The sequence below is a fragment of the Calliopsis andreniformis genome, chromosome 9 (assembly GCF_051401765.1).
Source record: "Calliopsis andreniformis isolate RMS-2024a chromosome 9, iyCalAndr_principal, whole genome shotgun sequence".
Taxonomy (NCBI): domain Eukaryota; kingdom Metazoa; phylum Arthropoda; class Insecta; order Hymenoptera; family Andrenidae; genus Calliopsis; species Calliopsis andreniformis.
In genome coordinates, this window is record NC_135070.1 from 17,701,670 (window position 1) to 17,754,512 (window position 52,843).

The following is a 52,843-nucleotide window of genomic DNA, read 5'->3' on the forward strand; positions in this document are numbered from 1 at the left end:
GGAAAAACGGCCCTGATTTGGTCGAGCAAACTCTTCGACACTGTGCGTCCGTCGTGTTTCGTCGCATTCTGTGAGAGAATCACGAGAGTGTGCACGAAAAGCAGTGCAAGTGAAAACAAGTTGGAAGGGGAGGGTCATATTCTGTTGCACGAAGATCGATTTGACAACGACGACCACTGAGCTGATTCAGCGTTCGAGAACGATGTCGGATCTCTTTGTGACGATTTGCTATGATAACACGAACTCGTGAATCTGAACGGTACCAGCGAGCAATTTCTACGTTCACAAGCACGAACGCTCTTCTTTATTACCATTGATCGCCTTCGTGTGAATCACTGCCAATGTGCAACTCGGCCGACGCTTCCTACGTACAAAAGCTAGGTTATCTGCATCTTGGGGATGAACCTAATGACGCCGGCGGTGCTTCGGGTACCGGTAGGGTCACAGGATCGCGACCCGAGGCCCAGGTACCCGTGTCGAGGAATGCCGTCAATAGGAACGATGCTAGAGGGCCTGGTAGACCAGTTGGTGCTATTGAGAGCTTCATTGAGGGGAACTCTGAGAGCTGCAGACAAGCCTCAACAACTGATTATAAGTTGTACGAGCGTGAGAACATCATAGCTGCTTCCAGGTTCGCTACACCAAAACCTGTGGAGCAGATAAGTGCACAGCAGCAGCAGCAAAATCAAAGCCGCATGAGTCATCAGCAGGCACCAGTTTATGAGAATATAGATTATTATCCACAGCAAAATCAACCCCATCCCCCATATTATCATCCAGTGGAATCAAGGAAAAGTCCTAAGAGTAGTCCTCGAGGCTCATTAGCCAGTGAGTCTTACGAGCCTACTTTTAGGAAAGCACAACCACAAGTGCCCACTGGGAACCGATACCAGTCTGTGTCACCTGCAAAAGAGTTGCCTCCGTATGAAGCTCCACCTGTTTATGAGAATATTCAGGAGGTACATTACACAGAGAACACGCAAAATAAACCAGGCCCTCAAGTTCCACCTAATTATTATCACCCAGCTACCATAAATGGCAGTGACTACGTTGTGATGACTGGAAAAGTAGGTCAAGCACAAAACCAGCGAGGTATGACACAGAGTTTGTCGTATACGCAACAAAGAGGAAGCAATATACGTGGTCAGAGTTACGATGGCTCCAGCTTACAACGCTCTGTTGATTCCTCGAGGTACTTACAAGGATCTTCAGCATCACTGGATCACCAAGCTGGCAGAAGTGCTTATGTTCCACCGTCAGAATTGCAGACACCAACAAGAAGCTTTAGTTATAGTTCAGACCCACAGCAACAACATTCTCCTAGGTCTGGCCTCCCTTACCACAGTGAATCTCCACCAATACGTTTACCTCCAGAACCACATCACTACCGTAGCTCTTTGGATAATACCATGAGTGGACAGCATGGATTCAGGGCAACAAATCACATAGAGAATGCACAACAGTCACAATACAGACAAGACAGTCCTCAGAGTTATAAACCATATGTAGACGCAACAACAAGAAATACAAATGCAAGTATTACTGGAGAGACTCAAGCCAGAAATTCACCAGTCTACAGTGGAAGGCAAGGAGAACAAACTGCCTGCCGTAATTCTCCTTGTTATTCTCCAAGTAGAGTGTTATCACCAAATGAAAGAAATTATCACCATCAAGAACTTAGATCAGAATTTCCTGCTAGAAACTCCCCAATTTATTCCTCCAATCGTTCAGCAGAACATTTAAGACTAAGCAATCTGCAGAGTGACAGAAATTATATTCAGGAAGCACATGATCCTTCTGAAACAAAAGCACCACCCATATTCTCCCCCAGTCGTAGTGATTCTTCCAGAATCATAGCCAATAATGGTGTGAGAGGTTCCCCAAAAACAAGTCCAACTCATAATCCCCTACCACCAGATACAATTGCACAGAATGCAATTAATTCACCAAGACATGTATCACCTTCTTCAAACAATACAATGGGAAGTCCTCTTCGTGGTCAAGTACAGGCAGCAGTAACTAGTGCAACAACTGCTCCTACTGAGTCTGATCCAAATGTTCATGGTCCTAGAATTACTAGTCTTCCTCCAGGGGTGACTAGTGGGGTAGCTGGACCAGTTCTCTTGAATTCAGGTGTACCTGTGTTACAAAGGCCGTCTGAACCAGAACCAGAGGAAAGAAAATCGGTCAGTCCGCCAGTGAAACCAACGTCAGGGAAAGGACTATTGCCCTACAATGTTATACCACCTAGACCTTCAGTAAGAAGAAATTGGCTCATACGTTAAGAAAGAAATACTAACATTCCTGCACCACTAACGGATGTCTCTTTATCCTTTTGTGCTTGTAATAGTCAGCCACAATGTAACGCTGTACTCACGTTAATTGGGTTAAGGGAACGCATCGCTGCTTTCGACTTGTTTTGGCCGAATGCCAGTCGTTCGTGTACTTGCATGCTGATTTCATATGAAAGAAATGATGCCCGATTTTGCACGTAACATTTGTCAATTTTATTGGCATGGATTCTCATTTAAAATGGGTTCTGAAAAATATGAGTTTTTATGTTCCTTTTTCCTCTTTTTGCTTGTAAAACATCGTAAACTAGAACCTCGTACGAAGTTACGAAAAGGCCTCTGTTGCTTTTATTTAAACGATGATCTCACTTATGTCGACCATTATCTCTATTTTACATAACGACTGACCCCCATGTACCGATAAGATTAGCGGATATTCGAACAGCAATATTATTTAAAACAACTTGATAAATGTTCTCCGTTTCTATTTGCGACATACTCTGGAGTCCACTGCGAAACGACATTTGAACATTTCAAGATATCTTACCATTCCTGACGAGTTTTTTCTCCGAACTAGCGTTGAATCACAAGCTGTAAATTGTTCACTCCTGACAAGCATTGTGTAGTCGTACACAGATACACACATAATATTTTATTCATTCGTTGCACGCATCCTCACGAAGCATGTAATATTCGTTTTATGAACTTCTTTTTTTACCTTCACGTTAACATGGCTGCACGTCAATCCTGCAATTTTCGTACGCGCTCCTGTGACGAAATCCCATCCCGATCTATGGCAACATTTGTCAGTATTGATCGCAACACGGGATGCGATTTATTTCTTACAGGGGCCCACCGAGGCAGAACGAAAAATAGAAGAGTTGACAAGACAGCTGGAAGAAGAGATGGAGAAGCAAGAAGAGGAAGGGGAGTACTTCGGTAAGGAACGATCATCGTAAACATCGAACGCCTCTTGCACAGTCATCAAATATTTATGAAGTTATGCTAGTCTATTAAGACTTCCCATGCAACAACTTCCGGTTGCACATGTACCACGTTGGTTGCAGATTCAATGTTTACATAGACTTAGATACACCTGTTGTATCTCTAGTGTCTTCGCTAATCGATCGAAACTCATCAAGATGCAGTCATTTTTGCGTAATTCCGTCATTACGGAACTTAATTCTTCTGACACATTCCAATCCATAATTCGAGATACTTCTGGGAAGAAATAAAAAGCAGCGTGCCAATTCCCACGGCACCAGTCCCCCGGTAGACCGGTTTTGGAAAATGGAGTCGAGTTTCAGTGTATCGCGGAACTTTTTAATGCGACGTTTCGTTGACATTCACTCTCGGTCCATTCGTTTCCACCTACGTGCTCTTCGCACCTACGTGAAGCGCCACAAGTGTGCGCGTTATGTGCATTTGTTAGGTGCACGCACACATCCGTCTCTTTCCCTTGAACCGAGAGTGTATCCGATCGTTGTAAGGTAGTGTTCACATTGGACAGTTCCCCCAATATCAATTACATTTGCGTATGGTTGGGGCAAAAATGCCTTGGCGGTGGAAAGACATAATCCTGAAGCGGTATAACTGTTACGATATTGATGAGTAGGTCTAGATGGAAACCTAAGCAATAGAGTTCAGATCAGGTCCAAAATTTTGAGAGTACCTAAGTTCATTTTCGCAAGGACATACTGCCTTTCCAAGTTTCGTGGATCACCTATCTAGAGCATGTTCACGCGACATTTGATTTCATTTGAACGTAGCCTAATACAGGCAATAAGGAATTGAAAGACCGCGCGAGCGGACAGGAACTTCAGCCGAGCGAGCCGATGTCAGTCGAGAAGTGGCTGGCGTTTAGGCGAGCCTAGTGTTCCTCTTCGTTTTTCTACACGAGTTCTATTCTTCGTGTAACGTCCTGTACACGACAAACTGCCGTGGCCAGGTCGCGCTCGCCGCGGTAACTAATCTCGTTATAGATAGACCAGTCCGACACGTTGGCGGCTTCTAGTCCGAACAGGACTGGCCTAGCGAGACCAAGCCGTAAAATCGAAACTACAAGTGTCACGATCGGCGAATGAGGGATAAAGGATCCTCAGCGAAGGGATGGCAGGTCCTGTGTTACCCATAGAGAGCTGTGAGTTCGTTTCACCCGACTACTTCCCTTGTATCGTGTTCCTATACGTTCGTGATTCTGACAGTTATTGACCCTGAAGAGCGGATCGTATTGTCGGATGTCGACGAGGGTATTTTTAAACCTTACCAATGGAACTCGATTCGATCGTGATCACGTATATTTTCAACGTTGATAAAACATTCTCCTGATCATCCAGCAGCGACACCAAGAACTAACCATTGAAACATTATTGATGCAAAATGTATGGTGCATTTTAAACTGTTTTTTTTTTAAAAGCTGATGGTTTTTGGCAGGTATTTGCCACACGTGCGGTGAAAAAGTAACTGGGGCAGGTCAGGCCTGCCAAGCCATGGGCAACCTTTATCACACAAATTGCTTTATATGCTGTTCCTGTGGAAGAGCATTGCGCGGCAAAGCGTTCTATAACGTCCACGGGAGGGTTTACTGCGAGGAAGATTATTTGGTACGTAAGACAATAATTGCGGTGAGTACGTCAATGACATGATGACACAGCTCACACGTCGTTTTGTCTGCAGTACTCCGGCTTCCAACAGACGGCCGAGAAGTGCGCGATCTGCGGTCACCTTATTATGGAAATGGTAATTCAGCTGATAGTACCAATATGACTCGCAATTGGATTCACATTTACATAAGTATCACATGTTTGTAGATATTGCAAGCAATGGGGAAATCTTATCATCCTGGGTGCTTCAGATGTTGCGTCTGCAACGAGTGCCTCGACGGTGTCCCATTCACGGTAGACGTTGATAATAAAATCTATTGCGTGAACGATTACCACAGAATGTTCGCGCCTAAGTGTGCCTCTTGCGGAAAGGGGATTACTCCTGTTGAAGTAAGCATGTTGCTTGTAGCATGATGAGGTGTGTATCCTAGGGACACTTGTAACGTTGGTCGACGTTATCCACTTTCCAGGGTACTGAGGAAACTGTGAGGGTTGTTTCTATGGACAAAGATTTTCACGTGGATTGCTACGTTTGCGAGGATTGTGGTATGCAATTGACCGACGAACCGGACAAACGATGCTACCCACTCGACGGTAGGCTCATGTGTCGTGCGTGTCACATCCAACGCATATCCCACACACAGCCCAGGGCACCGCAACCAGTTTCAGCTAGCTATCAATTTATGGGCTAAGTTAAATAAGTTTCCGTGTTTAAGCATTTCGCCGAAAATGTACTGAATTACGTGTGTCCAACAGCTGACTGAACGGAACACGTTGATTACCAAGGTGTAACTTACTTGTCCATCGATCTATGCGGTATAAATTTAGTAGAGAAGTCAGGTATCGATCTACATTCAAATTAATCTACGCCTACGAACAGTTATAGCTTTATTGTTCCTCCAAGTGGGAGGATAGGATAAACATACCAAGACTGGCTATTTACAGAACCGAAATACTTACACTGCCCTTTGGGATCATTCAGATATTCGATGTCTTTAGTAATATTATATCGTCGCGATACGTGATGAACAATTTTCCATTGACAGCTACTAATATAGGTAAGTGGTATATTTAATATATGTGGTCTTTATTTATTTGTCCGAACGTACTGCACGCTGATGCAGTGGTCTCATTAGAATGAGCGAGTTGCGCAGGCAACTGTGATATATTAGCATAATAATTACATATTGTTAGGTAATGATTCTTTACTTTAATTCGTGTATATAATATATACAAAATTGTATTCTTTTGACGCGTCTGGTTTGATAAGAATCACCGAAGATAAATCTCAACAATCGAGACCTAAGATTTTTGGGCGCGTTTAAGACGAGACGATCAGACGAGGATGGCATATCATACCATACCATACTTGATGTATCGCGATTGCTAAACAGTATTTATTACGACAATAGATTACACATTGGTCGCTAGTACGAGAACTTATGCAATACTCTTGAGAACTATAGATACACTCAGGAATTAACGAGCTGGTCGACTAGAATTCAAAATTTATACGAATTCTATCTTTAAGTGAATAAAAGTATGGAGTAAGGTTCGGTGCATCGCTGCAATTTTACACGTTTACAACGCACAACTTGTGCTGCCAAAAAATTGCTATTTCAGGAGTAATCGACGTCTTTGTGTCTAGGTTAGGTTTATGCTGCGAGTATTGTAGATAAAAAGTACAATGTTATTTAAATGTATACATGGTATGTAAGAGAAGACGGCTGTTCAATAAAGGAAAGTATACCTAATCAAGATGAAGTTGTATGAAATGATTGACGGAAGTCGAGGAGGGGAATCAATGAAAGATTTCCGATGTAATTTTACACACGAGATTTTTTTTCGTAACACCATATTACACATTTACAAGAGACAATGTACCACACGTCCATTCTCGCATTTACGTCTCAGGTTTCTAGAAAACCGAAACCCTAAATCCAGATCAAAATTAGTCAGCCCTGTTCCATCCACCGCTACGTTTTCGGAGGTTCCGTATGTCGTTCTGTCTTGTGCGTGCTCGTACTCGAACTCACACATTTATTTGATTCTGTTGTCTGTAATATGTTAAAATAAATTTATTATATGTTTTACTATAGTATATTATACACAATTACAAGAAGCACATGAAAGGAAAGAAGTGTAAAAGCCTAAAATAAAATTTTAATTTCTAGTAATGTAGTAGAAACCTACACAGAGGATCACACATAGGTTATATCATGTAAGCATGTAAAAAGAACAAGAGAACACAAATATTTCAGATAAATATCAGAGTCAGTTTTTTGTCCACTATGAATAGAGGGCAATTTATATGGTAATACCTTGGGTACTACTTGACGTTGTTTACCAAATGGCAAAGGTTTCACTAATCCTGATTTGGCAAGCTGTTTGATAGCCATTGTTGTAAGTCCTAAGTATGACATATCCATATCATTATCGGAACTCGTACATTTTTTTTTTAAGTTCAATATTTCTAATGATTGCTGTTGTTTAATTACCTATAGTGAGTGTATATCTAAAAGGTGTGAATATCTTGTATAAGGCATAAGTTAAGGCCCAGTTTCCAGCACTGGAATTTTTGATCATTTCTAGATATTTCTCACTAAAATTCATAACTTCCAACAGCTTTACAATATCCACCCCGCTGAAAGTATATGCAAAAGATAATATGACAACCTATATTAACTATTCGATACAATGCAACATTAATGCCTACTTTTTAATCGTTAAATAAAATATTGCAACCCAGCCCAGGGAAGTGATTATATGCACTGGCACCAAGATATGCCAATAATCTTTAGTCATCTGCTTCATCTTAACAAATACTGATACTTTCTTCTGTGGTTCTGCACTCAGGTTGTCACTTCTACTTTGCTTTGAGTCACAGTACTTTGCCACTGGGATATCATTTCTACTGACATTATACTTAATTGGTAATTCATGTGGAATACGATTGAAAAACGGGACAGAATTACGCGACAGGTTCCCATAACGCGGGTACCTTTCTGAAATCGAAAGAACATCGATAACACTCGTTCTTCGTCGCAGAGAGTTATCGAAGTAATCGTGGTTTCACCTACCGCAGAGTTTTAACTTCCAACGCCTTGTGTTGGCGTATTGCATAAATCGTACCGACTCCAAACAATTTTTGGTAACGAACATTGGGTTAAATCCTAAGGTGCTGGCGAATCTCATACTTCGGCCAAGAATCACCTCCATTTTCGAAAACGACCGCTGTTATTTCTAACCAATAAACTACAAGTTTAGTTGCTTCCACTATGACGTATTACGATTCCGATATTTTAAATACCTTATGTTTATGTACACACGTTGGGCAGGACTTACGGAGTAATTTGTCTACTTTGAGCGGCGTTGGCATGAGCTGGTAATCTTTAAAACTATATAAATATATTCACGAAAACTCCTATCATCTCACATGTTTCCATATTACGCACTGTAAAAGTACGTTCAGTAAATCAGTAACCAAAGCAGATGCAGCGCCATCTGGCGGGATTCTATACTTAGATGGTTCCCAGGCGGCGGTAAAGTTCATCGCAAAATATGTCAGAAAGCTTGACAAATGATTGTTGAACAATATTCTGACAGTAATAAAACAGGATATAGATCATTTATAAATAAATTTAATACATGAAATACTTTAATAGTACAATAAATACGTAAATATTAAATATTCATTTCATTTAGGTACGATATGGATGCAACATTTTAGTATACAGCATATGGGGTCAAGGTTTTGTCAGAGATATTTACATACTGTTTATATTATGTACAAGAATATTTTGTATTGCATACTTTTTGCTACGATATCTGTCTACCAATATATTAAAATCTTTAGAACAATCAGAACCAATGAAAGTGATAAGCGCGAGGTGACGTTTTGGGCGCCATTTTGGTACCAGTGAAAAAACAGGGCTGAAACAAATTGAGACAAATCTGCACTCGTGAGATATTATTAGTGCATTTCATAACTCGGCCTCTATAGAAAGAGATCGATATTATTTATAAACTCACCTGTGTCTTCGCGATTCGTAATCCATCCGACGACAGGTTCCATTTCGTTCTGTCGTTTCAGCCATTGATTCAGAGGCTCGAAATACCTCAGCATAGCGCCAGCATCCATTCTATTCGTTCTACCTCTTGTCATCTGTCTCACAACGTCTTTCCATGATCTGGAGGAGCCCATTGATAAGACATCACTGAAAGAAAAATAGTAGGACAATGTATATTAGTTCTGTAATATGTAGTAATTAATTATGGCAACATTTATACACACGACAGCAATCTCCCAGCCTCTCGTGATCTATAAAAATCGCAGGTGTGTAGATCACCAGTGTGACTCGCTATTTCACATAGAGATTCGAACAACTGAAACTGCAGTACCACCCCGACGAAGTATCTATAAATATTATGGATTAAATTCTAGAATTCTGTTGAAGATACAGAGATTTTTGTATTCAGAAACCTCTGTCATACTTAGCGTAAAGAGCGTCTGCAGGAACATGGTACTTCGAGGCTGGATCAAAGTCTCTTTCAGATCGTGGCACTGGTGGCACGATTCCTTGATATTGTAGTCTCAATTCCCACCATTTGTTTGTCATATCCGTGACACCATCGCTCAAGACGCGCCACCTCCACTTTTATATTAAAAAAAATATATGTAGTGCTTGAATGAAACTTACTCTTGCAATTATGAATGAAATATGCAAAACCTCGTCTACTATGTAGGCAAATGGCATGTAGGCGACTTTACGAAGAGCCATTAGCATCAGAAAATTAATACTGTTTCCATAATCGTCGGTGGAGTTATCGTGTAGACCGATCTTGCTTAAATGTTGAGGTGTGAAAATGGAGAGACCTATAGCATCGCTGACAGCTTCAAAAAATCCTAAGTTTTTGAATAAAAATTTAATATTTAATTAATTATTCATGAACAGTGTGCATAATGCTTCTTGTCACCTGGAATCGGTTCGTTCCTAAACAGTAGTGGTTGATCCCTATACTGCAAATAATACTGTAATCGTGCTATCTCATGATGGGTAGACAGCAGATCCTCCATTGTCACCCTCGTGCACTGCTTGATCCTGTAAGATACGTATATATAATTTATTGATTAACCATTTATTAACTGCTGAAGAATACCTGTAGTCGACCCTGTTGCAAAAGTCCCACGCACTTGGAGTACACTTCACTTCTCTGTCAATTGGTTTCTCGAACATTGAGAACCTCCAGAATTCAGGTGGCATCGGCTTCATTCCCAAAGAAGTGAAAAACTCCTCTGCTATCTGGAACATTCTTAGAGGCGTAAATCCTTGGATCATCATGTCCAAAGTGACATCAAGTCTTCTACTTGCTGGGAATGGCTGCACCAGGTCGAAAAGCTCCTCCCAGTTTTGGGCCCACATGTTGCCAAGCACATGTGCAGGAAGAGGACCGTCTCTTCTTATTTTATCACCATACCTCTCGAACAATTTTGTCCTCACATAGGTAAAGAGATTCTTGTACAGATGCATTATGGACGACATTACGTCCGCAGTGTTCTGTTGGAAGTATTCATCTTCGAAGAGTTCCTTCATCTGATCGCCTGCATCCTCGAATCCTGAAGAGAAAATAAGACATAGGTAAAACCATAGGACAATATATGTATAAAATGGAGAATTATTTGCTCACCATTTAATCTGGCTGCTTCATTCGCTAGTTGCAAGTATCTCATATACTTGTTCTTAAGTTGGGGTCCAATGGCTTCGTGCCAGGCATGCCAGTAGTACAGCAGTTCATCGTAGTCCTTGGATTTAGCCATTATTTTATTGACATCTAGACATAAAAATATGTGAATAAGTTGTTGACTATTTACAAGTCATTAATTGCGGGTGGCCGATGACTAACCATGGTCCAAACTTAGGTCACAGTTTGCACCTATATTTCTATAGGGGCACAACCTTGTCCTTGCATATATTTCCTTCATTTCAACAATTAGACTGTGCAGCTATAAATCGATTAATATTATTATTAAGATTTTTGGATTCATGAAATGGGCTTTAAATAAATTAGCCACTTGCCTCATTAAATTTGTCATCACTGAGAGAATTCCTGCCTTTTATGGCAATCAGTTTAAGCTCTCTTCTAGCAAGAGGGTCTGGTATTCGACTCCAAGCGAAACTAACAGCCTTGCGCCAGGAAATTCTATCGAATTTTAGCTTCAACGCCTGCTCCTCTAACTACCGAAACGCAGTAACACAGTTTATTGGCGGCATCAAAATTATTGCTGCTTTATAGTTACCATTCTCCGACGATTGACTTCAGTGACGTTTGTAGCGAAGTTCCACTGTGCTGTTACTACCCTCGTGCACATGGCAGAAGCTTCGCTGTCGTATTCTCGGAGAAACTGCAAGGCATCTCCTAAATTCACGTTCATACCCTTTAAAGAATACAAATTAGGCAGCTTTAATTATTAAAGAAGTCTATTTCCATAGGGATCACTAGAAAAACTTTCATTTTAACTAATATGTGAATTATGAAATATATTTTTCTGCACTTTTAGTTCAAAAATAGTTTCAAACTGATCCTAGTAACCTAGATACCACAAGTGCACGGAACACGATCTAATTAGAATTTTAAATGCGACTCTGACCTAATATCTTCCAGAGAATAAGTCTCTCCCCAAGCGTGTCGACTAAACAGCTTTCTATCAAAGCGTATAATCTTCAAATCACCATTAATATGAAATAAATATCTCTTCACACACTCTAGTCACTTACCTCCAAATACTTGCTAAATGTTCCTCTCGAAAATGAACAGACCAAAACGACGATTAATTTTCCCGCGACTGTCATCCTTGCCACTTCTAAAAGCAACGAAGAAATCAGTCAAACAGATTGAGAAAGCTGTTGAACTTTCTCGAAATTGATTTTCACGCTCATTGAAAATGGAATCCAGGCGTGTTCGGGCACATTCAAAACAGAAAGTCAGGATGTTGACCAATCGTTTCTCTATGCACCACTGAGCATACGGATCTTGCCATTTCAACTCTGCAGCTAGTTTTTTATTTCCACTATTCAACCTTTTTTATATTGTACCTTTAAAGTATAGATTTTTAGTCACTTTTCATGACAAATTTAGACTTCCCTGTTATCCTCGTTAATTAATAGTTTTTTTATTATTATTAAAAGTTCTCAGTTTGCGAAGATCCTTATCTTTGACCACATTGTTGCGCGTAGAAGAATTGTGTTACTGTTCCCTGAAGAGGTGTCCTATATCGTAGGTGGAAATTCCTCGAATGATTACAAAAATGCGATTTAGTTTTTAGGTGATGCCAGTTTCAAATCTGCAGCTCATCGAACATTCGGTACGTCGATGTTGTCGTCGCGGCAAAACTGAATCGCCGTGGAAAGAGACATGGTCTTCCGGGACGGATATTCCACGGGCGAAAAGAGGAAGGGACAGGCATCGTCAGTGCGTGAAGCGTGACCATCCAACACACCGTGGCACACGCCAAAATCCTTCCATCTTTGGTTCAGTTCGAACTTCTTGTCGCATACATAACTTTACACGCCTCTAATTCTCAAACAGAAGTAAATTAATTTCGAACAAAATTAATAATACATCCACAAATCATATCCACTCTTGCTGTATCTATTACAGTCTTGGGGAACACCAGCAGAATTAAAATTGGGGATGTGTAGCTATACACAGACTTCATTTTAACTTATTATTATATTTTTTAAAATATACATATATACATGGAAAGTATCATCGAAAGTAGATAGTGGTTCCTCATTTCCTTCGTCTTCTAGACAAGCACCGTAACTCCAATTATCCTGCTGGCGCAACCAGGGACGGTGCAGAGCTGCGTAACTTCTTTTACAGATATAATTGTGTCCCTGAGTTCCAACGAAGAATTTTATGGTGGACGGATGGGAGCGATTTCAAAGACCGTAATGCTATTCGAAAGCAGGGTAAGTTAATAGCGATGAGAGGTCAAGGTATTAGAATCGTACAACTAAAAATGTGTTACCTACTTCTTTGTAGGTAACAACACAGGTAACAAGTTAAATGGAGGTTTGAGGAGCTATCAAGTACTCTCCAAAGGGTTACTCTTCCCACTTAAGATCATCAGCTTCAGCCTTATGCTGAATCTGCTTCTTGTAAGACTGAAATATTATTTTCTGAATATCTCTACGCCTGCTTAGCTGCTTGTAGGTCCTCTGCAACTCTTGAACTTCTATCTGCAGTCTCACGAAGTCTAGGACGTCAGGTGCCTGGGCAAAAATTGTATTAGTACAAAATTGTCCATTTTTTATGAGCACATAATACTTACAGTGTGGTTATCCATAAAGTTTAGCAATTCTTCCAGCACCTTATTCTTTTTCATCACATAAACACTTACTTCCGCACGGTCAGTCTCCAACTGTTCGATTTGCTGCTGCTTTAGCGCGATCTCTTTTCTGACACCATTTAGTCTCTGCATAAGATCGCCGAGCTTCTGTTTGTGTTGGGTTAATTTCAAGTGATAGTGCCCTGGAGAAATAGATTCCTAAGTTAGTTCCTTTAATCCATGACCCTTGAATGTGACTTATTGTGATAAGGATTAAACTCATTATAGGTCGATCATGGTTCACCTGCGATTCTTTTCATTTCATGCACGTAGTGATTCTTTTCCTCGATCATCTTTACGTAATCCTTGTTCTGGATGTTCAATTGTTCGAAGTCAACGGCGTGGAGCGTCTCGCCGAGCTCCTCTCTCTGTATCAGCTGCTGTCTAGCCTTCTTGATCTGCATCCTTATCGTCGCGCTTTTCAGCCTCAGCCTCTCTATTATCATGTTCGCCGATCTCAGCCACTCCTCGATGAATCTTTAGGCCGCCTCACGCGTGAAAAGCATATTTGTTATGCGGTTAAGAGTGGAACCTCGATATTTAAGAGCAAAAGTAGTCAATGGAGGTAAAAGGGGACACGTGGATTTTATTTCCAGAACGTCTGATTGGTTTGAAGAGTGCCTCGACAATTTCAGGTGGATGCTGTGAACATAATGCAGTCACCTGATAATTTTTTCAGCAGGAATCTTCCCAGTTATGTCATCGATGCCTCTGATAACAATCTCCTCTTCAAATTCCTCCCTTGCTTCGTGCACCTCGCTGACACGGATCTCCAGCTCCTCTATTTCTGCCCTCATATTCGCTTTCTTCCTTTTGGCTGATTCTCGGAATGCTTCGAACTTCTTTTTCATCTCACTGACCTCCTTGTTCGCCATCGTCATGCGGTGCGCCATGGTGATCCTGATCGCGTGAAAGATAGAGGATGGACTTGGTCTAGCGAATCGAGAGGGAAATTGAAAGCTGTTGGCTAACTTCGAGGTTTCGCCAATGGTCTTCGTCGTTAATATGCTTGACGTTCCTATGCGACTTCCGGAGAAGATGCTCATGACACTGGGCGTGCTGATAATGCTGGGTCTGCCATCACGAAGGCTTAGGATGCTCTCGTGGAAACTCATACGCGAGGATTTGGGCATCAGATGGACTGTTAATCTTCGGGCGAGTTTCGCTCTCTCCAGGAGATATGCTATAGCTGAACATCGTAGTATAAGATTTGATAATTATTTTGCGTGAGCATATTTTTAAGTATAAGTGTTTCAGTAATATACAATCAGGAAATTGTTTACTTTTCAGGACGTGAGGATCATGTCGCGTAAGATATCGTTCATAGATATCGTTTTCTATGCTCAGCATCCGTATCTTCTGTAAGAGTTCGTCCTGCAGCTGGTACAGTTCTGAGGTACTCATAACTAGAGTGGAGCAAAGTGTTGTTCAGGTTATAAAAGTCAGATGATACTGATATGTATGGATTAGTTGATATGCACCATCGAAGTGGTAATCGATGTCTGGAGGTCTATGAATCATCCTCGACCCGATGCTGAATATACTATCACGTATAGACATTTTGTGTTTTATATGTGAGGTACAAAAAAGTAATGGATCAAAAAGTAAAAGTGGTAGCAGACCAAAGTTTAAGTACTTGAATATTACTCAAAGATCTTTATATTCACTATGTTCAGACTGATTGTAATCTTCGGTCCACACTGCGACAGACAGAATTCTTTCGACCCTTACCCCTTTCCGCTTTCACATCGAAGGATGTCCCTTGATCCCTGATTAATTTCTCAGTCTTGCCTTCTGCCTTTCTCCACCCTTTTTGGTGAAGGAGGATGATGAATAAGGGAGAGGTAGGAAGAAGGGAGAGAAGAGAGGATGAATATGGAAGGGAGTAGAAAAGAAAAAGCTGGAGAGGGTAGAGAAAAGAGTGAAATGGAATAAGTTTCGATAAACCGTGATTTATTGTATTATTTACAAAGTGTAAGAAATCTTTGTGGCACGTATGGTGACAAGAATTCTATAAGTGATCCATTGCACACTGATTTAGGATTCCTCAGAGTCACACAGTAGAGATTCTTTTTGAATTTCTGAGTCATCAATGTACAGAGAATATGTTATTCCAATTTCCTTCTGCCCTGAACTGTAGGACCTGATTGCAGCCGGAAGTTCCGCCACCGTGAAAAGTATCTCTGCACCGTCGTCAGTGAAATCATTCTAACAGAAAATTCAAAGGTGAGATTTACTCGAAACACAAAGTGAATAAGTTTCCTCACCTCTGTCTCGATTTCTTTGCCATTTATCCACACACTTTGCGTCTGTTTGTCTACCAAACCATGAAAGAGTTATAAGTGTCAAGAGTTTATTACAATTTTGTAATCGAATGATAGTCACCTAATACGATTCTATATTCATCATTCCCAACATTGGCCAGCCATGTCTCCAGAATCTTCGATTGGGATTGCACAAAGTTTCTGTAGCTATTCCCGTTTACCCACAGTGTATAGGAGTATTTCAAGCCTGCATAAATTCCAAGTATCAGAGGCTCGTCATATTTGGAAAAGAATTTTTGGAGACTGGCAACTAACCTGGAATTGGATCGACCCTGATAACAAACTTGTTATCGTTAAACGTGAACACTTCATCGCCAACAAGTTGAAACATCCAGTCCCTATGGATCAGTTCCTTGCCATCCACCTTCACCACTCGACGACCTGTCGCTGTCCCATGCTCGAATTCTATCACATGATTACCGTCACTTAGAGGAACGTTCCACTTCGCTGTTGGCCCGTCTAGTGATTCTAAATTGTGCAAACTTCTAGTAAAAAATATTCAGATTATTAAACACGCTTTACTTCCCGTGAAGTGTCTGAGCTGGAAACTTATCCTACTGTCGGTTTGCATGAGCTAGGTCAGGCGCAGCGGTGTCAGTAGAATAAGTCGCGTCAGACACAGACCACGCGTAACTTGGGAACAGTCTCACATACAATTTTGTAATTTTCTATTTTCTTTATTCTAGCATATAGAATATCTCTTTTAATTCTTGACACATGTTGTTGAACACCCTATATATGTAGATATTCCATAGATAAAGTAACCAAATGAAGTATACATCCCTTTATCGCAATGCAAGTAGTAAACTAAGCTAATCATTCTTGAAAGGTAACACATCAAATAAGTTTTATTGAGTCAAAGTCAAAGCAGTGTTGGTCGTAAAGGTAAACTAGTATATGAATAAATTGTCAATAATATCGATCCTGTTATGCTAATTTCTAGCTACCATGTTTTCTTACAAGAAAAAACTTTCCAGTAACTACTCAAACATTCTATATAATCATTTATTAAAACAGGTCGAGCTATTTAGGTTAAATTTATCACGAATTACTTACTTCAACAGAATAGCAGCCATGTCCCTTTGGTACTCGTTTCACCTGCACCTGTGCTGGCCTCCTTATTGATCGAATTTACCACCGCTATTATTCGAGTCAATAATCCAGGCACTCTACGTCATCGTTGGTTGCGTCGTGACGTTGTTAAAGTTGATTCAATAAAATTACAGAAGTACCCATGAATATTAAAATACTAAGCACAAATTAACATTCGCATTTTATTTGCTCCAACATGTAGTCAGTACAAAAGTAGAAAGCAGAGTATCGTACACAAGAGTCTAAATATAAAAGAAAAAAATTATTCAGTGAGAGCTGGTAATAGTTTCCCCGAGCACGGCCCAAATCCGATTCTATATCCATCGCCGACACAGTAACCTGGAAATGGATAGCCAGTTAGAACTGTCGATAAAACTATAAACTACAGAACGCAGGAACTATTCGAGCAAAAGTTGTGAACGAACCGCGAATGTTCACTTCGTCACCGTCTTGTAGGAACTTCCTGGTGGTTCCATCCTTTAACGGTACAGGTCGAGTACCTTTCCACGCTAACTCGAGCATGGAACCATAAGAATCTGGAGTCTACGTGGGACAAAAGACCAACAAAATCAGCACGATATTCGTTCGACTATTTAATTGCCAAGAATCGACGCATAAACGTTTGGGACGCACCTCGCCACTCACTGTACCGGAAGCCATCACGTCCCCTGGATTGATGTTGCATCCGGTCACGGTGTGGTGAGCTACTTGCTGTAGTGGTGTCCAGTACTGGTGTTTGTAGTTACTGCGCGAGACTGTGGTAACGGTACCGTTTGGAGCTATACAGTAGAGTAATGTTGACTTTATTTTTAGGAGTAGGTACACTTCAGTGTTATAAAAAATAACTTGTAATTTGAGCTCACTTTTTATATCAACTTCCAACTTCATGTCGAAGTTGCAGGATTCAGAGTGCTGTAGATATGGGAAAGGAGTGGGATTTTGGGGCATGTTGGGTACTTTGAAGGGCTCAAGGGCCTCCATGGTGACGATCCATGGGGATATGGTTGTCCCAAAGTTCTTTGAGCCGAAGGGACCCAAGGGAATGTATTCCCACTTTTGTATATCTCTTGCTGCGAATAATTGTCTCCTTAAGTATACTTTTTATTTCAGTATTGCTTATTTAAAGTATTACCACTCCAATCGTTCATGGTGGTCATCCCAAAAATATGGTCATAGGCCTTAGATGCTGGGATGCTTTCACCAAGCTTTGTGGGAGGTCCACCGATGAACATAGCTACCTCGAGCTCGAAGTCCATCAGCCTGGATGGACCAAAAGCTGGGTCTGCATCTTCCACCGGAAGTGTTTGACCACGTGGTCGCCTTATTGGGGTACCAGAGACTACAATGGAGCTTGCTCTTCCGTGATAGGCAATGGGTAAGTATTTCCTACATGAACCAGTACCAAGACAGCACTATAGTACCAAGGAAAACATGAGTTTATACTGGGACAGTAGTCTAGGACGTTAAAGAATTACCAATTGGGTGGTAAAGCATTCTCCTTTCCACGAAACATTGTACCCACATTTGTGGCATGGTGAATGGAAGAGTAGAAATCAGTGTAATCACCGATTTTTGCTGGTAAGTGCATCGTTGCCTCGCTCTGCTTCACAAATGCTCTATGATACATTAGCTTAATAAGTATTCGAGATATTTTTTATTAAATCCAGAAGACTAAAGGGTTTTTACTTTGAACGAATATCTGGCTTCTGCAAAGTTTGATTATTGGCAGACAGCAAGTCTTGGAGTTTGGTTCTTGCTTCTTTCCAGATGGGTCTACTCAGAGCCATGAAATCGTTGAGGCCATTGCGATGAAAAACATTTTGATTGTTTTTTAACAGTGGTCCATCAAACAGATGCGAGATAGCAGATAGGTCCAAAATTTCGTTGCCTATTGCTACTCCAATTCTCTTTTGAGGCTGCAAAATTTGGGATTTATCTAGTGTAGGATATTACCAACGTGCGATAATACAGTTTAAGGTCTGATAATGGAATTTTGGAACAGTAAAATGTTTAGTGATAGTCACAAGATCGAGTTCACCTAAAAATGTGAGATACTATTTAATTTTCAGACTTTTCTATCTTTTTCTGTGGATGTATTTCCCTTATTTTCTTCGAAACAGTTTGAATTCCCGCGCCATATCGACATTTAACGTGTACAGATGGCGCTACTATTCAATAAAACCGGAAATGTTTCTCTAAGCTCACCGGATAACTATATCTATGCATAATTAAATAGCATACAAGCATTTTTTACTTTCAAGAATTATAATTATATTAATATACTTAAGTTAAAAGCTTGTTTAACTTCTTTAATTAATATAACCTATACTCTCTTTTCGATGTACAGAGATTTCAGCTCATTTTCCTTTATGGTAACCAGTGTTATCGCTACTTACGTTACTTGCTGTAGAGAAGACCCCATAGGGTAGATTTTCAATGGGAAATTCGCACTCTGAAGAGTATTCCACGAAGGACTTCATGACTGCAGCTGCTTCGAACGACTGAACTGAGGTCTGCTTATGGATCTGTTTGTCATGATCTCTGATAATGGCATGGAGGCTCGTCAAGGTCGACCGGCCATGTGATAATTTATGCACCTGTTTATGAACGAGCCCCCAGTCTAACTGGTTTCGAATTTTTCCACGTTTTTTTCTGAATCAGTTCTCTAGTAATGATTTGTATTCAGTAATAGAACACTTGTTAGTTGAAATATTGGAGTCTCTGGTAATTAACGTTGCTCTCAAGCGATTAGTAAGATGGAAGCTCTGTGCGGAAAAAATAGCGAAGACGAAAGTTTTGGATAATATGCATTAACAATTTGAGATAACAGCAGTTTATTAGACATTGATATACAGTGGATAATAAGGTGAATTAGATTGATAGGTGGTATTTGTCGTACAACAAGATCATGACGTGCCAGCAAACACAGCTATATCTCTTCACCATAGCACGTAATTTTCTTTCGCTCTTTCTGTCGTCAGAAGAGTTTTGCGCACACGTGTACATACATATACATATTTATACATATAGAATTATTCTCTCACCTATGAATATATATAAATGTATTCCTCTCTTCTTGTTAATCACGTACAATGTTGTAAGGATGAAGGCCTCGACTCTCGTCGAGATCTTTCCTTCTAAATCCTTTAATACCCTCATCGTTTGGAAGACTTGGGACTTTGTTGCTCATTTTGCTCCGTAATCAACTTAGACTAGTAATTAACGATAATGAGGTCAGGGTACTCCTACCCTGGGTCAGTTTGATAAATCACAAGGAAAGGAATTGACCAATGTTAGTTATGCTTGTGCCGATTTCATCGATGTCTTGACTACTAATTTTAAGTTCAGAAAGGAATTAGTATAGTTAGCTAACTTTAATCAAATGGAACAGTCAAAGCGTGCCACGTGTGCAGGTGCAAAATGGTGCAATATTAAGAAAACAAGTAGGCATAACAATGTACTAATTTTGCAACAAATAACAATAACATACGATAACATTATTGCAGGAATGAAATATAATGAAATGAATTTTCATTCAATTCTCACAACTGCGATAACAAATACTGCTTGTCGTTTACTTTATTTACAAGTCTAGGAGCTGTATCCAAGAAGAAATGGGCACAAGTGCAGTGTACAAGACCGTCTTCACGGATATGGCAACCGTATACTCGTTAAGATTACGTTCAATAGATCTCTAAACTTGTGAGTTAAAGGCTCGACATTTCTACGCAGACAGGGCCGTTGTACACTTCCGTTTCCTGTACAAATATATCGCTTTTTCCTATGGTATACCCCCTGCGTAAATATGTGTGTACGAGAGTTTCGTGATATTATTAATCCTATTGTAATTTCGATAGAATACGAATGAACTCGGAGTAAAGGTCAGCCACTCTGCTGACCGCGAACAAACGAATGTCTAACGCCGATAAAATTGTGGGCAATCAACAACAACGGTTCAATAAAATCTCTTGCAGGTATCAGTATCGTGGTCAGACGAACGCCTCTGTCTCTTCCTTTCAAAAATACACATTCAGTATCATTTCGCATTGATCAATATCATTAACATTTAGCCTTAATCACACGTAACAGGAATATTGATTTTACTCGACGATTGAAGTAACCTTACAGAGAGATATTCAACCTTATCATGCCTCAATTTAGGGCAATTTTTCGTCTATGAGTGTTTTATGTGTCATCAATCATTTTTGTGAAAAATATAATTAAAATTTAGATCATTTTACCTGTTTCAATTTCTTTCAAATTACGCGGGATATTCGAATATTTGCTTATCAGTTGTTTGGGGTTTCCCATTGTACAATGTTAATTACATGTAGGACCTACAGACAAAAAATTATGGTAAATTAAGGCATCACAATAGCGTACCTTCCCTTGTCAGTTATGATTTAAATTCCTTGTGAGTGAAACAGGATCTATCATCGACGGCTCGGCAAAAGTCGACGGGAAAAGAAAAACGGTAAATTCGTACATTTACAATAAGTACATCCTTACAATGTACACCTAGAGATATTTTGTATTTCCTTACGCCTTACTCACTCACCTTCTCTGTTAATCTCGATGGCTAGTGAATCGAAATCTAGAGAATTACTCGGTTCTCGTGTGTCTTTTGTCGAACTGATTGAAATTTCTTCGTCGTCCCCTAACGAGGCAAAAATATCGTAATTCTGTTCTAAAAACAACTATTACTTCGTTTGTCGTCTAACGAAAAACGACCTGTGAGAAGTGGTAAAGTACCGACTAAATCGTCCTAAAAGTATCGTATAATACGAAAACTAATCCCTAGGGAAAAATACCAAGGTGATCAGATCGATTACAACGAGTGTATAAAGGTAATCGACGAACTAAATGACAACCGTTCGCACGAATACTTGAAAAAGCATGTACTTTCATGGGTTTGTGTTTTGTATTTTAAAATCTCAACGCTAAATATATGTATTTATATTTATATATATTTGTATATATAATATACGCTTTCCTCTTCATATATTTATACCACTTTTTTTTAAATACATTTATCCTTTTTTTTTTGTTAAAGTTTTCTCTATATATATTTATTAAATATTTACTCTCCATTCAGTGAAATTCTCTCAATAGATAATAACGTACGTACATTTGTATATAACGGATACAGGTCATCTTTTGTCTCCGCGAAATTGCAAACAATCACTAAATAACAAATTATCGTTTAGTCTTTCAACAAAGTCAACGCGCATGATTTATTCCCCTAAGCAAAAAATTAATTAATATAGTTATCACTATCGTCTTGCCCTGGCGATGCATCGTCCTAAGTAAAAATACTTTGTACCTCTATCCCATTCGCGACGGAACACGAACGATTTTGAATCGGTAAAATTTAGGTTCGATTTTATTATCAGCGTGAATCTTAAATTAACTTTGATCCAATTTAACCGAGAAGAACCTCGTCTCTGATTTTCTTTTCGTTTATCATGTGAGTGCACTTACAACGTTTCAGAAATGGAACCGACCCTTCGAAATCGACACGGAACGTGTCTCGATCGACAAACAAAGACAAACGCGAACAGAACTTGATTCTATCGAAGCGCGACTATTTTGCTATTGCTTCAGTTTACGACACCCGATTGCGTCGTTCTACTTCTCCTCACTTTCTAGTGATACGTATAGCACTGAGGAATGAAAGCTAGTAACATTTACGGCCGGAAGCATCTCTAGAGTTAGTAACTCGACTCTTTCGTTTCCTCGGATATGCATTGTTTAGATCTAGAGAACTTACACGCTATGAGTATCCTTCGAGCTTCGATAGCTTTTCCTTCTTTATCTTGTAGATGCGTTGAACAAGCGTTTATTCGGACTACAAACGAGTGATTCACTGACAGACTCCCTTCGTGGACCTCTGGCTCGAATATTTTAGTATGTGAACCAACCACCTATCGACTTAATTACCTGTTAGGGAATTAAATATGGGGACAATGTTTTTTTGGCATTCGATTAACCCTTGTGCACTGTTTAAATAACTATTACATATAAGAATAATTAGGTATTCCTAATAAAAATGTAAGAAAAAATACTATAAATTGTATTTTAGGTATTGAACTCCAACGAATTATATAGGAAATGAATTTTCAGTGAACAAGGATCTCAGGTTGAAGTTAAATAAGTTTCCAGACGAATTGTCCCGAAAAGTGCACAAGGGTTAATTGAATTTCGAAATTCATCAAGTACGAGGCTGGCAGATCAATTTAGAATTCTCTTCTTCAGCAGTTTGTTTCAAAGGCAATTGTTCTGATATCGATTTATGGACTTTCGAACTTTCTCTAGAATTTCCACCAAAGGGAGAGAGTCAGACGTCTTAATTAACCATGAATACGAACTCGAGTTTGGCCTCCGGATTTTGTACACGTAATGGAACGCGACGCGGTTCTTCTGCCCACCGATGAACATCTAAATATCAGCAGAGGCGGCAGTTGGAACGCTACGTCGCGATTATCAGCCACTTTACCGCGACTGAATTATACATTTAATTAGAACAGGCAGGTTTCTTACAGATCGTGGCCTAACCGATCCATTTCGGACAGCAGGAAGTCGACGTCAGATTCCGTCACCGCGGCACTGGAAATGATGTTCCTGAAGAAGTTGGGTCGTCGATCATCTGGCTGGTAGCCTACCATCAAGGTTCCAGCTTGCATCATTCGACCCTTCAGGATCGGGCAAATCTGACAACAAAAATGATCTTTTGTTCTGCGGTATCCCTTTAATAAAATGAGAGTCAAGATTGTGTGTATTTCTACACATGGTTTACTGTAAAATTTAGTTAAGTGTAGTAGCGTAAGTGTGGTTAAGGTAACATAAGATAATCTCACATCAGCTAGAATCTTGATCCTCTCAGGACCATGTGGCATATTTCGTACACGTGTCGGCAAGTACCAGAAACAAACGTTGACCATTTCGGGCTCGAGGATCAAATAATACTTGTCAGGCATTTGCTTGATCCGCCTGACCATGTACTCTGTAAGCTCCATGAGTCGGTCCATGTGCTTTTCGAATCCTTCTGTGCCCTAAAACATAAGAAAATAAAAACCCTTGCAGAACTGAAACCTTGAACCTCGGAAAGGAATAATTAGATAAATCGTTCAAAATTGCTAAAGGAAACTCGACTACTAAATTATCAGAATTAACACAAAATGTCTTTCGAATCCAATGGAGCAACACAGTGAAGAACCCATTCGATCCCACCTTTTAACATCCCCCAAAGATAATGCTTGTCATTTTAAAACAAACGTCAACCCCCAATCCCTGAAATTCCATTGAATTGCAGTCGTTTACCTTAGCGCGCCATTGCAGCCACAGCTTAAAGATGTCATTGTGACGTCCACATTGAATCACCTTATCTCCAGTGTCGTACTTGACGTCGTACAACTTGTCCGTCATGAACAAATACTCGGCGGACATTTGGTTGCAGCTAATCAGCAGTCCCTGCAACAGAATACGTTCGAGGCTGCTCTAACGTGGGGGAGAAGCCATCGTGGTTCTATGTTTTTTCCAATTCTCTATGCGTATACAATACGGCGTTTCGAGGAAGTTTCTGATTGACAGGCGCGAAAAGGAACAAACGGCTGGTCGATATGGAGCTCAACTCATGCGCAGGAAGAGGGAAACTGAGGGATATTGAATTTACAAAATGGCGACGAGCCACTACACCCTCCAGTCCGCCATTGTGTTCTGACGACTCCCCGCGATTACTCGGTTCCCTCGTCGTAAAAGTTAATTAGAAACTTGAAACTAAATACCGACTAGTTACGACCTCTTTCCTCCACCACTGTGCCAAGGACATAATTTCGTGGTACTCAGACACTGTCGTTACTTCAAGGAAATTTATTAATTAGAAATTGTGGCCGCAATTTTCGATCCGAATGCTTTTTCGAACACGTTCGAGTAGCGATATCAAGAAAAACGAAGGAATGATCGTATCCTCCCCCGTGAGCGTTTCGCGGCAGCCGGCGCACGGAATTTTAATATCCGAAGGGGAAGTTCTCCGCTGGCAATAACCACGCAGGCGTGGGGGTGAACTCCCCTCGAGCAAGCCGTCGTACGCTCGGCAACATATGTTATCTCTTAGTTTAATTAAATTCCTGCAGTGCTGCGTTCCGACGTGTACGTCTACCCCTCGGAATGCAGCTACTGTTGTGTCATCAGCCTTGTAGGAATTTCACTGGGTCTAGGATCTCGGGATGTCGATGGGACACGCGTGGACGCGGGAAACCTGGCGAATATGGAATAATTCTGATAAAGGAATGTTGAGTTTACTTACGTCCTCCTTGAAGTGGATCGTCGAGCACTGAAGCAGGGCTCCCATCAGTTTGTGGGGGTTCCAGGTCACTGAGTCGGCCCTGGGAACATTTTATAGTGGTAGTGTTTGTTAGAGAAAGGGTAGAGTTTAATGTTTAATGTATTGAGTATTATAGAGGGAAGAGTGTTTCTTATAGTAAGGAGACTTTTTTTTATCATATCCACTTTGGAATACAGAAGTTTTATAGGTTACTCCCCCCTGAACAGATTTCTTTTTGACTGATCTTATCGGTAACCTGTCGAAGGGACCACGTGAAGGTGGCAGAAAAGGGCGAACGAGCTCAGCTGGTCGTCAAGCGTTTATCCACTCCCACGGGGACCAATAGGGGATAAAATATGAGTTATCTTCCCCTGGTACCGCGGGGGTCCATCAATTCGAGAGAAGAGCTATTAATACAGCCACGAGATTGGGTTTAACCCTCTGCTCCTAAGAGACACACCCTCGTGGTAAAAACTCTTAACCCTTAATCCTTGCCTGCCGCGAAACGCGAGCGCTGTGCTACTTGACACCAATTTGCGATGCAGTCTGGACGTTCAACAAGTGATGCACACTGTGTCATTATGATAATTGTTTGCTCATCCCACTCGAGTAGGACAAAGCTCTTTAAATTGTGTCATAAATTTATTTGCCTTTTAAGTATTTAGAGAAAAGCCTTCGAACTGTTTCCTTGGAAAAAAATAATACAAACATTTTTTCCCGCCTGAGTTGGTGAAAATTCCTAACTTCAGGTGTCAGTAAAAAATGTGTAACGAGGTCACCACGAACACAGTAGTTGTACATCAGATTATTGTTAATTTTCAGTAGTACAAATGCGAACAACTGCGACAAGTAGAATCAGACTGGCACGAACAGACAACAGAGAGTAGCGACCGTCTGCTGTATGACAAACGTTATCGATATTTGGCAAGTGACACATATATCGCGATACTGTCCCTCTTGTCTGTCGACTATGCTGCAGATGATGCGAGGGTACTCGAAGCAGCCAGGAAAAGAGATTCGTGTCGGCGACAGCCGCCTGCCATTAGTCACTCTTCCGCATCCTCTTCAGTGTACGTTTATGGTGTTGTTACACTAGAGAACATTTTCGACAGCTTATGTTATCAAACTATATGCCATCTACTTGTTAAAATTTTCAGTTTTGTAAAATTTAGAAAATTTAGTTATTAAGATATATTTTCTTCCCATTGGTTGAGCGAAAAGTTACTTTTTGTAGTTGCGTAATTTTAGAAAATTGAGCAAGGGTCCTCAAGCTTGTTCTGATTTTCTATTAGTTAAAAAAGTCGACGTTAAGGGCACGCATAATGCCTGTGCATAAAGCTCAAGTGATTAATGCGATTCGCAGCTGGGGCTGGCGCGTGCGGCACCCCTCCATTCACTCTTAAATTCGTCCTAGGTGCCAACCCCAAAAGCCGCGCAATATATATTACCAGGGTTGCTAATTATCCTCACCCCTATGAGGGAACTGAAAAAGGAACACCTTTAAAGTGTTCACTTGGCACCATCAATCCCTCAGAGGAAATTCAGAGCAGAGGAAAACTAATTTTCTACTACTCCTTCGAAGTGACTGCAAATATCGATCCGAAGGCATTGTCGAACTTTCTAATAAAAGCTCTTTTTGCTACTGAAACTGCTGGGTAATTTGAAAAGTTCATGGAGCTTTAAAGTGAAAAAATTTAATCTTGTATGACCATGGCTTTTTACGACTAACATTACATACACAATCAACCAGCTTCTATTCGAGTAATAAGAAACAATCTACAACACTTCCCTACAGAAAAGTCTACTTAACCTACGACCAATTTGAATACAATCATTGTTCAATTCCCCGTATCAATAAAGTGCAAGCTCCCTTAAAACAACATAAAACGATCAACAAAAGCGACAGTCGAGGTATCGAGCTGGTACAGTGAAGAAATGCAGCGTGCGTCAAAGAACGTAGGAACAGCCGACTACGCTTCTCGGTACAATGACGAGTTGGAAGAGGACCCGCGAACATTCAGCTTCACTTCCGCCTGCAGACCTTGCTCGTCCCTGCAGAGGGCGAGGGGTGTCTTTTATGCGTAATCATTTCTGACTTTGTCGCGACGAGATCGCGACTCGTTCTATTTCTCTCTCTCTCTTTCTTCCTCCCTCTCTCTCGCTTCTTCTTTTTTCGGTGTCGTTCGAGGGAGAAGGGAAACGAGGGGAAGACAGACAACGAGAGGAACGAGGGAAGCAGTTCCCTTTGTACGAGTTTAATCCAGCATTGTCGAGGCACGGCCTTTTATTTCAGGCCCGCGGAAGGCACGGTACGATGCGGCGGCGCGTCGATATATAAGAGGAGAGTTCTGTTCTGCAAATGCGCTCCAGGGAACTGATCCAGCTGTTGCTCGTCCTTCGGACTTTTCGTTTGCCATTTTAATCAAGCCCCGCAGGAAGGAAGTCCTCGTGGTACAGTCACTGCCAGCAGGAAACGGTGATCACCCGGATAACAACGGTGAAGGATAGAGTTTTGCCATTAGCTAGGAGAGCTTAAGATTTTGTGGGGTCAGAAGGTTATCGTATTTGGAAGATCGAAGAGCTGGTTTCTTGGTGCAACAATCTTAATATCTTGGGAACTTGATTATGTGGATGAGAAGAAATATAATTATTTGACGGAAGAGAATTATAATATTAAGTAGAAGGACACAGACGAGGACTGAATTTACTTTGATCTGAAATCTATTTTAAAACTGTGTCTTCTGAGTTACCTTCCACAGTAACTCAAAAAGAGAATTAACCTTCACCCTCTATTTCTTCACATTCTTCTACCACCTCAAGTATACTTAAGTCCCCATTTACACGAATTCCTTCCAAGGTCTCCGGACACTTCATCATCACTAGCATCCATCCATGAACGCGACATTTTCCAAAGAACAATAATCCATCACGAACACTCGAAGGGAAATAAAGAACCACCTACTACGGTCACGATTATTAATCCTGCATGTCGCAGAGATCTGAATGAACTCCGTGAAGCAGAAAAGTTGTTGCAGCCCACTCGATACGGAGGAAAGCCGAGTTTCCGCGAGGATATTATTTTCGTGGGAGGCCTCGTGCCACTTTTTTTCGGGTCAGGGACTGTCTGTCATTGAATGGAGGGAGCAGATGCGTCCAGATGCAAATCGCGGATTAATCTCGCCAACCCCATCCGAGGTACGGTTTGATCGGGGCTACCCCTGACCCCTATTGCAGCTCGAGGGGTCGGATGCTGTCGTTTCTGCGGATATAAACGCGAAAGCTCGCATGTGTCGGGGACAGAAGTCACTCCTTTCGCTTGCGAACCCTCCATTTCCGTGGGATTACGACACTGCCCGCGAATGGCCCGCAGGTATCGTCTTTATGCGTCGATTGGTGCATTATTGTGATTCTGGTCTTATTTTTAGCAATGATTAAGGGTGCCTAATGTTCTTCGAGACAGTGTTTATGTTTGTATTGTATTATGTTTGTATTGTATCTAGGTTTTTTAAGAAATTTTGTGATTTCAAGGATTTAGAAATCCATTGTTGTGATACTGATACAGAGAATAATTGAACTTATGAAGCTGGAGAATTTTTAAGATAACAACTCCTCCTGCACAAAGAGATTTGAATTCATATCTATAAGTAAAAATAAGATTTGTATAAAATTGCTTTTTTAGCGGCAGATTGAATGCCTCGACTGATTCTCATGCAAAGTAGTTTTTCCGAGATGGAACGAGGTGTATCGATTTTCCCTTTAGAAGCGCTGGCGTTAAGTCTCTTCGATTCTCTGTGCGCGTCTTTTTTCGAGCGACTCCATCAAACTAAGCCTCAATAAACTATGAAATGCGAGGATTAAGTCACCCCTCTGAGGAACACACGTGGGAGTGTTTCGGTTCAGTCAACGTCGAAGTTGATGGAAGTTTGAAGGTAATATAACACAGTATACTTTTAAAAAAAGGAATGAATAAACTTTTGCACTCACCGTTCGATGCCCGTCATTCTAGGATGCCTGTACTTCCTGGAAAGAAGCAGTCCACCACCCCAAGCCGCCTGCAGCAAAAATACCCCGTGCAGTTAGAAAAAGGATCTGTCTTAAAGACTCTTTAAGCGTTGACTCGCAAAGCCCAGATTTCCCGAATTTTCCCCCCAATTTAGCGCCAGGGAAACCGTCCCTGGTTGCGTGCATGGTGATTCTCACATTTATTATTAACGCTAAGGCTCTTATGCGTTTGGCATTTATCGTTCGAACGCTGAACTGATTTGAATAAGCTGTCTGGCTAAGTGGAAATCTCTGTTGTCCCTTTCTAGCTTCGAAACACTTTCACCCCCTAGTTGCTGGATATTTCATTATTCGATGCTCGCGTGTAGGTTCCGACAATGAGTTTATACGTTGTTATGATCGATTTAATTGAGAATAGAACAAGGTTGATGCGTTTTACTTACGTCGATGTGGAGCCAGAGCTTGTGTCTCTCGCAAATGTCGGCGATTTCCGGGATAGGATCGAAAGCCCCGATGACTGTCGTGCCAGCGGTCGAGTTCACGAAGAAGGGGATGTGTCCTTTAGCCTTTCGCTCTAGAATCAGCTCCTCCAGCTTCGATGGAATCATACGGCCTCGTTCGTCGCTGGGGACCATCACGCAGTTGTCTGTGCCCAGGCCGCAGACAGCAGCGCACGATTTTACGGAATAATGGCACTATTGAATGGTAACAAAAATAATTATTTAAGGTAAGAAATAGGTAGAGAGTACATCAACTTTGAGACACGTGGATATTAAAGTATTTTGCCTAGATTTTATACGAGAACATTAATTATTTGACAAGCAGACGAGAAACTATGAGTACGAAATAATTGTCTAAAAAACTAACACAAAAAATCTTAGAGAAGAAAATTTACATGAAATTTATTCGATTTGAAACGTAAAGGATGAAGCAGAACACGTGAAAGATGGGGAAAAATTTCATTTGTCATTGAGTAAATGAAGGAAATCGCTGTAAGTGGAATAAGGCGTACCTGGTCAGACGTGAACATGACCAGCTGCCCTCCAATAGCAGCGAGGCCTCGTTCCTTGTAGGTCGGGAACATCTTATGTCTCGCAGCAAGGAAAGCGTAAAGATTGCTGATGGAACCTCCTGGAGCAAGGATCGAATCGCCACCGTTCCAGCCAATGAGCTCCCTCATTTTTTGCAACACAACGTGTTCCATCAAGATGAACACCGGCGCGATTTCGTACGTGAACATGTTGGTATTCGCGGTCGCTGTCAGCCACTCGCCAGCCATTGACACAAGGTCCAGACCGCAGGATAATTGGTTGAAGAAATGGGGATGGCCTGAAATTAATCGAAAGCAAAAATCCCTCGTAAAAAGAATAAAAAAGTATGATCAAAAGTCAATTAACTCCAGTAGAAATGAGTATTGGAGATAATTAATTGATTCAGAACTAATTGATTCTTCAATTTTCTAGAGTTTCTCCAGATGACCTGAGACTGTTCTTCATCCCCAGGCATTGGATTGAAATTAATTATTCCTGTCTGCGATAAATCAATATCCCCATGCTAATTTCGTCGCCACTGCTGTGATTGCTCAGAGACAGCTTCTAATGGCAGGGTAATTAATAAAGTTGACGTGGCACGTGTCGAAAAATTATGACGCTATTCGCTGGCTCAGACTGCGAAGAAGGATGTTGAAGGCACGCGAATGGGAGCGGGAAGAGAGCTTTAAGCCGCTCGCTGAGTACGTTGTCATCCGCTCTGCTGAACATCGCGCTAGGATCAGGGTTAATGCTTCTGTTCGATGGGAGTATGCCTCCTGATGCGACTGGGGGAACAAGTGCTCGGATTCTGATGTTTCTCATATGTACAGGGCGTCGCTATGCGGATCAGGATTTCTCTCTTCACCTTCACTGTCGAACAGAAATCCCGTTTCAAATAATTTCTCAATTAAAGTAGATAATATACCTACTTCAATTTTTGCCTTTTTTTTGCTGTTACAATTCCTCTAGTGGATATATTCTGACATATTGTTTTCCTTTGCAAAGTTTAACTAAACTTTACCACGATCGAGCAATATTTTCCAATTTTATGTGTTCTACTGCGGCAGAAAGTTATGTTTCCATGACACAAGATTTTTACGCAGTCCCATCCAGCGCACCCTTCGAGGCCATATCCTATCATTCTCTAAAATAACGTAGATCCCTTGATCCCGAGAATTGATGGATTCACTCCATTGAATATCCGGCCACGAAAAGACCTTTTCCCTCGGGTGCCCGATAACCTCCGCAACCTTCGATAAAACCACAGGAAGCGTCCACGAAAACTGCATCGTGCTATTCTCTCGGTACGCGTTACTTTTCCTAGGCACTACGAGCAGAATGAGAATTTCGGGGGTGGCTCTTGGACGTTTTAATCTCCCGGTATTACGTAGTGATTGACGTATGACGCCAGTCTTGCGGGGGCTGAATGCTCCCCTTTGGCACATCTGGAGCTTTTGCTTGAGGATTTTCCGAGTGACGAAGTCGGGTCACTGTTCAGAACTTGGAAAGATGCTTTTTGTTCCTTGATGGAAATTCGTGAAGTTTTTCAGGAACTTGTGTTCAATTTTGAGAGATGAAATTAGTTCTAGCGATAAGAAGGAAAAGTTCCATTATGAGAAAGTGCCAAGTTTCTGAGTAACCCTCGTCACTTCAAAAACCACCCCTTCAGTTATCCACATTTATCAAGACTACACCTGTTCCATTTTCCAGAATCAATCGAATTTCGTTTACTATATTCTTCAACCAGATACCAAAAGCTCGAGAGATAGGGTATACACTTGAACAGAGAAAAATCCACCCCAAAACGCGATATCGAGCAGCGGTATCTGAGCCGTTTGTCGCGCTGTTATTCGCAATTATCTTGGTCCGTGGATCGTGGCACGCGTCCGGTCTGGGGCGCGCAAGAAGAAGGTTCGTCTGTCTCGTTCCCTTGCTCCCTTTCTCTCCATTTTTCCAGGAGTGTCGGGGAGCCGTGGCTCGGCCAAGGGTGGAGGAGGGTCGATGGTCCGAAGCGCCCGCATTTTGCGCGTCACACGCGTCGCTGCTCGACTAGATTGTTTGCAGAGGCTCTCAAACTGGCGGAGCGACCCAGGAAAAACAAACTGCTTCGACCAGCCGCGCGAGATAAGCCGATTCTGCGTTATGCAAATCTGGGTGACGTGAAAAAGTCCACGAATTCGGATGAGATCGAGGAGAATCTGGACGTTTGAAAGATTCTTTAAAAATGATTAAAAGAAGTTTTATCTGTTCTATGATTTTGTAGGCATTTAAGATTTAATGCAAAATGGGACTAAAGGGGATGTACCATTGATCTTTTTAGCAGAAAGATAGGAAAAACAAACAGGAGTGCACCACGTGAATCGAGATAAGCTTGGTCGTCGCATTATGCAGATTTAAGAGTATGTTAATTCTGGACGGAGCTGCAAGGATTTTCGGGACCTGATCCCCTTGGCCTCTTTTCCATCGCCACGAAGGAATGGCAGAATAGAGTCTCACCTATTAAAGCTAGTGGATTACAGGGTATTCCTCAATTCTATACAATCTTACAAATTTCCATAGACTACGCTTGCCCTATTCCGAAAATGTTTAATGCAGGATCCCTCAATTAATTTCTGATAACATCTGAAGTCCTCCACGTCCGATACAATAGATTCCACGATTTGTTTCTCTCGTTAAATTGCTCTTACGAGCGATTACAACGTCGGAGGGTATCATTTTCCGACTAATTTGCCCTTTTTCCCCCGAGTGGAAAAGAGAAAGGGCGTTTGGAGAACCTGCTCGGCGCAGACCACGGTAATATATTACGGGGATCAGGATTTGTATGAAGAGAAGTGTGTAACCCTGGCTTAACGTTAATGCCGCGTAATCAATCATATCGTTCGTGAGGAAGAAAAACAGTCGAAACGGAACATCGGTAGCCTCGAGCTTGGTCTTAAGCGCTGTTAAAGAAAACGATCTTTCGATCATTTATCTTGACAAGCCAGTGGAACTTAAAAAGAACAAATGCTGTTATTATCTCTGATACTTTCGACTCGACGCTCTAATTTAGGGAAAATAAAATTTTGTTCAATGCATTTTAGAAGTAGTAATAGATTTCTATATTAATCTACTGCTTTGTATTACTAAATTTCTGGCTGATGGTGTATGTGTTGATTCACCTCAGGGAAAAAGGTAAAGCAGTGATTAAACTTTTCCCTCAAGCGCCAAAATATTTGGCTCGATCCTTAAAACATTTGGATAACAGTGATTTCCACTCCGTAAATTCCATTATTTTCCACGTAATGCCCCTGTTGGAATACCGCCAGCGTGAAGCGATAACTTCCACGTTCCGTGACGAAACGATTTCTGCATTCCACGGCCAGCTATCGATACCAATTTAAATTCCTACGGTGGATGTACACGATGCTTTCGTGCCGAAACTTCACGAAGGGTTCGCCCTACAGCGTGCACACTGGTCCAAGCCAACCCCCAGCTCGCCCCTATTTACTATTTCCCTCGACCCCACCAGGGGGGAAAATCGTGTAGAAATGGCTCTTAATTACACCGATCCTATTGAATTCACCACCCAGCGCAGCGGTGCCACGTGCACTGATGCCACAGCGCTGTTTTTCGATGGGCACAGTTTGCATTGTCCTTTCTTGCGCTGATTCTCGGATTCCCGCTGATTTCCAGGGACACAGAACCCTTTGAATCGATATCCCAGAATTGCCGAATTGACTTCTATTTTTTTAATTAATAATTCAGAAATAAAAACCGAAGCATTCTGCTGCACCAAATTGCAGTTCCTTATCCATAGCCTCTACTTGAAATCCAATGCATCCCGTCAGACATTTTCTTCCCACTTGCCCAACTTTTCCAGGTCGAATGATCTGGAGCATCTGCTTCCGATATCGACGTGTTTTTTCGAGGAGCCAAGGAATGCCTTGCGATTTTAGATTGCGTAATCTTCGCGACCTTTCTGCTCCAAGAATCTTCGCATCGACGAGCCGTCGTCTCCCATCGGCAGAAATCAATCACGAACGTCGCGTCGGCAACTTGACTGCGCCAGTAATCAATCACGATCTCCACAGACGATATTAATCGCTAATTCCCCATCATTTACTCGAAATTTATGCTCGACATCGGACCAACGATCACCTATCGACTGAACAGTAAACCGAGGCTTTAATGTGTTCCAAGTTCTATGACTCCCCCGTGGGTCAGGACAATTAGAACCAAGCACCACTTATTAATAATAGAATATTCTCTTCACTTTAGCTTGATATTTCTAATCATTCTGTGAAACTTCTGTCGACTTCCCGATGTAGTGAGCGAATAAGTCTCCTCTTGGTGAACTGTGAAAGTGTGAACGTGTTTATCATTCGCCCGCGTTAACGACGCCTACAATTTTAGCTTTTTTATCAGTCCATATTTCGCTGGCTATCGTCCTCCTTATCATTCGCTTCGGCGGAATAGTTTCCTGTGTATCGGCAATCAATCTGTCCCCCATAGAGGGAGAACCTTTCTTTTCACGTTTCGGGACGGTCAGATCGACGATACTCGGAGGGTCTTCGCGAATCTCGTGATGTATAATCTAATAACGAGTTTTTGTCAGCGCTTATATCGCGCACGCGGCCCTCGCAGGGGCGGTTCTCATCCCCGTCCGTGGCATCGACGCCAGACGAGCCTGATTTCTGGCCTAAGTTCGGTTAGCCCTCTTCCATTGTGCATTAGCATCTATTCAAGCCGGGTAATCGAATCCTACCGAGATAGCGAACTTTCGCGGGGGATTTGCGGTTGACTCTTGGCGGCGCGCTGACAGGGAGGCTGGCTCTTTGGAGACGGAGTCACGAATCGATGAATATCTGTGCGCAAAATTTGGGTATCGGGGAATTTTGTGTGATGGGTGCTATGGGCAGTGAGGTTTTAGAAAGAATTTTAATTTAGATTGTTAGGGTGACGAAATGCTTTGAGGCTATGGACTCAGTTAAAAATTAGGTCGAGTGATTTGTACGAAATATTTGCAATTAATGAATTTATCTGATTCTCTAAGTTAGTTATGAGAGGGATTTTAAGCACGTGATTGAATTTGAAAGAATTCTAAGAATAATAAGAAAAGGTGGAAAAAAGTTTCATTGAATAGTGTGAAGGGATAGATGATTTTTTTAGTGCATTTAGTGGGACGTATTCCTACACGCTTGCAGACGATGCAGGCAGATATCTCTTGGCTTTTTTGTCCCCACCAGCCCCTCGCTCATTTATCACTGGGGCAGCGTGTATATTTTGGGAGATGGCGTCGACGGAAAGACTGGAAGTGTCTCTAGTCACCTTATCTCCGCCCTCGAGCGCGTATGCTAAATTGAATATGAAATTATGTGGCTTATCGCCCTGGCGAATGAGATAGGACACTACTAAGCGACTTTTCGCATAGAGGCTACTTTAGTTTCTGTTCACCTTTCTATGATTTATTTTTCCGTCGAATCTTCGCGTTAATAAAAATATTAGCATTCATATTTTGTCTTGAATAATCAATTTTTTCCTCTAAATAAGAATAGATGATTTTAAAGAGAATCATAGTGTTACGTTAATTCACTCACCAGTTTTCACTTGGTACTTCAGGGTAGTGGAACAGTCGATCAGGAGTTGCTGGAGAGTGAGGCCACTGTCAGGGATTTCGAGATCCAGCAAGCGCATCATTTCGGATGGATGATGGAAATCGAGGATCTTTGCGTTTCGATCATTCGTCGACTTGATGAAATCCAGCAGAATGTCCACCACCTTCATCAAGAACTCCTTAGTGGCTGGGAAACTGTCAGCATTATGCGGCAGGATATCTGGGAGCAAGAACATGAACATTCAATGGACATTTCATAATTTCTTCCTATTCATTGTAAAGGAAAAATGAAAGTTAAAAAGATATTTATTTAGCCCCGAAACACTTACACATACTTTAATTATTTTTTTCAGTTCATGCAATTTTTAAAAAATAAATTTAGTTACTCATTCACTACATCTACTTCTACAGTATTAAAAAAGAATTACAGCATCAACTAAATGAAGTTACTTTAACAATTATCTACAGTGACTCTCTAATTGTTATAATCAAGTGAAATCTTTTCTACAATAGCGACATCATTTGTTTTGATACCGTTTCATTGAGCGTCTCCCATCGTATCGGCCTACCGTCGGGTCTCCGACATCCTCGCAGAGAATGTAAATTATTAGAATGATTTCACCTCATCAAACAATTGAAAGTATAGACCTATATCGACACACTCTCACTTGTTTGGTGGGATGACACCATCTCACTTCGTCTTCCTCTTCTTTGGACACCATCTTTTCCTTCTTCCCTGATCACGTGTCCTCAGTGGCTCAATTTATTTTCCACGAATTTGCATACGATTGCGAGACAGTCATGCACAATAGGGAATGCAGGTAACAGTCTACTCTGATGAAAAATTAAAGTCTGCATGCAATTATAAAAATATCATGCACAGTAGATTTCTTAGTAGATCTATTCTGACAGAAAAGAAAATTAATTTAAAACATTTTCAAGGGTTCTCGCGAAATTTATAATTTGCTGATGAGTAGAGCAGACGAATATCCTTTTATCTCGTTTCGAGGCAGCAATTTCGAGTGTGCTCCTGCAGCAGGACATTTCAATGTGCTCTCAGTAAATCCTTGGTAGATTGAACTGTCCTTTTGTCGCAGGGTAACCATAAAGTATCTCGGCGAATAAACCACCCTTCGTTTCCCATTGCATTAAGGAGATCCCGTGGATAAACAGACCAACTCACCAGCCACGCTCTAAAGTCATTATTTCCCTTTTCCAAGTGGCGCTGATAAACAAAACCTTCACTAGGAAAATAATATTATTTTTCCAATGGATTAAAAACTTCCTACTTACAAATTTCAATTTTCCATTTCCCTTTAACATTTTTTCACAATTACTAGATAGCAGTTAGAGTAATAAATTCTACAAAACTAAAATACTTGACTCAAGATAAACCAGAACTTCCATGATATCTTCAAGAGGACAGCCCAAACCCCTCCAAGCAATAAGTATATCTTTCAATAATCACGATGCCAGGGAATGAAAGTAAAATGGAAAAAGAAGCGAGTGGAACCTTCTGGTGGATCGGGCTGAGCCTATGGTTAGACAAGGGAAATCCCAGGCTTCCAGGGGCTCTGCCGCAGCTAATCCAGCTCTATCAATCTAACGTCCGAACGCCGACAGACTCTCCTTCGTTCGAGGTTTACACCACTCTTTAAGAAAAATGAACAAGGCACAGATAGTTGCCACAAGTTCGACCACTTGGTGATCCTAAGTGACAGAATTTGGCTCTAACAAGTATCAAAGTCGTATGCAGATTTATGCTACTGGCTGGAGTTACAGAATCGAGCTCGTTCGAAGACGAGCTCGTAGTTTGGCACCAGATGCAGTGCACCCTCCACTAGCGTGGCTTTAATCGAAGCGCCTTCCAGGGGTGGTTACACGCGGCAATTAGTTCCAGCGATTTATAAGCGGGATTACGAAGCTAATTTATAGTAATGAGTTGGAAGAAACGATGCCAGGTTGCTTGGACTTTTCAAGCAAATGTTGATATTTAAAGTAGAGGTGTTTGAGAATGTGTATTGTCACATCATTCGAGGATTTCAGACAGTTTGATATAAAATATTTGCGATTATTGAAACTAGGGTAAAATTGCATTATTTCGGATGACTGGAAATGATTGATGAATTCGCGTCAGATTCGATTTTAGACCTTATCGGCACCTGACACTTGCGAATAGCAAACAGGGTGCGACAACAAACCCTTTCGCCCTTTCTGTGGCGTGTAATCTGTCCTCAGCCACTCGTCGAGCACGAGCCTCTTCGAGCCGATTCTAAATCCTCTATTATTATGCACCCTTCCGAACCTCGTGAAATCAGGACAATATTGTGACTCTTGGATTTCATTCTCGAGAAGTTAAGACTATTTTGGAATATGAGGGGCAAGTGGTCGTTCTGATCTAGACCGTAATTTGCTTGTATTCTTGTCGAGCGCGAAAAAGTGGAGTAATGTATCAGTAGTCGTGGACCGTATGTGGCCAGACATGATAAAGGAGCCATTTCACTGCAATTACTGTTGTAATTACTCCGAATTTAGATAGTGAAGGTAGTGGGTGGTTAATTAAATTTGCTGGAAATTACGTAAAATAGGTATAAGTAGATAGAGACCATTCGTAGTCAGACACCAGCATCATTTCGCGAAACAGATCCTGTTTAACAGGTTTTCAAACATATGTTTTTCTACATTTTAGTTACAGGGAGTAAAATTAATCGTTTGATTGTAAAAGTAAAACACAAGTAGTACAAACACGTGCATGGTCAAACACTAATAGTGAACAATATATCCACTTCTTCCTTCACATGTATGATTACCTTCACAATTCTAAAACACAAATATAAAACTGAATACATATTTCTCAACTCCTTTATAGACGATACAGTAAAGACACTAACAAGTACATTTCAACAGAAAAGACATATTTCTAGGTCGAAATTCGTCCTTTTTCTCGATGCCAATTGCAAGGCAACAGTTCTACCTCGAACCATACAGCTCTGCTCTAAAATCTTCTCAGTAAAACGCATGCTTCAACAACAAGACTACACCTAAATCGATTCAGTGAGCGAACTTACCCGAATACTTGAGGTTACAGTGCTCCCTGGAGAGCGAGTATGTATTTTCGGAGCTCATTAGTCTGGTGGGTGAATGGGTCCGGGCAAAGTTCTGAAACGCACAATAAATATCTGTCTTTCGCGTGGACCCCGTGACGATGGACTAACATATAGAGAGGTCTAAGTAAATTCGACAAAGGAACATCTTCGAACAGAGTCGGAATTTCAGAAAGAAACCTGTCGGGCAGAGCCAGTGGAACAAGCTCCGAAAAGAACGGCACAGCAGGCAAAGTGGATGCGATGATACAGTCGAAAGGAAAAGAAACAGAAATACAGTATTTACTCGCTATAAACTCTGAAAGAAGGTACACACAATTGTCTCAAGTCAATTAATTTCTTCTTACTTTTCCAGAAAATAAAGGGTGACGAGTTTCTAACGATAAAATACTGTAGAAGGATAGAATGATGGTCAGCTACACGGGTGACAGACGATTACTAAATGAGGAGACATGGTGAATATGACGTGCAGCGAGATGAGAACGCCTTACATATAAGTATTCCTTGATCGCTGTGATTTTAGTGCCGATCATTTGCACATTGTCCATGTCTCTGCTTGTGCCCCTCGCCTCAGTCCCTACAACAGTCAACAACAGTGTCCGCTTCAGTGTCGAGCACGAACCTTCGCGCTGCGTTTTTGCTTTATTGCTTTTTGTTTTTGCTTTCCTCCGAGCGAGCTTCAGAGTAGTAAATTGCACAGAACTTGCGAAGCGAGAATGTAATCACGCCGATAGGAGCACGGCAGGCCGAGCGACCAAAGAAACATGGACAGAGAGCATTTTTGTGCCGGAAGGAAAAGGCTTAACGAGCATATTCCTCTGGAAAAAGAAGCCAGACTTATTATGTGGACTGCTGGGTGCTCTCTGAACCGATCGACTGGTCCTTGGAGCGTGAAATATAAGCGAGAGATCATTTTCTTAGAAATTAGGCACTACTGTTTGTTCTAGTGTGAGATATATCTAGTAAATGGGTTTAGGGAGAAAAGAGTTTGAGTAGAAGTGTAGGGGGTGAACCGCGGAGGGTGTTCATTCTGATTATTTCTTGTAACAGTACTGGTTTAAAGTTTCATTCAATTTTTACTGGATTCAATGATTATAATATGCGGTTCACTCCTTAGTATATAGAGGTAAATTGACAGAAAGTGTTTAGTAGCATAGCGAAAGAGGAAAGTAGTAAATATCAGTGAAAAATCGTGCGTTTCTCAGTCAAGTACTTATAGAGCTAAACTATCACCTATATTGACAAGTTAGAGACACTTACGATACCCACAGATGTACTATTTCTTTCTAAATACAAAAAATTTTGGAAAAACCTTAAAAATTTCAAGCTTTGAGCCTAGCACCATAGTGGGTATACCAAGTATCAATAATCAGATAAAATGTAGCGAGAATGAATTATGCGTGAAAGCGTTAAATGGTTACAGCAAAGAGATGAGCACCTTTCAGAAGGAATGTCTTCAAGTACATCTATCAAATTGTCAGAATAATTAAAGAATCTTTCCTTCCTAAAGAGGTTTAAATTTTCCATGCCTTCAAACTCCCAACCATCGACTCCAAATCCTTAAACAACCCTTCCAAATAATCCACAAAGATTCTCTAACCATTCCAACTCCCACATTTCCCAACACACCATAGAAATTTCCTCGAAACTCCCAGCCAACCCTCCACACTCACGAGTACTCCCGTATGTCCAGCAGACAACGACAGAGTAATAAAAATGGATGCAATAAAAGGGATGCACGGAAGGAACACTCACCGAGTCTATACTCCAACGGTCCTCGTTGATCGACGCGAAACGCGCGAGCACAGGGGATAGCGAAGCTGGTGTGGCGATAGAAGGACTTAAGGATGGATCGTCGGCAGACTGGAGAAGCGACGACGGGCTTCGGGGTGGTTTCCAAGGGACTGCTTCCAGCCGAAAACGCCTGGACTACTCTCGAGCCTCGGCCTGACTCGGCCTGCCTCGAGTCTGCCTGACCCAGTTTCGCCTCGCACATCCCACGCAGCTACCCCCGCCGAGTCCAGGTAGCGGGGGTGCTCTACGTAGGCGGGGCGACCAGCCAGCGCGAACACAGAGGGTGCAGAGGGTTCTTGCACGAGGGCGGCCGCGAGGGCGTGCCCGATATCGACCAATCGACGGTCGAACGTGGTCCCTGACGTCAGAGGGTGGATGACGTATTGCCAGTCGTCCTCCGTTATCTGCTTCCTCTTGCCTCGAGACACGTCGACAGACCTCCGTGTGCGGTTTTCGCGTCGGATATCACCGCCGTCCCTTTTATATGTTTACGAATGTACTCCGATTCGCAGCCGATGGGATCCTCGGGAGCTACTTAGCCGCGAAATCTCTGGCACGCTCTGCTGAGATACAGAACCGCGGAATCATAAAGGATTCTGGAACACCGATTCCCTAGTTCTTTTCAGAGAGACTGGGTATCGACAGCCCATGAGATTGTTTGAACCCTTGGTTCATCTGGGAGGCTTCTGCTGACGACGCAACAAATAGGTGCGGGAATACTATCTGGCTTCCGATACTTTCATGGTATTGTAGGTTTAAGGAGGCTAGGATGGCAGTGGTTGGGAAGACGTGGATGATGATGGAAGGGGAATATTATGTTTGGAGATTTTTAATGAGGTCAGTGGTGGAATACATGTAGCTGTAGGATCTTAGTAGATTAACTCAGGGTTAACTCAAACAGTGGCAATCCAAGTTCATGGAACTTGACAAACCTTAGGTCTTTAGGAATTAAAAGTTACTTGAGAATATTTAACCTAATCCAGATTTAACTCAGATAGGGGTAGTTTTGGTATTCTGAAGACTAAGTTCAGGGGACTTGAGAAACCTTGGACCCTCAAAAATTTACATTCACTTCTGTTTCTTAAGAGGTACTTAAGCCAGGTCTAGCACAAATCTAATATAGACCTAGTTTAAATCGAACTCAAAGAGTTACAGTGAACCTCAGTCTGAAGGAATTTGTACTCACTTCGGTTTCTCGAGGGATATCCAACTTAACTCACTCTTAACTCAGATTTTAATTCAGATCTACCTCAAACCTAAACCAGACATAATTCAAACCTAACTCAAATGCCAGCTTTGAGGTTCTCGATCTCAAGTCTGTAAGACTTGACAAACCTCATCCCTTAGGGAATTTAAATTCACTTCGGTTTCTAGGGGGTGGGATATGCCTCTAATGAAGCCTCATAAAAATTCCAAGTGCATCCGTACCTCGTTTCACAGAGGAACGGGGAATCAACAGATGCACTCTGAGGTATCAACATCAGGCGTCTGTAGTTGGTGGTTCTCCTCGGGAAGAAAAACACCCGAGGAACGAAGGGAAGTGCGGAGACGAGAAAAAAATCCAATTGCTGGTTTCTTGTGCGGAAAATGTCGCGACGCATGCGTTCTGCGTCGAAATGAAGGGGTTGGGGTGTCGAAGAGAGAGAACAGGGACATCGAGAGAGTGACAAACGGAGGAAGAGGAAAAACAGTGGCAGGTCAAGATAGAGGGGGCAGGAAGGACAAAATGGACGGCAGCCAATCAGGTGGTGGGACAAAATGGCCGACGGTGAATTTAATCAATACTTCCTCCGTCCTTCGTGAGAGGGTGGAGGACAGGGCGAGACCCAGAAAGTGCCAGGGACGTAACTACTCGCTGTCGAGCGTACGTAATCGCGTCATCGAGGTCGATACACCTTCCCCCATCCTCGTGTGTACCTTGGACACCCGGTACGTGTCGTGTCGAATGTGCTTTTTGTCTTGTATTAAGGTACACATCCGCCTGACATTATATCCTGACTTTTATTGCAATTGCAGCGAACGTTCGAACATTTGTCACTGTCGCAACTGGAAATGATTTTAGGAAAATCTAATTAGATGCTGCGAGGTGGAGAAATTGGAGTAAACTGTGGTTGACATTTATGGAGAGATCCTGGTGCAGTATTTTCTCATATGCTTCGCTTTTTTTCAATAGGGCACCAGATATCCCTCTGTCCAGAAACAAAAGATTGAAAAAGCATCTTGGAGCTTTTAAAGGTTGCTCTGACCTTTATCACGCAGGGTGACTCGTATTTTTTCGAGGTTTTGCTAGAAGTTAGTACAGGGCATAGAATGGTATATTGGGAGGAGCTGTATAGATAGGACGCCTGTCGGTAACTAATGCCTTGAATGTCCATTTATCTTCGCTATTCGACGCATAAATCGAATTCTTCGTGTCAGTATGTATTTCGATTATCTTCATAAATCAAAAGCATAACCAGACTTCGCCGAGATAAGCAATCGTCTTGCGAGATTACCTCGTTCACTGCGTCATGGAAAAACGCACGAGATTCCTGAAATGATAGCTGTGTGTTTAACAGAATGGTAGATAAGGATTCTTGCTGTTAAAGAAAACAGGTCAATAGAGTACAATTAAAATTAGAGACAACAGACAACGAAGAAAATTTGTATCTAACAAATACTTTCTCTTGATTACCATCAAAGACCTAATTAATTATAGAAAAACGTATCAAAACCTCCAAAAATATTTCTAAGTCAGGAAATCTTGAATTCCTATTTGTTCCTATGTTCTTATCACTCGTACCACCCCTCATTAGATAGGCAGACACCCGATAAAGAGAATGCAAGCGGATTTAAAGAATAATGGCCCCAATCTTCACGTAATTGTTTTCCAAACAAGATCAATTCTTCTTGGAAGAAGGGTAAAGATTGCAGCTCGATTTAATGCAGCCAGTAACGAATAGAATCCATCCAGATGACGAGGAGAAACTCGTTGGATTCTCATGCTGACGTTCCTCAGCTAGGGAAACTTTAAATTGAAATGGTGTAGCCGGAAGCGTCGAGGAAAGAATCCCCGATGTGCCTCGGGATAAATTTCTCAGCAGCGTCTCGAACCCGAGATGTAAATTACCGCTGTTCAAGTTTTCTTCTTCCTTCGATGCTACTGCGAAGCGGCTGGACAGCCCTCGTTGCGTCTCAGTGTGGGAAAAATCGCAATACGAGTGGACAAAGTACGAGTTCCTTTATTGATAAGGCTGGCGTCGTCGTGGATTTACAGCTTATTTATTTGCTGTTGGAAAACTGCGATGCGAACAAAGATACTATCATGTGAAACAAGTGGAGTTGAAGACCTCGATACTGATCAGATCTACGAGCTGATGAAAATTTCTGTTTAATCAATACTGTGAGTTTATAGTAGCTCTAGGTATTGATAATAAAAAACTGCACTGGTAGTTAAAGATTTTCTAATTGCAAAGTTGCTACACTCAGTTTTATTTCATATTGTTTTATTGAGGGATTCGTGGAAGTGTACAATGGGTACTTACTCATTTTTGATTAAATGTACCATTAGTCAACCAAGCTTAAAGCTTTGATATTTGATTGACAATTAAGAGATAAAGATACAAATAATACTTTCCAGTGAATTACTTTTATTCTTTGTAAAAATATTCCTGGTTGATTCTCTCCCTTTTCTCATCTGTTTTATTTATGAGAAGATAAATCAAATTGTATCTTCTGTACTAAAGTAACAAAAAGTGGAATTTTTCTCAATGACCTCAATTCCTGTGAAATTGCTTATAATATATTTTACTTCCATAAGCGCTAAAAATTTTCAGATGACCCAATTCTATTTTTGCGAAATTTAATTATCAAAGCTTTCAAATTGAATTACCTATGTGCGCTTACATTACTTACAGGTTTCATACACTTGTATGCCCATAAAAGTTGAGTTCCTCCACCTACAATTTACGAACCGGACTCTGATTCCATGCACTAGTCATAACAGAGGCTCGTGATTAATGCACGTGATGCAGATCATAATCCGTCCACATAACAAAGGAAGCAGAATCTTGGCTATCCGGACTCGCGATTGAAGCTCGACAGGGATCGATACTCGACGCGTGCATCCTTCACATTCCCCCGTAAGGTGCATGCAAACGAAAGGGTTACGCGTGTTCACGAATATTCATGGAGTCGAGAGCACGTTTATCTCGCGGAACGAATTTCGTGTAACCTAGATTGAAAACTGAGCAGGGGTGTCTCGGCTAGGATATATTTTCGTGGCCCTTCACTTTTTCGAAACTAAGTGTCACGAGTGTCAGGGAATTTCAGTAAAGTGAATGGAATCTGCTCCAGGGTTGAGATTATATGTAAAATTTTTCAGATATCTAGAATTTCTGAATATTTGAACCATTTAGATATTAAATATTTGAATAATGTTGAATAGTACTAAATTGCTATCATTGCACTGAAAAGAGAAACAGTTGAGAAGAAACACCTGTATCACCAACATTTAATATTATTATATTTCAGTGTTGCCTTTCACTATCGTATGTTATCAATGTCTCTGATGAGCTATTAACGAGGAGGCAACCTTAGGTGAATGTAATCGATTGTCTATGATGTAGAATCATCGTGTCTGAAGTTCATATATGCTAATGATAAATTATGTATCAATTAAGTGTAATCTGATAGTAGTACGTACATACATGATAGCTGTGCGACAAGTGTTTGCTCTATGAATGGAGATAAGAAACGAAAAACTCTTGTCGATGCTGGAGTTTTCTTCAAAGAACTTTTAATAATCTCTAGTAATCGTATTTCGCCAGTGTTACTATGAAAACTCATACACTGCCATTCATTGTTACCACGAGCTTATCTATGATTGCACACTTCAATTCTTTTCTTACTCGATCCCTAGTGTCTTCCGATTTTCACTGTTCTTTTTAGTTGCTTGTTGCTTCCTTTACTGTAAAAGTAAAATTAACATTTTTCTGTGTCGTTGTACCATCTCCTTGAACGTTTGTTGATGCCTCGCCAAGAATCGAGGACGTTATCATTTGTTATGCTTCTTCGATACGTATATACGTAATCGGACTGTGTCAGATGCTACAGCCAATGACAGTTAATGCGATATATACTGACAGTAATCAAACAGTCAAGCCCAAGCCATAGGCGTGCGTCGTGGAGCTACAAATCCCTCCGTTCATTTCGCACGATCGACTCGTTGTGGTTAGACCAGAGAATACTCTTCGAATCGCGAAATCAATTACATGAAGACAGAAGGTGAGTCAACTCTTCTACCAATCTTCATATTTTCTCCAAAAGGTGCAGTTATAGGTAATTTAATTCCCAGAGAAATCCTTTATTAAAAATGAATTCAATATTCATGAAATTTCACACCTCCGTAAAGACGACTATCAATATCCATCATCCAATTATTTTTATCCGCTTTGGAGAGCAACTGGTGCACTGCTTCAGCATTCATGCACTCTCCCGCGTAATTTGTGTACGTACAGCTGCAGCTTTAATTAAAACGGCACGCGAAAGCGGATTAGGCAATAAAATTGCGCCATCGAGGAACTGTCCAACCCGAACCTTGTTTCGTAGAAATTCGTTCAGTTTACGATTTTTCGCGATGAAACATAAATTTTTGATTTCTGAGAACGTTGCAAGAAACTTTGAACGAAGGGAATAAAGCAGAGAAATTGGCCAACGAGGTAGACCCGCGGCAATTAACATCATTCATCGCAAACTTTGGCCCACGCTTCATTCCAGAAGCAAACTTGAAGCGACGGGATCAGTTATCGACATAGGACACTCCAAACCGATAACCGATACCAAGTTTCTAGTACTACTCCCTCCGCGTGCCAAACGATGTTGAGGTATACAGAGTGTCCTGTTAAGGAATAATGAAATTCATATTGACGTGATTATTTATGAGAAAATAGAAAAATTGAGCTCTATTTCTAAAAAAATTTGAATTTAAAACTAAAGAGGCATTACCTAGTACTTCAAAGACTTCAACACAGATCTCTTCCACGTTTCCACATAAAAGTATCCTAACAATGAACTTCAGTCTCAAAGAAGTAACCATTCTCTCAATTTCTCGAAAACCTCCCACAAAAGATCATTATATCCCATTTCCTCTTTCTCTGTCTTCTTCATACGTGACTCTAGTCACCTTTTACCTCTACTTCGGGACACCCAGTATAGAACAAACAGACCCAAGGAATTTCACGATTGCCATAACCAATCCCTCCGATGATTCCTCCGCGGGTTATCGGAACGCAGAGTTCCTCGTTCGCTTTGGTATTGATTAGCCATCACTTTCAGATGACGCCTCTACCTAGGTGGGTGTTGCTGGCGTTGCTGTTGGCCGGCGCAAGTGCGGCTCCAGAGGACCACGCATGCGTTCGTCTGTGCCGTGCACAGAACCGAGGTCCCAAGATCGTGGGAGTCTGCGACCACCAGCAGAAACTCGTCCTTCAGTCCAGCGGAGGCCGGTTCCCGCTACAGCGCCTCTTCAGGCTCTGTTTGACCCCGTGCAGTGGTGGTCCTGGGTCACCGAACGATCCTTTGCTGTTCGACGACTCGAAGACCTGTCAGAACTTCAGGGAGTCGCTGCTTCGACGTCGAGCCTGCTCCTGCGACACCTTGGACCATGAAGGGACGTGGGATCTTGAAGAGAAGAACTCCCTTAGGGTGGAGAGATCGCTTGAGAATCTTGAGCAGTATGAGCTGAAGAACGTCGATTCTTTAGACGTAATACTGGCTCTATCGAAGGGGATATCTTTAGTCGAGACTGCGATAGCCTCTGATATTCTTCTGGACCAGCAGGGGTTGAACAGCAGAGGCTTGTCTGAGATGAAGTTGGAGGCTGAAGAGGACCAGGTGGACGAGAAGGAAGAGGAAGGTGTTGGGGAGGATCCTGTGGTGGAGAACGCTGCAGATGGAATAGACGTGACCGAAGAACCGCCTGTTGACTGGGATATGTGGTGCATGGCCCAGTGTGACAATGGTCAGGGCGGGAGCGCCTGTCACTGTGACTTAATCCCCTGAAGAGGACCTTGAGAAAAACGATGGAGGATGAAGGCTGAGGGTTCGCAGGCGGGCACGAATTTACATATCTCATAGGGTCAGTAAGCGTTAGATTTAAGGTTAGTTCTATCGATAATCATGTTTTTGTTCTTCGTCTTCTATCTGCTCAGGCTCCGATAACTTCCTTATCGTTCTTGGAAACTTTCTTCATGTTCCTCGCGTAGTCTTCTTTCGGTGAAACTCGCGCCGGACGGTATCACCCAGATAAGACTTGAATTTTCATATCTGAAGATGCCTTTAATTTTGTTCTTCGATTACGACAGAGGAGGAAATGGGCAAGGATTGACGAAATTTTTCGAAACGATTCGGATTATCGCTCGACATGCCTGTTGTTAGAGGCTTAATCGCTTTTAGGCTTAAGAGATCTCTACGCTAGGTCCGGTTCACGCGCACATGTATACATACGGCCAGCTAAACGTCCAAGGAAGAAGCTTATCATCCGGTAGAGGGATTTTTCTAGAGATAAACAGGGTTCGTTGTTGCGCGATGCTACAACGAGCACCTCGCGCTGATAGAGGAGTAAATCACCCTGACGTCTGTCACATCAGATGCGACTTCTCTGTGCCATTGTTTCGACTGAGGCGTGTGAACGGGACACCGACGTGCGATGTGTGTATTATGCAATAAACGATATTTATATGTGGCCGCGATGCTACGTTGAACGTGCATCGTCGCGGTCTATATTTAGTTCGGTAAAGTCTACTATAAAGGGTCAGTTTCACACGATGCCACTGTGAAGTACTTAATAGGAAATAAGTAGGGTGTAAGTAATTGTTTAAGGGGCGAAACGAAATCCATGTCTTCCATTTTGTAGTTTGTCTGCTGCTCCACGTGGATATAAAATGTCTAATGCGTGAGCTAAGGCTTGGGTAAGGCAAGCATGCGAGTACAGTAGTGTAAGCGATTATGTAGTTGGACACAGCGATGGTCGCGACGATGGAGGTCGGTGATTGAGTTTCGTTGAGACTTGAAAAATGGGATCGCCGTACTTCTCGTCTGATAGGACACTGCGTTCATTTGTTTATAGTTTGCCATTAAAAAAACGTTGTGACGCGACAATAAGATGTAGATCGTAGTATGCCTGCGCGATGCAACTCCGTCCTCCGTGCGTTACCAGATAATTTAAAAGCAAATGGCTACTTGTGAGAAATTGGTTAAAGAGAATATATGGTATTCTTTTAATATTCATGTATGAATTCGGAACCACAGAATTGGGGAACAGATTTTAGCGGGAAGATTTATATGCTCAATGAAATTTTTTGATGCTGAGGAGAGCGCGCGGAGGACTACTTTAGCAGATCATTACCTGGGCTATAGCTTTAAGTGAATCTTCTTTGTAAATATTTGTATGAGTAATATGTATCCTAGAATAAGAGATGCTGTATAATTAATTATTATGCCGAGAAGTCGATACGGAGTACTAGTTTACTACAAGCTTAGAAATTAATCTCTGTAATCTATTAATTGTTAAGTTAATGTTGTATTATTGTATCCTGATATGCAAGCGTGAGATATATGAGTGGTTGCTGCTGGTAAGCAGTCATGAAAGGGGTTGAAGTATTAATTACACAAAATTTTACAAGTTCTTGTATATCTTAACTCATAACTCTACTAATCTTTGTGAATATTTAATGGCATAAATATTTGTATTATTTACGTTTACAGCGATGAATTATATACATACGCATTAAGTTTTGTCATACGATAAATAAAGAACATTCTGCTGTAAATAGGGTGTCTTTATGAAATTCCGAAAAATATTCAGTTGAAATAAATTGAAAATAAATGAGAAAAAATAGCCACGATACTGCCATATCACTGATAAAAGCATGTAGGGAATAATTAACCATAATTTTACTAAAAAGAGAAAAATCAATTTATGGGTGATCATTTCATATATAAATAATCTAGAAAATCAGAGGTAATATACCAACTAAAGAATTCTACTATTTCATCAGAAGATAATACCACGGACGAGTATTCAGGATAAACAGGACATTTAATGGACTTCTGCGTCTCATAGTCTCACGTTCTGAAATACCAACTTCTCAGAAAATCATTGGTTTCCCGGCGCCTCCAGCAATTTTTAAGTAGTGGCTGTAGGAAACGCAGTGTTTTCATCACTAACTTTAGTAATGTTACCAAACGAGGAAATATTCCTATTTTACCACGCAAATATACAAGGTGTCCCATTGAACTATCCTTATTCATTCCTACAAATTCAAGTAATAAGGAAAAATTCTACAAAAGATAAATTGTTGCAAAAAACTTATATTAGAGTGATAATATTTATTCTAAATAAGATGCCTCATTTTTTATTACTATCCGTTCCACGGAGATCTATAAGGGGATAGATGAAATTAAAGTCAATCTCGAAATTCTGACCAAATGAAAAACTTCTCTGATTGGTTTCTCATCTTCCTCAAGACAGTGTAAATACCGCTGCAGGAGCACGAGTGTCTCACTTGCCGCGGGTCCTCCGGCGGGTGCGGACCTCCTTGGGGATCCTCAGGGGACTCCTGGGCCCTGGACCTTGGACCACCATGGACCACCATGGACCACCATGGACACCGCTGACCAGTGGTCAACTGACCACTGACCACTGGTCACTTTACTTGGTTTATTACTTGGAAAAATAGAAATTTTAGGTATTATGTGAAGTTTGTCAACCATTTGACTTTCTACATATGCTTTACGAATTTGTTATTAATTTATCAGAGCACCCTATATATTATTTCGCGTCGGTATTATAGTTTCAATTCTTACCACTCATAACGCTGCACTCTTATTTTACGTACAGCTGCTAATGTTGAGCGTGACTTGAAAATGGTAAGGGAGCTTTAGAGCCCCAAAAGCGTGGAGCAGAAATAAGCGCTGCATGTCCAGTCTATCCTGTATACTTGGCTGTGACAATACCATCAGGGACAATTGATTTTTGAGCTTCGAAAGCGTGTAACAGAAAACGCTTTGTTTGTCCTATCTATTCTGTTCCTGTATACTTGTCTATAACGATACCGATTGCTCAGATTCTACCTATCTAATACGGTCAATATTTGATCTGATGATTACCGTAAATAAATAGAGTAGAAATCCTTGAAGTTGATAAATCAGGAAAATTGGATAAACAAGGAAAATGTTGTCATATATGAAATACACGTACAACATATCTTGTCGTTTATAGTTTCCATGTGCATATCATTTAATGTTAGGTATAAATGAAGTATAAATTTTGCCACGTTTGCTGAACAATCGCATTAGTCGTCTTGCGTTAACTATGGTAACCCACCTTTACATGTTATCGACACATATCGATACCATTCAACGATATAGTTGCATAATAATTTTCAATGTCTTTATAAAGGTTTATTCAAGAAGTAGCAAAAGTGTAAAAATGAAATTTAATAATTCTCTTCTGTGAATTTTGTATTCTAAAGAAGCTATTTTATATATTGCTTGCAATTTTTTAAGAGCAACTCATTTTTCCCACAAATGACTTCTTATTTCCCTCGGGATCAGAGACCGTCAGAAGCAGTCGTAATTAAGTTATGTTCGTGATAGGCTATAACATTATTCTATAACAATATTATTCTACCCATCGCGATACGTGGTCAGTGTCTTATAAAAGCTGAGCCGTCTTCTGAAGACAGCAGATTCGAGCCATCCTTCCTTTGGATAACACAGCTTACAGCTTCAGGTATCATCGGTACTTCAATCGTGCTAAAGTAACCTTGCTATTTTGCATAAATATTCTTTTTATTGTGAAAAAGGCTACTACTAACAATTTTACAATTATTTCTAAATTATAAAAACCAATTTGCACTTTTTCAAGAAAAGAATTGTCCACTTCGTCTAGTCTATTATTTATAGTTATACAGAGGATTCCATTATTTCTGCAATATCCACGTAAATCGTGAACACGATACAAATTTTGACATTCTCTGTGATCGATATCCTCTTAGACGAACTCCTTGTTGTGTAGGTTTGCAAATAACGTAAGCCATCTGCATTTGATGGCGATGATTTGTCTTCGACTCTTTTCTCTCATATAAAAGCTCCATGCTTCTCCCTTATTTGCAACATTCCTTGATCGAACACCGTACAAGTCTCACGGTATCGAGTGTTTGTAAGTAAACTGGACATTTGTGGGCAAAGTATTTCTTTCTTATCAAGCATCAAGTTCAGAGTACTTATTTTTTTCTACGTATCTAAGTACTTCGATTCATTAAAAAATTGCCTTCTTCATTCCAGAAGCTCAAAAACCAAAACTATCAAGATGGTGTCCACTCGCATCGCTCTTGCTATCATCGCCGTTTTCTTCATCCTCGCTATCAGCAGCAGCGCAGCTTACAAGAGGCCGCCAATCAGTGGTACCATCTTTGGCAAACGATCCAACGCTATCACTGGTAAGTCTAATGTTTTTTCCTGATCTCTATGATTGCAAGCAAAGTGAAAATTCCCTTCCCGAAATTTTATAATTCTCAAGACAGCTTTGACTAGGGAATCGATAGTATACTATTGTTTGAAGCAGATTCTTTCTGTATTATACTTCGGCTTCAAATCTGGTGAAATTTATTCGAAATTTGTATACCCCACAGATTATGAACTCACCAGCCGTGCTATGTCCTCGGTTTGCGAATCAGTCACCGAGACATGCAACGCTTGGTTCACTCGTCAGGACTCCAACTAAATGACCAAGGATACGAAACGCTACTGATACTATTTAATCATCTTATGAATGTCTAATAGCTGCAGGAATCATTCCACTTAACGTTCTACGCTTGGGTCTCGTCTCGTCGCCCAGAACACTCGTCCTTCTCTAATCATGCTGCTTAAGCTTCGATTATTCAACGATCAGCCATTCTGTAAATCTGTCATATAATAAAACGTCATTGTTTTTTGAAATTATCTCAAGAATAACTTTATTGATTCCTTTAAAATCCTAGTTCTAAGTTTTTCTAATTATAATCCCCTAAGAATATTTAATCAGATAAGCTTTTGATATATTAATTCTTGAAAATTTTAAGTTAAAATTGGTTTCTTTATTTCTCATCAACCTGTGTTCTTGTGTTATGGGAAACATCGGTTGATGGAATTTCTAGTTGGAGTATAAAATATATTTTATACTCTTTTATGCACTTATACATATTTTATGCTCTTTTGTGTTAACTTTTCCTTCGATTTGATGCAATATAATTCAGACATACACTGTGTAAA

At 41.1% G+C, this 52,843-nt stretch overlaps 9 protein-coding genes and 1 long non-coding RNA gene across 15 annotated transcripts; 4 read left to right on the forward strand and 6 right to left on the reverse strand.

Annotated features, from left to right (window-relative positions):
* The first annotated feature begins 203 nt into the window (after window positions 1–203).
* On the forward strand, window positions 204–5,865 carry Jub (LIM domain-containing protein jub). The gene is made up of 7 exons (XM_076384570.1): window positions 204–2,258; window positions 3,140–3,230; window positions 4,725–4,894; window positions 4,968–5,030; window positions 5,102–5,284; window positions 5,365–5,682; window positions 5,775–5,865. Exons 1-6 carry the CDS (start codon window positions 342–344, stop codon window positions 5,584–5,586), a joined length of 2,646 nt encoding a protein of 881 aa, XP_076240685.1. The 5' UTR covers window positions 204–341; the 3' UTR covers window positions 5,587–5,682; window positions 5,775–5,865.
* On the forward strand, window positions 5,600–6,654 carry LOC143183133 (uncharacterized). Its single transcript, XR_013002566.1, has 2 exons — window positions 5,600–5,952; window positions 6,165–6,654. It is a non-coding gene; the product is annotated as an uncharacterized LOC143183133 (long non-coding RNA).
* Window positions 6,655–6,715: 61 nt separating this feature from the next.
* On the reverse strand, window positions 6,716–8,368 carry LOC143183132 (protein FAM210A-like). Of its 3 annotated transcripts, none has more exons than XM_076384572.1 (6): window positions 8,240–8,368; window positions 7,975–8,137; window positions 7,611–7,899; window positions 7,393–7,538; window positions 7,216–7,304; window positions 6,716–6,951 (listed from the first exon to the last, which is right to left on the reverse strand). In XM_076384572.1, the coding sequence occupies exons 2-6, from the start codon at window positions 8,111–8,113 to the stop codon at window positions 6,871–6,873; spliced, it is 744 nt and encodes a 247-aa protein (XP_076240687.1). In that variant the 5' UTR covers window positions 8,114–8,137; window positions 8,240–8,368; the 3' UTR covers window positions 6,716–6,870. The 3 variants fall into 3 exon arrangements, with proteins under 3 accessions (XP_076240687.1, XP_076240688.1, XP_076240686.1); XM_076384573.1 differs by having other exon boundaries at window positions 6,716–6,944; window positions 8,205–8,361; XM_076384571.1 differs by having other exon boundaries at window positions 8,205–8,361.
* Window positions 8,369–8,614: 246 nt separating this feature from the next.
* Window positions 8,615–11,748, reverse strand: LOC143183525 (angiotensin-converting enzyme-like). The gene is made up of 12 exons (XM_076385076.1): window positions 11,671–11,748; window positions 11,193–11,330; window positions 10,972–11,130; window positions 10,799–10,898; window positions 10,583–10,726; window positions 10,055–10,511; window positions 9,872–9,996; window positions 9,625–9,800; window positions 9,389–9,549; window positions 9,189–9,311; window positions 8,927–9,111; window positions 8,615–8,827 (listed from the first exon to the last, which is right to left on the reverse strand). The coding sequence occupies exons 1-12, from the start codon at window positions 11,743–11,745 to the stop codon at window positions 8,727–8,729; spliced, it is 1,944 nt and encodes a 647-aa protein (XP_076241191.1). The 5' UTR covers window positions 11,746–11,748; the 3' UTR covers window positions 8,615–8,726.
* Window positions 11,749–13,002: 1,254 nt separating this feature from the next.
* LOC143183455 (cilia- and flagella-associated protein 263-like) lies at window positions 13,003–14,690 on the reverse strand. The gene is made up of 5 exons (XM_076384983.1): window positions 14,519–14,690; window positions 13,950–14,475; window positions 13,531–13,763; window positions 13,230–13,429; window positions 13,003–13,170 (listed from the first exon to the last, which is right to left on the reverse strand). The coding sequence occupies exons 1-5, from the start codon at window positions 14,688–14,690 to the stop codon at window positions 13,003–13,005; spliced, it is 1,299 nt and encodes a 432-aa protein (XP_076241098.1).
* Window positions 14,691–15,224: 534 nt separating this feature from the next.
* LOC143182931 (fas apoptotic inhibitory molecule 1) lies at window positions 15,225–16,841 on the reverse strand. Of its 2 annotated transcripts, none has more exons than XM_076384259.1 (5): window positions 16,667–16,840; window positions 15,866–16,095; window positions 15,672–15,797; window positions 15,554–15,603; window positions 15,225–15,494 (listed from the first exon to the last, which is right to left on the reverse strand). In XM_076384259.1, the coding sequence occupies exons 1-5, from the start codon at window positions 16,684–16,686 to the stop codon at window positions 15,324–15,326; spliced, it is 597 nt and encodes a 198-aa protein (XP_076240374.1). In that variant the 5' UTR covers window positions 16,687–16,840; the 3' UTR covers window positions 15,225–15,323. The 2 variants fall into 2 exon arrangements, with proteins under 2 accessions (XP_076240374.1, XP_076240375.1); XM_076384260.1 differs by having other exon boundaries at window positions 15,244–15,469; window positions 16,667–16,841.
* Window positions 16,842–16,870: 29 nt separating this feature from the next.
* Faa (fumarylacetoacetate hydrolase) lies at window positions 16,871–19,195 on the reverse strand. Its single transcript, XM_076384258.1, has 8 exons — window positions 19,099–19,195; window positions 18,389–18,618; window positions 18,178–18,318; window positions 17,835–18,088; window positions 17,566–17,772; window positions 17,336–17,481; window positions 17,128–17,245; window positions 16,871–17,041 (listed from the first exon to the last, which is right to left on the reverse strand). Exons 1-8 carry the CDS (start codon window positions 19,180–19,182, stop codon window positions 16,965–16,967), a joined length of 1,257 nt encoding a protein of 418 aa, XP_076240373.1. The 5' UTR covers window positions 19,183–19,195; the 3' UTR covers window positions 16,871–16,964.
* Window positions 19,196–23,238: 4,043 nt separating this feature from the next.
* Window positions 23,239–40,676, reverse strand: Gad1 (glutamate decarboxylase). 2 transcript variants are annotated; one of them, XM_076384256.1, is made up of 11 exons: window positions 40,511–40,676; window positions 39,247–39,332; window positions 38,720–38,810; window positions 35,635–35,871; window positions 30,040–30,356; window positions 29,471–29,722; window positions 29,010–29,077; window positions 25,008–25,086; window positions 24,023–24,172; window positions 23,560–23,754; window positions 23,239–23,412 (listed from the first exon to the last, which is right to left on the reverse strand). In XM_076384256.1, exons 2-11 carry the CDS (start codon window positions 39,301–39,303, stop codon window positions 23,239–23,241), a joined length of 1,620 nt encoding a protein of 539 aa, XP_076240371.1. In that variant the 5' UTR covers window positions 39,304–39,332; window positions 40,511–40,676. The 2 variants fall into 2 exon arrangements, with proteins under 2 accessions (XP_076240371.1, XP_076240372.1); XM_076384257.1 differs by lacking the exon at window positions 39,247–39,332.
* Window positions 40,677–45,778: 5,102 nt separating this feature from the next.
* On the forward strand, window positions 45,779–47,602 carry LOC143182993 (uncharacterized). Its single transcript, XM_076384352.1, has 2 exons — window positions 45,779–45,814; window positions 46,865–47,602. The coding sequence occupies exon 2, from the start codon at window positions 46,865–46,867 to the stop codon at window positions 47,588–47,590; it is 726 nt and encodes a 241-aa protein (XP_076240467.1). The 5' UTR covers window positions 45,779–45,814; the 3' UTR covers window positions 47,591–47,602.
* A 3,668-nt stretch (window positions 47,603–51,270) lies between these two features.
* Window positions 51,271–52,534, forward strand: Sifa (neuropeptide SIFamide). 2 transcript variants are annotated; one of them, XM_076384735.1, is made up of 3 exons: window positions 51,271–51,323; window positions 51,878–52,032; window positions 52,225–52,534. In XM_076384735.1, the coding sequence occupies exons 2-3, from the start codon at window positions 51,903–51,905 to the stop codon at window positions 52,314–52,316; spliced, it is 222 nt and encodes a 73-aa protein (XP_076240850.1). In that variant the 5' UTR covers window positions 51,271–51,323; window positions 51,878–51,902; the 3' UTR covers window positions 52,317–52,534. The 2 variants fall into 2 exon arrangements, with proteins under 2 accessions (XP_076240850.1, XP_076240851.1); XM_076384736.1 differs by lacking the exon at window positions 51,271–51,323 and adding an exon at window positions 51,702–51,805.
* Window positions 52,535–52,843: the final 309 nt, after the last annotated feature.

Coding starts and splice junctions, on each gene's coding strand:
- LOC143183455 (XM_076384983.1), bottom strand. CDS start 14,690: ATGAGTACCTCAGAACTGTACCAGCTGCAGGACGAACTCTTACAGAAG. Junction 13,764..13,949: donor CCTGCTGAAAAAATTATCAG/GTGACTGCATTA, acceptor GGCGGCCTAAAG/ATTCATCGAGGAGTGGCTGA. Junction 13,171..13,229: donor ACTTTATGGATAACCACACT/GTAAGTATTATG, acceptor ATTTTTGCCCAG/GCACCTGACGTCCTAGACTT.
- LOC143183525 (XM_076385076.1), bottom strand. CDS start 11,745: ATGACAGTCGCGGGAAAATTAATCGTCGTTTTGGTCTGTTCATTTTCG. Junction 9,312..9,388: donor GCAGACGCTCTTTACGCTAA/GTATGACAGAGG, acceptor TAATATTTATAG/ATACTTCGTCGGGGTGGTAC. Junction 8,828..8,926: donor TACGAATCGCGAAGACACAG/GTGAGTTTATAA, acceptor AATTTGTTTCAG/CCCTGTTTTTTCACTGGTAC.
- Gad1 (XM_076384256.1), bottom strand. CDS start 39,303: ATGGACAATGTGCAAATGATCGGCACTAAAATCACAGCGATCAAGGAA. Junction 38,811..39,246: donor CGATCAAGGAATACTTATAT/GTAAGGCGTTCT, acceptor TGTGCGTTTCAG/AACTTTGCCCGGACCCATTC. Junction 24,173..25,007: donor CGATCCACTTCAAGGAGGAC/GTAAGTAAACTC, acceptor ATTCTGTTGCAG/GGACTGCTGATTAGCTGCAA.
- LOC143182993 (XM_076384352.1), top strand. CDS start 46,865: ATGACGCCTCTACCTAGGTGGGTGTTGCTGGCGTTGCTGTTGGCCGGC.
- Jub (XM_076384570.1), top strand. CDS start 342: ATGTGCAACTCGGCCGACGCTTCCTACGTACAAAAGCTAGGTTATCTG. Junction 5,031..5,101: donor GTCACCTTATTATGGAAATG/GTAATTCAGCTG, acceptor ACATGTTTGTAG/ATATTGCAAGCAATGGGGAA. Junction 5,285..5,364: donor AGGGGATTACTCCTGTTGAA/GTAAGCATGTTG, acceptor TCCACTTTCCAG/GGTACTGAGGAAACTGTGAG.
- LOC143182931 (XM_076384259.1), bottom strand. CDS start 16,686: ATGGCTGCTATTCTGTTGAA. Junction 15,798..15,865: donor CAGGGTCGATCCAATTCCAG/GTTAGTTGCCAG, acceptor GAATTTATGCAG/GCTTGAAATACTCCTATACA. Junction 15,604..15,671: donor TGAATATAGAATCGTATTAG/GTGACTATCATT, acceptor ATGGTTTGGTAG/ACAAACAGACGCAAAGTGTG.
- Sifa (XM_076384735.1), top strand. CDS start 51,903: ATGGTGTCCACTCGCATCGCTCTTGCTATCATCGCCGTTTTCTTCATC. Junction 52,033..52,224: donor ACGATCCAACGCTATCACTG/GTAAGTCTAATG, acceptor TATACCCCACAG/ATTATGAACTCACCAGCCGT.
- LOC143183132 (XM_076384572.1), bottom strand. CDS start 8,113: ATGGAGGTGATTCTTGGCCGAAGTATGAGATTCGCCAGCACCTTAGGA. Junction 7,539..7,610: donor TTTTATTTAACGATTAAAAA/GTAGGCATTAAT, acceptor ATATACTTTCAG/CGGGGTGGATATTGTAAAGC. Junction 7,305..7,392: donor TAGATATACACTCACTATAG/GTAATTAAACAA, acceptor TGTCATACTTAG/GACTTACAACAATGGCTATC.
- Faa (XM_076384258.1), bottom strand. CDS start 19,182: ATGAAGTCCTTCGTGGAATACTCTTCAGAGTGCGAATTTCCCATTGAA. Junction 18,319..18,388: donor AAGCCAGATATTCGTTCAAA/GTAAAAACCCTT, acceptor AATGTATCATAG/AGCATTTGTGAAGCAGAGCG. Junction 17,042..17,127: donor TGACGAAGTGAACATTCGCG/GTTCGTTCACAA, acceptor ATCCATTTCCAG/GTTACTGTGTCGGCGATGGA.